This window comes from Lemur catta, chromosome X (assembly GCF_020740605.2).
Source record: "Lemur catta isolate mLemCat1 chromosome X, mLemCat1.pri, whole genome shotgun sequence".
In the NCBI taxonomy this organism is placed as follows: domain Eukaryota; kingdom Metazoa; phylum Chordata; class Mammalia; order Primates; family Lemuridae; genus Lemur; species Lemur catta.
Window position 1 is genome coordinate 16,310,722 of NC_059155.1, and position 72,089 is coordinate 16,382,810.

A 72,089-nucleotide genomic window follows, 5' to 3' on the forward strand; every position below is an offset into this window, starting at 1 on the left:
GGAAGAGTCAAAAATATACCAGACATAAACCAGATATCCTATGAATCTTCAGCTTGAATCCATGGTTTGTGTGGTCCAGCCTTGATCTTGAATGAACATAATTCTAAAACACCTACTAGGAGCAGATTAGAATCCTCTTTGGAAGACACCAAAATCCTAAATCTGAAATACTTATATCATGTTTTTTCAAATAACATAATAAGGACATAGTCCAAGCTAACCAGGCATGAAATAACATGACCAAGATCTAGCAGACACAGAGATAAAAGAAAAAGACCTATAGTTATAAAAATTATCAGACACACATTATAAAATATACATTCTTACTATGTTGAGAGAAATGAACTACAAGCTCTAATATATCTTCCAAGAATATAAAGCTATAAGATATGACATAGCAGATTCAGAATAAGCCAAAAACAATTTTGAGAATTGGAAAATATAATAACCAAAATTGAGAACATAATAAATAATCTATACTAGATTAGACAGATTGAGGAGAAAACTGGATAAATGGACGACAGATCAGAATAAAATATGCAGAATGTATCATAAAGAGATAAACAATTAAAATATCAAATTAAGCATAGGATACCAAGAGACAACAGTACAAAGGTTTATTTGGAATACCAGGAAATAGGAGAAAAAATGGGAATAAGTAATATTTGAAGAAATAATAGCTAAGAAGTTTTTAAAAATCCCAGGGGACATGTGTAAATAGTAATATACCTAGATACATTATATTTAAATGTTACAAATTCAAATGCAAGGAAAAATCTTAACAATCAGCTAGTTGTACATCCATGTTGATAAAAGCATTATTTGTAATAGCCAAAAGGTAAAAGTGACCCAAGTCCATCAACAGAGGACTAGATGAACAAAATGTGATATATATATATACATATATATATATAGAATTAAATATTATTCAGCCTTAAAAATGAAGTGAATTCTGATATATGCCACAACATAGGTGTACCATGAGGACATTATGCTAAGTGAAATATGGCAGTCAAAAAATGACAAATATTGTATGATTCCAAGTACATGAGACACGAGTAGTCAAATTCATTGAGACAGAAAGTAGAATAGTGATTACTAGGGATTGGGGAGGGAAGCTTAATTATTGTTTAAAAGTGTTCTGTGTATAGATGATGATGATGGCAGCCCAACAACGTGAATGCACTTAAAGCCACTAAACTGTACACTAAAAATGGTTAAGATTGCAAGCATTCGGCACAATGTTTGGATAAAGATGAAGTGCTGAAACACAATACAAAACTCAGTATTCGTCAAAGAAGGCTAGTGATGTCTGTTTGGTGGTCCAGCACTGGTATTATCCACTGTAGCTTCATGAAACCTGGTCAGTCGATTATGGCAGGTGTCTACTGCAACCAGTTGTACAAAATGATGAGGATGCTTGTGATTCAGAAGGCAAGATTGGTCAATAGAGACAGGTCAATCTTCTTGCAAGACAACATTCAATTACATGTCACACAAACAACGCTGCTCAAACTACAGCAGCTGGACTTTGAAGCTCTCTGTCATCCACCATACTCACCAGACCTTGTACCAACTGACTAACACTTCTTCCAGGCTTTGGACCACTTCTGACAAGGAAAAATATTCAATTCTCAACAAGCTGTGGAAAATGCCTTTCGCGATTTCATCACCACTTGCTCTCCAGGCTTGTTCACTGCTGGCATAAACAAGCTACCATTAAGATGACAAAACTATGTTGATAGTTTAGGTGCATACTTTGATTAATTATACTTCTTTTTGTTTGAGATATAATAAGCTGCACTTCTGATTTGAAATTGGACATTTCATATTTAATGATCTAATTTTATTCCATTTTAAAAAACCTATTATCACCATAACAATACACTATTTTAATTGTTGTTGCCATATACAATGGTATATATGTGTGTGTGTGTGCGTATATATATATATAAAAATCTCAGTTCAAGTGTCCATTCAGTATTTTAATTTTCAAAATTAACTTGACTCATTTGTCTTTTAATTATTTTACATGCACTTTAGAGTCAATTTGCTAAGTGCCAAAATCAGCCCTTTTGATATTCTCATTTTAATTATTTAAAAAATAATTTGGGGAGAAATTATATTTCAACATATATTGACCTACATATCTAGAAAACTTATTTATCTCCATTTATTCAAGTTTTATTTCATTTTATCAAGTGTATTCTCTTTAGTATTTTTCATATTAAAAACATTTAGATTTTACTTTTTTAAAATACAAAGGTAATATAAGTTGACTATAGAAAATTCATACCATAGTGCTAATCAAAGAAAGAAAATATAACTAATCTCTCTTGCCACCTGAGAGAGAAATAGCATTTATATGTTTAATATTGTGTGAATGTTTGTTAAAAATAATTGAAAGACACTGAGTATACTAATTTGAGGCCAAGGTTTTATTAAACATATAGAGTAAAATACCTTCCATATTATCAAAATATATTTTCACAAAACCACTTTTAATTTCTACATAAAATTCCATTGCATAGATTTACCACAATGTTCTATAGAAAAAAATATATTGTATGTACCTTAATTTGTTTATTCAAGCTTCTGCATTTAGATAAGTAAAATATTTTCTCTTCTCTCATGGATTATCACATTAATTATACTCATAGCTAAACTCCATGCATCCTTAATTATTTCCTTAAGATAAATGTGTAGAAGTGAAATTGTTGGACCAAATGAAATGCCTGTTAATAACTTTGATCCAAGTTGCTACCTTGCTTTCCAAAAGTTTATAAAAATGTTTACTCCAACTAATGGTGTACATGAATGCATGCTCCCATTACAACTTTAAATAATATATCTTTCTTAAAATTTACTAATTTTATTGGCTAATTGTTTCTTGTTATTCATTTACCTTCATTTTGACTATTTGGATGTGAATATCTTTTGTTATATATTTACCGGGCTTCTTTATTTGTTTTTCTGTGTCTTGTACATTTATATAAATTATCCATTTTCTATTGAGTGTTTGTCTTTTTCTTATTTATTTGTAAGAACTTTAAAAATATTGAAATATTACAAATTTTACCACCACTCAGACCAGAAGTCAAATTCCTTATATTTTAAGGATATAGTTTAATCCATAGGGATAGGTCATGTGATATCTGACTATCAAATCAAGTAATTAAACCCTTTTTTAATCTTAGAGGATAAGCTGTTATTCACACTGGGATATCATTCCCAATCTCTTACTAATATGCCTTTCTGTACACAACAGAACCAAACCATGAAACTATAGAATAATATAAGCAATAGGGGAATTATCAAGTGGAATGGTAAAAGTTACTCTTTATTTATAAACATTGCCTCATTTGTAAATATTTGTTCCAGGGTATTCCATCTGGTGATAGTGGTTTTTTTCTTTGTGAATTCTTAGCAAACTTTGAAATACAGTATTACCTAGTAATAATAGAAAACTCCCCAATGGAAATGCATGTTTTGCCATTCTGATGGCAAGGCTATTTCTTGGGTCTTTGTTCTGCTGAGTACATAGTCAACATCAAGCTCACATAAATTCTAAGGATCCCAGTTTAGACTTTTAGTTATATCATTATCACTAAGAGAGTGTGTAAAAAACTCTAGGATTTAAATATATTCAGCATATAAACAGTAAATTGGTTATTTCAAAAGGCATTATCTGAAGATACAAAAAAGAACACTATGGAGTCTATAGTATTGACCTATGTGGGTTTGAAATATCTACTGTCTTCTTCTCCCTTTGAGCAAAAAGCTCAGTATAGCTCATTAAAATCATCCTTTGTGTGTGTGTGTGTGATACACATATATACATAAATATGAAAATATAAAAATAGAAAAACTTCTGGTTTAAGATGGCTGACAGCATATATACATTTTCTTCTCCCCCAAATCTCATTAAAATGACAAAAAAGTATAAAAAATTTATATTATTTCACATATTAAAAATATGTGTCATCTCTCTCTCTCTCTCTCTCTCTCTCTATATATATATATATATATATACACCATCTATACCATATATAGATGATATCTGATGGCAATAGATTAGCATTGAAACCCAACAGCTAACAAACTATTCTATAGAAGCAAAAACACGAGACCTTGCAAATATGGAGGTTCCCACAATAAGCCATAGAAAGACACCTGTATTGGTATCAGAGTCAATGGAAGCTGGAAGAAAGAGAATGATTCCAATAATTAAAGAGAGATGGAACACCTATGCTAGTTCCCTCAGAGCAGATAATTTGGCCATCTATCTTCCATTTAAAGCATACATAGAAAGCCAAAACCAAAAAGTATTAAGCATTCACTGTATACTAATCAATGTTCTAAGTACTTTTATATTTTAACTCATTTTATGTTCATCAAAATTCATATGAAATTGTAACACTATTAACCCCATTTAAAGAATGACATATCTAAGCCATAGTGGGTAAGTTAACTGCCCAAGGTCACATTGGTGGTAAATGCCTGAGCCAGATTCAACGGTTAACAGTAACATCTAGAGCCTCTACTCTTAGCTAATATGCTATGCTGCTTTCCATATGGCCAAATATATCACGTATCATAATAACTAATATGGGTTTTCCATTAAAAGAAAAAGAATAAGAGAATCACACTTCTACTTCTGACTATTGTGGAATAAATATTATTAGACTTGCCATAGCCATATGAATAACTATAAAGCTAGACAAAATATATGAGGCAACTCTTTTTAGGCATTATATATCAGGCAGAAGAGGACTACATTCTTTGAGAGAAGAGAATCCAGTGAAGTGAGCCCCAAGTTCACTTTCTATTTCTTATTGGAGCACTTTCTGTCATATGGCTCAGGTCAGTTAATCCCAATTGGAGCAGTAGTCTTGCTGAATTGAGGAGGTATGGATCAAAGTTAAAGGTTGCTGAAGAAGTTGAAATTTACTTACAGAGCACTGAAAAAGGAGGAAATTGTGAGATTCCAGATGGTCACAACTTAGTATTAAGGAACATACTCTAAAATAAAAGTAATACCTTAGGATTATGGATAAAAATAATAGTCAATAAGTGGGGCTGGTAAAATTGAATTGCCATATGCAGAAGAAGGAAACGGGACCCCTGTCTCTCACCATATACAAAATCAACTCTAGATGGATAAAGACTTAAATGTAAGACCTAAAACAATAAAAACACTAAAAGAAAACCTAGGAAAAACTTTTCTGGACATTAGTTTAAGCAAAGGATTCATGGCTAAGACCAAAAAAGCACAGACAACAAAACAAAAATAGACAAATTGGACTTAATTAAATTAAAAAGCTTCTGCACAGCAAAAGAAATAATAGAGTGAATGACAACCTGCAGAATGGGAGAAAATTATTTGCAAACTATGCATCCAACAGGGGACTAATATCCAGAATTTACAAGGAACTGAACTCAACAACAACAAAAAACAAATAATCCTGTGAAAAGGTGGACAAAGGAAATGAATAGACATTTTTCAAAAGAACACATATAAATAGTCAAAAAACATGAAAAAATATTCAGTATCACTAATCATCAGAGAAATGCAAATTTAAACCACAGTGACATATCATCTTATGCCAATCAGAATGGCTGTTATCAAAAGGACAAAAAGTAACAGATGTTGATGAGGATATGAAGAAAATCGAACTGTTATACACTCTTGGTAGGAATGTAAATTAGTAATACCTTTAGAGCAAACAGTTGGAGATTTCACAAAGAACTAAAAATAGAACTACCATTTGATCCAGCAATTCCACTATTGAGTATCTAACCAAAGAATAGGAATAATTATATCAAAAAGATACCTGCACTCCTATGTTTATCTCAGCATTATTCACAATAGCACAGACATGGAATCAACCTAAGTGTCCATCACTGGAATATTGGAAAAAGAAAATGTATATATAGACAGTGGAATACTACTCAGCCATAGAAAAGAATGAAATCATGTCTTTTGCAGGAACATGGATAGAACAGGAGGCCATTATCTTAAATAAAACAACTCAGACACAGAAACAAAGATACTGCATATTCTCACTTATAAGTGGGAGTTAAATAATGTGTGTGGATGGATGTGGAATATGGACTGAGAGACAATTGAGACTTGGCTGGTGGGTGGAGGATGAGAAATTACATAATGGGTACAATGTATGTTATTCAGGTGATGAATACCCAAAGATCCCTGACTTCACTAGTACCCAATCTGTGCATGTAACAAAATTATACTTGTACCCCATAAACTTATAAAATATTAAAAAAAATAAAACCAAGAGTTACAAGATAAAGAGAGCTGAGGGTAATTTAATTCCCTGACAAAAAATTCGACAGCCTTTAATGGAAGATCACACAATATAGACATCTTAAAAAGTAGCATAAACAATACAGTCATCCCTTAGTATCTATGGGGCATTGATTCCAGGACCCCCATGGATATGAAAATTTTCAGATAGTCACATCCCTTACATAAAATGACACGGTGTAGTCAGTCTCTGTATTGCATGGGTTCTGAATCCAGGGATTCAACCAACCCCAGATTGGTTTTGGTTGGTTGAATCTTCAGAGGCAGAACCTAAAGATACAAAGGGTTAACTGTATTGAGAATTTAAAAAAAACTTAGACATTAAAAGGAGTGGGAAAAGATGAAGTGTAATCAAGGAAAAGTATCAATAGAAACAGACCCTGGAATAAGTTATAGTTAGCAGATAAGGACTTTAGTGCAACTATTATAAATATATGTAAGGAATTAAAAGGAAATGGTTATAATTGGTAACAGATGGATAATCTCAGAATAATAGAAATTATATAAAAGAACCAAATAGAAATTGTAGACATGAAAAGTGCTATTTGCAATGAAAAACTCACTGTATGGGATTAACAAGGACCACAAGGAATGAGAAACATCTGGCACCAGTATCTATAGCAAACTATAAACACAGCTAAACTTCTAGACATATTAACATAAAACCTCATATTGAAAGTTCTTATCTCAGTTTCTTTTATGTGAGATATCATGTCTGGCCTTCACAATAAAAATCACAAGTCATTCTAAAAGGCAGGAAAAAATATGGCCTGAAGAGACAAAAGCAAGCATCAGAAATAGACTCAGATATGTTACAGATTTTTATAATTGACAGACAGGGAATCCAAAATAACTATGATAAATATTTTAAGGGCTCTATTTCTTTTTAAAGTTGACAACATGCAAGAACAAATTGAAAATGCAAGCAGAAAGAAGGGACTCTAGAAAGAATCAAAAGGAAATCAAGAATGCCTTTGACAGGCTCATCAGTTTACTGAGTACAACTATAAGGAAGTAATTAAAGCACTAGAATGTAGGCAAATGAAACATACACATATCAAATGTAATAAGAAAAAAAGAATGAAAACAGAACACATAGAACATCCCTGAACTCTAGAAAATTATATCTTCTTTTGGGAAATGTCTATTCAGATCCTTTATCCATTTTTTTTGTAGAGATGAGGTCTCACTATCTTGCCCAGGCTGGAGTGCAGTGACTTGATCATAGCTTATTGTAATCTCAAACTCCAGGGTCCAAGGAATCCTCCTAACTCAGCCTCCTGAGTACCTGGAACTACAGGAACATGCCACTATGCCTGGCTGATTTTTTTGGTTTTTTGTAGATCCTAGGGTCTCACTATGATGCCAATGCTGGTTTCTAACTCCTAGCCTCAAGCATTTCTTTCACCTTGTCCTCCCAACGTGCTAGGATTACAGACATGAGCCACCACACATGGTCCCTTTACATATTTTTAAATTGTGTTATTTGTTTCCTTACTATTGTTTGAGTTTCTTATATATTTTGGGTATTAACCCATTATCAGATGTATGGTTTGCAAATAGTTTTTCCTATTCCATAGGTTGTCTCTTCACTCTCTTGATTGGTTCCTTGGCTACACAGAAGCTTTTTAGTTTGATGTAATCCCATTTGTCTAATTTTGTTACTGTTACCTATGCTTTCACAGTCATATTTAAAAAATCATTGCCCAGACCAATGTCAGGAAGATTTTGCCCTGTGTTTTCTTCTAGTGGCTTTATAGTTTCAGGTCTTACATTTAAGTTTTAATCCATTTTGAATTGATTTTTGTATATGGTATGAGATGAGGGTCTAATTTAATTCTTCTACATGTGGATATTCAGTTTTCCTAGCACCATTTATTGAAGAGACTGTCCTTTCCCCATTGTGTGTTCTTGGCATCTTTATGGAAAATCAATTGAATGTAATGCATATTTATTTCTGGGCTTTCTATTTTGTTCCATTGGTACATGTGTCTGTTTAATACCAGTATTATATTGGTTTGATTACTATAGCTTTGTAGTAGATTTTGAAGTCAAGTAGTGTGAGGTTTCCAGCTTTTTTCTTTTTTGCTCAAGATTAATTGTATTATCCAGGATCTTTTACAGTTCCAAAAAATTTTAAGATTGTTTTTTTTCCATTTCTATGAAAAATGATATTGAAATTTTGATAGGGATTGCATTGCATTGACCTGTGGAACACTTAGAGTTGTATGAACATTTTAACAATATTATTCCAATGAATGAATATGGGGTATCTTTCCATTTATTTGTCTATTCTTCAATTTCTTTCATCAGCATTTTATAGTTTTCAGTGTATGGACCTTAACCCCCCTTAAATTTATTCCTAGGTGTTTAATTTTTTTATACCTGTTGTGAATGAGATTTTTTTCTTGATCTCTTTTTTTTGGATATTTTGTTGTTAGTGTATAGAAACATTACTGATTTTTGTATGTTGATTTTCTATCTGCATCTTTACAGAATTTATTAATTCTAACACTTTTTTGCTAGAAGCTTTAGAATTTTTTATACATAAGATCATATCATTTGCAAACACACACAGTTTGACTTCTTTTCCAATTTGGAAGCCTTTTATTTCTTTCTACTGCATTTGAACTGCCAGTATTATATTGAATACAAGTGGCAAGAGTGTGCATTCTTGTCTTGTTCCTGATTTTAGAGTAAAAGATTTCAACTTTTCATCGTTGACTATGATGTTAGCTATTGACTTGTAGTGTATGGCCTTTATTGTGTTGAGTTGCATTCCTTCTATGGTTAATCTTTTGAGAGATTTTTATCATTAAATGATATTCAATGTTGTCAATGGCCTTTTCTGTATCTATTAAGAAGATCATATGATTTTGTGCTTCATTATGTCAGTGTGGTGTATTACATTATTTATTTACATATGTTGAACCATCCTTGAATCTCAGGGATAAATCCCACTTGATCATGGCAAATGATCCTTTTAATGTGTTGGTGAATTTGTTTTGTTGAGGGTTTTACGTGCTATTTGTCAGGGATATTTTGGCCTGTAGTTTTCTTTTCTTGTAGTGTTCTTGTCTGGTTTTGTTGTTGTTGTTGAGTTGAGTTCCTTGTAAATCCTGGATGTTAGTCTCCTGTTGGATGCATAGTTTGCAAATATTTTCTTGTAGTGTCCTTGTCAGGCTGGTCTTTTCTGGTCATGCATCTTTCCTGGTTCTGTGTGTGATTTTTCAATTTTCCTGTATATATGGCTGCTTTAAATGTCTTAATTTTTTAGGAGTCTCACTCTAGCTTCTCAATAGGCCTAAAATGTTCTATTGTATTCCTCCACCTGTAATTTCTTGCCTCAGGCATCTACAGGTCTGTAGTGCAGCTTACACTAGCCATGGCCGATGCTTTATGTGGCTTTTGTTGGCCGAGATCCAAGCTATGCCATTATATCCCATTTAAGCTCCAAGTCTGGTCTCAGGAGAAACAGAGACCAGTCCCTCAAGCAGTCCCTGGATAGGGTAGAACATTGCAAACAATGTGTGCCCCACTACCTCTGGTTTGAGAGAGGGAATTGAAAATTGGGATGTTGCTTCCTTCTGACCACACTGCCATGTGCCAAGGAAGACATGGGGCAAGCACAAGTAAAAATGCCACAAAATTTTCTGCTGTCTTGAATGTGGCTTTTTAAAACCAGGCTTTGTTGCTATAAAACTTTAACTATTTTCTAGAGCTCCTATGAAGTTATATTAACCCCTATCTGTTTTTTTGGTTTGTTTTTAAATGTTTCCATGGGCAACTGAGGGCCTGGAGCTTCCTAGTCAGCCATCTTGCTGCTATCACTCACTTCTACCTTAATTTTTGAATATTCTCAGATTTTGTTTTAAATAACTATCTGTGGTTTACAGTTGATACATTTAAAAAAGTATAACATGAAGAGATTGGTAAAGACAAATGGCAAAATACTATACATAGAAAGAGGTATTGGCAATATTTATATAATAGAATAGAACAAAATGTGAAAGTTGTGTTCTTGGATTTGCAAAGATGCTTTCTTTTTTTTGAAGGAAGAGTCCCAGAGTCGGCCGGGGGCGGGGTGAGGAGGGGGAGAATAGTCTACATTTAGAGAAAATGTTATGTTTGACATTTTGACATTTTGGATAAATTCTTCCTAGAAGCCAACTCCACTCTTGAATTTTCCATTGTCTGGCTTTTTTTTTAATTTATAATGAACAGAAATTTATTAGCTCGTGCTCTGAAGGCTGGGAAGTCCAAGGTCAAGGGGCCAGCATGTGACAAAGACCATCTTGCTCAGTCATAACATGGTGAGAAAATGAAGGGCAAGAGAGGATGAGAGAGACTCCATTGTCTGTTCACATGTGTTAACAAATTTCACAATTTTGCTTAACGTAGCTTAAGATGGTTTGCAGCTGGAGTCTTGACTAAGTATATAAATTATAAACTGCCTAAGATAAATCTAACAAGATTTTTGCCAGTATTATAAAAAGAAAACAGCTTTTCTTAAACACATGTAAGTGGGTCTCAGTAATTGAGACACACAGATATGCTCCTGAATAGAAGATGCCAATTCTTTCTAAATCTATCTGTAAATTCAATGCAGCACCTCTCAAAATCCCAATGGAAGTATATTTTTATCACATTTTTCACTAGAAAAAAGTAATTTGATGTCTTAAAATAGACTCCAGTCTGGAGTTAATTGTGTTGAGTTTGCCACATTTCTTATACATTTGGGATTTTAGAAAATGTTATGATAAAAAACATACATAATTCAACATCATTATATTTGCCAAGTGACAGACTTAGCATAAGAATTTTTGAATTTGTTTTATCACTTGTAATATGACTTCATCAACTCATACTTTTCTGTGTGTGATTATATAGAAGATAGTGTCTCCAAAGTTTATTATGTTGCTCTGGATAGTAAGCAACATCTAGGACTGTGTTTTTTGCCTACTGTGTTTTGGTTGAATTTCTACATGAATAATAGTTATTTTAATTTTTACATATTTGCATTTTCTTTTCATAGGGCGCAATATTGTTATTGAGACTTAGGATATTGCAAACATGAAGAAAAATTGGATCTTTACAATTTTGATCCAGCCAAAAAATACTTTTTTCAAGTTGTATTTTCTTTCCATTAGAAAAATGTGGTTGGATAGAAAACAGACCTGATCATTACGTTGTGTCTGAGGTACTTCACAATATGGGGTCTGTCTGCCAGAGGACACAATTCATGGTCACTTTTTTGTATGAGAACTGCTTGGCTGCTTCTGAGCAGCAGGCTGTCCCTGGTAAGAACTTTATCAATCACAGTTCTCAAGCTGTGGGGGTTCCTGTCTGGCTTAGTTTGTAATTCCAGACTTTCAAGAGGATATGTAGAGCCTTTAATCAGAATCAATTTTTCCATCTTAGATAAATTACATAATCTATGTGAGAGAACAACATGGGGAGTAAGGCAAAATAGCATTCCTTCTTGGCATATATCTGTTATTTTTGGATCACTGGTGACAGTTTTATTGATTATGTATTCTCAGTATAACCTGTGGAATTATAATAATAGAAAGAATTCCTTGAGAAGAGTTCAACATATGTTCTAAAATTTGACATCAAATTGGCTAGCCTTCCACTGATATAGGTAGAGGTGGGATAATGGATATGTAGGTCTCTCTTGGGGATTTTCTGTGAATTGTTAGGCCTTATCCTCATTTGCTTATAAAATGTGATCACACTCATCACAATTTTTGTTCTTTGTCTTCATGTCATTTTCCTCATGTATGGAAAATATACTAAAGGTCCTCATCAGAAACTTATTATCATAAGACCTGTTACAGCATAGGATTCAGATGGAGCTGAGGCCCAGGGATTAATATTATAGATAAATTGGTGCTAAAATAAACACACAGATGAAGCCTAGAGATTATGTAATGTAATCCTCTCCTACTTTTTAAATTTTTATTGTATCTAATCAATATTTTCTTCTTTTCTGAATTACTTTCACCGGTTCACTGTGTAAACTGAGACAAGTCACTTAAGTGAATATGAAACTGTCCTGGATCCACTTTATGTTTAGGGATTAGGAGTGAACTGAAATATCAAAGCCTGGTAGGCTACTGTGAAGCCTAGTAGTACTGCAGTATCATGCTATTTTATAGATTTCCATTCACTGCTTTGTGGTTATTCAATGCTGTCTAATATGTGCTGTATCATATAACAACAAATGGTTGTATAATATTCCATGACATGTGTATACATTTTAGAATAGCATAGAATTGTTTTCTTTCTACAATTTTTTCAGTTTAGTTGCACCTTCAGTCCACATTTGGTTGTTTAGGAAACTGGATTTTGCTGGAGCACAATGCTTAGCTTAAAATTCTGCCAATTTCTTGCTCTTACACATTTTATAATGTATTCAAATTAGATGTTAGCTAGTCATCTATCACTCTTGTCAGACCAATCTTAAAATCTGCATTTTTTGATAAGAAGGATTGTTAATTTCATGTTGATTACAGCCCCCACAGCCTCCAATAACAGTTCTATCCATTCCATTTCAACAGTGCTGTTGGAATTACTCATATTGTAAAATAGCAGCATTTAGCTTTTGAAGTTTTTGAATCAAAAGAATTAAATTGGAGTGTTTACCTTTGCTCAGTCTAACTTTTTTTTTATAGCAGTTTTGGATGTTTTGATGACAGAGTTTTGCTGTTGTTTTGGATGCAGTGCTCTTTCTTCTGCAAGCTGATAACCAGAGTCTTTGATGATATGGTGCTTTCATAAAAGCAAATTAGACTATTCAACCTGTGTTGTCTTAAACATTGCCTGCAGTCGATATTTACTCAAATGACTGATTTAAGAGTAACTGTGTCTTCATACTGCTATTGCACAAAGCCTGGCTAGGTGGTGGGACAACATTTGAGATTGCTTGCAGGCAAACATTCTCTTCCGACTCTTAGCATTGTTCCCCATACAACTACTTAGCTCAGGGGCTAAGTTGATTACCACCTTCAAAGATCAGCAAAAGAGACATTTTCCCTTCACAAGTACCAAAATGCAGAATTACTCACAGTTGCCGCAGGACAAAGAGCAGGAATAACAAAAGAATGTACATGTTTTTTTATTGATCTCTTCGTTTGACTTGGGCTTTTTTCTCAGCCTGATTGCCCAAAGATGTATCTATTTTCTTTTTTCTTGTCTACTGCCTAGAACAGGGCTGTGTCATGTTACATAAATATCATTGGGTGGTGAGGAATATAGTTATTGCTTGGAGATATATGTGTAAAAATACAATACATATAGCAGTAAGTCAGTTGTGTCTTAGCCAATTATACTAGTTATCTTGGGCTAAGTCTAAAAGAAGTCAGGCGAGAAATAGGAAAAATTTGCAAAGACCATAAAGATTTCTTCCTTTTTTGGTTTTACAGGAAACTTTAAATTACAACTGTTGTTTCCATTACCTGGTATAGAAAATGAAGCTCAGGCAGTTTAAGAATTCTTTAATGTGTCTATAGTCAATTATTCCTGCATAGTCAACAATTTTATTTAATGTGTTTTTTTCATTTTTATTCTTGTAAAATGGGTATTTTTATGTGTTACATGTATTTGAAGTTTAAATAAATGACACTATATTATAGATCTCATTCTTTTTCTTACCTTTCCTGCCCGGGATTATGTTTTTATGTACATCTAATCCTTTGTTTCTGCATGGTATACAGTCCTCCAGGGTGTGTGTATCTCCACCACAGTTTTACTCTAGCACTGATGACCTTCCTGATTCCTCTAGTTTCCTGCCATCAAAAACAATGAATGCCATCTTAAGAACATATCTGATAATTTCTTATGAATATATACTCAAGAATAGAATTGATGGATCATTGGGGCACATGATTTACGATTACTTAAACCACAGACACAAAATACTCCTTAATGTTTCGTCAAAGAACTGCTGCTAGAAAATCCTGTCTTTTGATTGGAGATGTGATAGAGGAAGTGGCTTTTGAGTAGCATTTAAGTTTTATTAATAATTAATTGTTCATTTACGTTTTCTACTTCTTTTGGAGTTATTTTAATTATTTATTATCCTTTCATCACCATATCATGCTGTAATTTTCTCCTCATTCCTGCCAACACAAGCAGCCATTTCCTTTTCATTTGGATGTGTTCTCACAAAATGAGCTGTTATTTTGTGCATATTGTTAAAGTTACTTAAATGGTTTTTCTCCTTTTTAACATTTTTTCACTAAACACCATGCATTTAACATCTGTTCATGTTGCTATGTATACATATAATTTGTTTCTTGTAAATATAGCATCATATTTTATGAGGGCATCCATCTCACTTTACCTATCCAGTCACCCAATAATGGACATTTGGTTTCATCAAACTGCCCACCACCACAAATAACATAGCAAATTATATACTAGTATAGGTCCTTTTATAAATCTAGATAAAAATTTCTTTGTGTTGTATATCCAGGAGTATAACTGCCAAATCATAGCATACCCTATATATATAGTGCTAGGTTAAGAATAACTGTACCACTAGTGATCATTGAGCATTTCTATGTCCCCACATCTCTGCCAATATTTGCATATATACAGCTTTCTACATGTTTTTAGTCTAATAGGTATTAAGTGATACATCAGTTTTTTAATTGACATTTCTCTGATTGTACAGTTTGAACATTACTTCATATGCTTGTTATTCTTTTTGGGATTCATCCTCCCAGTGTTCATATCATTTATATATTTTTCTACTTTCATTCATGCCTTCTTATTGTTGAATTTTAGGACAATCACATATATTCTAGATATCAATCCTTTCATAGTTTTAAACACTGAGAATAAATTCTTCTATCATATATCTATTAACATTGTCCATAATATCTTTCACTGAAAAGAAATCCTAAATTTTTGATGTCCTCAAATTCATAACTTGAGCTTTATTGTATGTGTTTTGTAATTATTTGTAAGAATACCTTCCCCAGACCTAAAGAACAAAAATATTTACCTGCCTTTTAATATTATTAACTTTACTTCTCTTTGTTCTTACATGTAGACCTTCGATTATCTGGAATCCGTGTTTTTAAGTGTATTATGAAGAGACACAGGATATTTTTATTTACAGTCAGATGGATTTTTCTTTACATAATCTCAAACACCTATTTATTTCCTTTTGGTTTGTAGTATCAATTTTTATCATATTTAAGGTCTTACACACATATGAATCTATCTCTGAGTTTCTTATTCTGTTCCATTGGAGTATTTGTTCAATATGTGTTCTTGTACCAATACCACACTGTATTTATTACTATGATTATTTAATCTGTTTAAATATATCAGAAAGCAAGAACTCTTTATTTTCTCAAAAGATTGACTTAGCTACTTATAAATCTCAATTTTGCCCTGTATGTTTTAGAGTAATTTATTGGTATTACAACACAACTGCAATTTTTATTGGGATTGTACTTTATTCATAGATTAATTTAGGGAGAATATACTTGATTTTAATATGGAATCATCTCAACCAAGAGCATGTTTATGTTTTTCTCTTTATTTAAATCATCTTATGACTTATATATACTAGTCTGAGTTAAATCCTAGATATTTTATAAATTTTACTGTCAATGTGAATTATATCTTATATTTGAATATATTTACTAATTCATTAGTGCTGGTATAGGTAAATGCTATTAATCTTTGTAGGTTTTTTTTTCATCTATCTGGCAAACTCACTAGATTGTTTATTATTTCTATTAGTTTGTATAATCAGTTCTGTTGGTGATTTTATCTAGATGGCCATACCATCTAAAAATAATGACAGTTAAATCTCTTCCCTCATATATTGATTTTTTTATTTGCTGCATAACAAATTTACACAAACTTAGTAGCTTAGGAAAACATTCATTTACTACTTGACATTTTTTTTGTGTTAGAAGTCCTGGCATGGCTGAACTGGGTTCTCTGCTTAAGGTCTTACAAGACTGATATTAAGATGTTCATTGGGTTGCAGTCTCATTTGAGGCCCAAGAACCACCTCCCAACTCATGTGTATGTGGGTAATGTTCATTTTCTTGTAGCTGTAGAACTCATGGAAACTTGCTTTTTCAAAGCTGGCAGAAGAATATCTAACCTCCGGATCATTTGTTGAAGGGTTACCTGATTTGATTAGACCAAGGCAAGATAATCTTCCTTTTCATGAACTTAAAATCAACTGATTTGGGACCTTAATCACATCTTTAAACCCCTTCACCTTTATCATAGAGGATAACCTAATCATAGGAGTGATATCCATCATAATCACAGGTCTCTCCCACACTGAAGGGGAATGGATTATACAGGGGTCATTTTAGCTTTCTGCCTATCACACCTCCAAATCCTTAAATATTTTATGACTTTTTTCTTATCACTTTGGCTGGGACCTTAATCAAATATATTATTAATAAATACTGGTGGTGATGATGGGGGTACTTTTACCAGTTTTAAAAGAAATAAAACTAAAATATTTTCATTAAGTAAAAATTTGTTACGTGTTTTTGTTATATAATTCTTATCAAGTTAGGGACAAACACTTCTATCCAATTTTGATAAAAGTCGGTATTATAAATTATATTTAAATTTATCAAGTGCTTTTTCTACATTAATCAAAACAAACTTAAGAGTTTTTCCTTTAGTCTAATGATGGTGCAAATTACATTGATAGTATTTTCTGATGTTTTCCTAGATTAAAGCCTTTTTGACCCTTATGTAATTTTTAATCATATTAATAGTTGGACTTCATTGCCTAATGTTTTATTAGGTTTCTTACATCTATGTTTGTAAGTGAAATAGACCTATATATTTTTCTCTTTTATTACTCTGTTTTGTTTTTAATCCAAGAATATAATAGCATTATAAAATTACTTGGACTTTTGTTGTATTTCTGGAGTAACTTATAGAAGGCATAGTTTAATAGGTTCTTGACATTTGGTAGAATTCACAGTTAGAATCATCTGGGTAACTTCTTTTGGCAGAGGAAAGAGATCTTTGATTAGGAGTTCAAATTTGAAGAACCCTCTAGATATTCTTCTGTCAGTTTTATCATTTACCATTAAATTTATCATGTAAGTTTTCAAATTCATTTGTGTTTAGATCATAATAGCATTTTATTTTTATTTTTTTAGTTCTCATGTCTATATTACCTAGTTTTTGGTTCTGATTCAGTATTTTATGGATTTTCTTTCTTTTGTTCTTAATCATTCTTGATAGTATTCTAACTTATGAATATTTTCAAAGAATCAAATTTTGAGTTTATTAAGAATCTCTATTATTGATTTCTTCCTTTATCCTCATTATTTCTTTACCTCATGTTTCATTTGTTTTGCTCTGTGGCTCCTTTTACATATGAATGCTTAACTTCTTGATTTTCACTTTTCTTGTTGCCTGAAAAATATATTTGAAGTTATAAATTTTCCCCTAGGTACTGATTTTGCCATATACTTCAAATTTGGGAATGTAATATTTTCATTATCAATCAGTTCTAAACATTTATAAATTTCCTTAGTTTTCCTAGTTTATTTGGTAATATTAATTTTCACCAATATGAGATCATACACTTTTTGTATTTAATTTCATTTTGCTGAATTATGGTCAAAGGCCATATCAATCCTTTAGAATTTAAGGAGACTTCCTTTGTGGCCTTCTGTGGTCTAATTTGGAAATTCTACATGTATACTAGGAAAGAATAACTATTCTCTTTCCGTTGGGTTAAAGAGCTAATTATATACATTTTAATAACTAGAATTTACCAATTACTCATGTGTTTGATCTCTTTTAATATTTATCTGTATGATATATCATTTTCTGAGAAGGGTACACAAAAATCCCCAGCTCCACCTGTTGTTATGTCTATTTCTTGGTACTGCTATTTCCAACTCTTCTAACTTCTCAACTAAAGAACAAGTGTAATTTGACACCAGGTTTACTGCTGTTGGTACTAATGGGGTAAGTCTCAAAATTTTGAAATTTTTGCTGATAATACCCTTTAACCTTTTATTTTTAACTTGTAAACTTACAGAAAAGTTACAAAAATAATGCAGAGTTCCCGTATAACATTTTACCCAACTTCATCTAATGTTAATTCTAGTATTATTATCAAAACCAAGAAATTAACATTAGTACAAGGATATTTACTAAATACAAACCTTACTTCAAATTTCATAAGTTTTTCCATTAATATAATTTTTCTGTTATATGATCTTTCCCAGGATCCCACATTGCACTTATTTACTATTTCTGCTTTGTCTTTTCCAATACGTGACAGTTTATTAATTTTTCCTTTTCTTTCATAACCTTGATACTTTTGAGCATTACCCAGTTTTTCTATAGAATGTCCCTCAAATTGTTTTTTTTTCCTGATGTTTTCCCATGACTAGATTAAGATTATGCATTTTTTAAGGAATATCACAGAATGATGTCATAACCTTCTCAGTGTGTCATGTTAAGTAATTCATGCTGTTAATAGTTTTGTTGCTACTGACATTGAATTTGATCACTTGGTTATGTTTGTTCTTGCTGGGTTTCTCCATTGTAAAGTTACCATTTTCCACTTTGCACTTAATAAAAGTCTGGGGAAGATATGTTGAGAATATGAAAATATCCTGTTTCTCCTCAAACTTTCTCACACTGATTTTTGTATCCATTTATAGATATTGTCTACAGAAGTTACTACTATTACAGAAGATCTGTTTGCCTAATGATGACTTTTTATTGTCACCATTACTTTTGCACTTGTTAGTTGAAATTCTGCAAGAAAGAGTGCCCCTTCTCATCCATTTATTTATTTATTCTGTTATTTATTCATATTAGTATCAACTCAAGAGTACTTATTTTATTCTATGGGTTAAAATTCAACACTACTATGATTTATTTTCTTGCTCAATTTGTTTCACCTTTGACCTTTAGGATTTCCTTCAGGTTGGCTCTTGTGTCCTTTTGACAAGGCCCCATTTTTTTGTTTGTCCCTTCCTGACTTTCTGGCACCACAGGATATTCCAGGGTCATCGTGGTTTTCCTTGCCAAGCCCTAGATTAACTACATTTCCAAGGAGAAAACTTTGCTCATTTCTTGCATAAATGCAACGTAATTTCTGAATCACTAACCCATACCCCTGTGTGAAACACATTTACTAACTACATTACAACATTTGTGACATTTCTTTTTCCTAATCTAGAATATAACATCCAGTCAAGATACTGTTTTCCAGATTGGTTCTTGGATTAATTTCTTTCTTTGTCACCACTCTAGTATGGTTAACTTATTTTTAATAGAGGTAGGTTCCATTTTTGTTTGATTTCATGTTCTGGTTGGTTTTAACTATTTGTTTATTAGTATTTGAATGATATGTCAGACATTAACATAATTCTAAGAGTCTGCAATATAAAACAGTTATACTTAGAGAAGTGTAACACTTTCCTCATCCTTTCTTCCCTGTTCCCTTTCTCACCTTATTTCCAGCTTTTCTTCTTCCCCACTCAACACCAGGATGTAACTCTATTTCTTTAGTATCTCTTTTATCCTTGCTGTATTTTTTTTACACAAGTGCTGAGGGACATGTGTATTTCTTATATACATTTCTTTCTTACATGAAGGGTGGTGTACTACAGATATTCTTTTGTACTTTGCTTTTTTCATTTAACACTATGTCTCAGAAATCATTCTGCTGTTTATTATTATAACTAATATATTTCATTTGATGCTATCATGTTTATTTTTGTGATATTTGTTATGTATGTTTTTTGTTATATTTGCTATGTTCTTTCTGTGTGCAATATCCATTTTGTGTGTGCGTGTGTGTGTGTGTACATTTGGTATTTAGGAAAGTTTTTTTCTAGTGTTTGCCTTTATCCTTTTATCTTTGTACGTTTTCACTAATAAAATTTTTGTTTTGGCAAAATTGTATATTCACAGAAAAGATGCAAAGATAATATTGAAAGTTCTTCTAAAACCCTTACTCAAGTCTACCTAATACTAACATTTTACATTACCACGGCACATTTGACAAAACTAAGAAACCAACATTGGTACATAAGTAACTAAACTCCAAACCATACAGCCAGGATCCTACATTACATTTAGTCATCATCTTTCCCCAGTCTACTCTACACTGTAATCTCTCAGTCTTTTCCTGTTTTGTATGATCTTTGTCAGTTCTGGAGAGTACTATGAGACACCTTGTAGAATGTCTCTCAATTTAGATTTCTTTGCTGTTTTCCTCACTATTAGGTGGGGACTATGGGTTTTGGAAGGAATACAATAGAGATGAAGTAATCTTCTCATCATATTATACCAGGGAAAAATGATACTAACATGACTGCTGGTGAGGTGATGTTAACCTTCATTATTAGGTTAAAGGATTGTTTGCCAGGTTTATCCACTCTAAAATTACTATTTTTCCTTTTTACATACTCTGTTCTTGGATGTAAGACTAAGTCTATCCCACATACTCAAGGGTGTGAGAAATTAAGATCCACCTCTTAGAGGGGGACATATTTACTTACATTATTTGGAATTTTTAAAGAAAGATATGTCCCATCTTTTCCATTTATTTAACTAAGAGTTTATTTATATCAGTATGGGATCATGTATATTTACTTTATACTTTCAATTATAATCTAGTACTATACTATTCATTTTATTGCTCAAAATAAACTTAATTTGATATAATAAAATATAAATACACAAATCTTGCATTATATACATTTATATAATAAACATATTGCATGTGAGATGTTAAATTTATATATAATATTTATAAATAAAGCATATTAAAATATGTGAATATACTTTTATATTTATATATTTAGCAAAAATATATAAATATACAAATATATTATGAATTGCATTATAAAGTATATATTTGTATTTTATTATGTAAAATGTATATAATGCAAGATATAATATAGAATTTATATTTTATATAACAAATATAAACATAAAATATTTGGCATATAATACTATGTGATTTATTTTGTTGTTTCAGTTTGGGCCACTGAGAGTTCTATGTCCCTATGACATGTCCCCATCCTTGTGTTTTTCGAGCTCAATCTTGTTTTATAGCACTACAAGATGCGCCAAGCTCATCTTGTCTTTCACCTGCTCCAGCCTTGAAATCTGCCATTTTTCCAAGGAGCTCTGGTGTTTTTAATTGGAGAACAGTATCTAGAAACCAAGATCTAGCCACAGAGGGTGCTTTACTACTGAGTTATCATTGTTCTAGGTCTAAATTGACAGAACTAGGTAATATTTGTATGTATACTAATTCATGCATATATCTTTTTAAAGATAAGTTTAGTCTCCTGTTTTCTTATTTAACCTTTTACTACTTGGTTTGGCATTTTGTGTTTGCTTGGTTGGTTTTTGTTTGTTTTTTTCCTAATATGTTTTGAAATTCACCTATACTATACAACTGTCAACATTTTCTATGTTTCTTTTTTCTCCCTTTTTTTTAAAGATGCATTGTTTTTATTTTGTGGCAATATATAACATTTGTAAATTAGTTTTCCATCCTCATCTCCACCTAGGTTTTAGTCTTATATGTATATTTCTGTTTTCAAATGCTCAGCATTAGTCTTTTTGCTGATTTTATCCCTGTCCTCTTGTATGAAATTCATCCTCTAGATGATTCCTCAAGAAAGGCTGATGGATACAGGATTCCTTAAGTTCTTTTATGTTGAAAATTGTATTTCAGTAACACTGATATTTAAAGGACACCTTGGCTGGATATAATATCATGGGCTCACAGTTTTTTGTTAAATTGTTTAATATTTTAAAAACCTTATATTTTATATTAGTTTTATATTTACAACAAAATTGCAAAGATAGTGCAGGGTTCGTAGAAACCCCATACCCAGTTTCCTTTTACTATATCTTTCAGTGGTATGCTATATTTGTCACAGTGAATGAACCAATGTTGGAGCATTATTATTAAAAGAAGTTCATACTTTATTTAGATTGTCTTAGTTTTTATTTAATGCTTTTTCTGTGTTCTAGGTCACATCTGGAGTACCACGTTATCCTTAGCTGTCATTTTTCCTTAGGCTCCTCTTAGTTGTGATAGTTTCTCAGACTTTCCTTGTTTTTGATGACCCATGACAGTTTTAAGGACTCTACTGGTCAGGGATTTTGTACATTGTCCCTCAATTTCGATGTGTCTGATATTTTTATTATGACCAGACTTAGGTTATGGAGTTTTAGTAGGAAGACCACAGAGGTAAAATGCCATTCTCACATCAATGGTATATAGTATCAATGTGACTTATAACTCTTGATATTAACCTCAGTCACATGTTTTTGTCACGTTTTTCTACTGTAAAATTACTTTTTGGAAAGAAGTCACTATTTGTTCTTCACATGGAGGAGAGGAAAATTATAATCCATCTCCTTGAGGGCGAAGTAGCTACATAAATTATTTGGAATTCTTTTGCACAGAATATTTGTCTCTTCTTTTACATATATTTATTTATTCAAACATTTATTTATATCAGCATGGACTCAGGAATATTTACTTTATAATACTTTGTGTTATAGTCCAATACTGCTTTATTTATTTTATTGCTCAAATTATTCCAGCTTCATCAACTGTGATCTTTTTCAGTTGACTCTTGTGTCCCTTTGGCATATTGCTATCAATATGTGTGCATGTGTGTATGTGTTTGAGCATTTTATTACTCCCTGGCACTACAAGATGCTGCAGGCTTATGTTCTGTATGTCCCAGTCCTACAATAAATCATTTTTTCCAAGAAGTCCTGTTTTCTTTTATTGGAGAATGCTATTGACACCAATTTCTGGGTGCTCATGGCCATTAGGTATCATTGCTTCTAGACCTTCTTGGTGGACAGATCAAGGAAATGTATGCTTTTATACTAACTCATACATATATGCATACTTATAGATAGTTCTATATGTAATTGTCTGCATCTATATTAAGCTAAGTATGAGTTCACAATGATGTCTCCAACTCTAATCCATTACCACATGGATAATTCTGGCCTTCTCCCCTTGTTGATCTGTAACTAATAGGGAGAAATTTAGCTTCCATTATCTGCCATTCATTTACTTAATTGTTTAATTCCAGTGTACATAAACAGTAGTTTCAGAATGGTTAACCTATTTCCCCATATGAGACAACTTTATTAACTAAATTAGAGTGCTTATGTACCATTTCTTTTGTCTTTAATTTTACTCGCCCCACTCATTTGCAAAGTTACCTAGAATAGCACTCCCTCTCCTTCAATGGAATTGTATCATACATTTGTAAGTTAGATTCTTTTCTCACAGTCTTCATTCTATCCTGAAATCTCTTAACCTCTTAAATGATTTTTAAAATTTTATACATTGAAGTTTAACATTTGTGCTGTAAAGTTCTTTGAGTTTGAAAAATGCGTACTATCATTCATCCACCATTAAAGTGCTATATATTATACAATAAAATAACTTATCCTCTTTAAAAGAAATCCCATCATTCACCTATTCAACTCTCTCCACACCTAACCTATGGCAACCACTGGTTTGATTATCGTCTCTAGAATTTTGCTTTTTCCAGAATGTCACATAAATAGAATCATACACCATGTAGCCTTTTCACAGGGGCTTCTTTTACTTAGCAATGCGCACTTAAGATTCATCCATGTCTTAGTGTAGCTTGATAGATCATTTATTTTTAGTGCTGAATAGTATTCTATCATCTAGATACACCATAGTTTATTCATTCACCTACTGAAGGACATCTTGGTTGCCTCTAGTTTTTGGAGATTTTTGAATAAAGTTACTGTAAGCATTTGTGTGCAGGTTTTTGTGTGGACTTAAGCTTTCAAATTAGTTGAATAAACACCTTGGAGAATGATTTGCTGGATTATATGACAGAACTATGTTTAGCTTTGTCAGAAATTTCAAATTGTCTTTTAAAGTGGTTGCATTATTCCACTTTGCATTCCTAACAGCAAAGAATGAGATTTCCTGTTGTTCCTTATTTGTTTTCTGCTTTCTTCGTTTTATAGTTTTTAATTTTTTTCATATGCTTAAGTGCTTGTTTTAGTATATTATGTTCTTTATGGAGTGTAGACTTAACAGTTTTATTCTGCTTCAAGGTTGTTTTCAGAGTTGGTCTTCAGTTGGTATGAGTGAAATTTAATTTCCTGATTTTGTATTTTGTAAATATTTCCCTAGGAACATTACTTTCCTCTTGTGTTCATTTTTATGTCATTGGAGTGACACACAAGATTCCAAGTCTAATGGTGCCTTTATGTCACTTTTGCAAAGTCCAAGGTTTTTTGGTGATGTTTTGTTGGCTTTGTTTTCTTTATTTTAGTGGTAAGGAAGGGGTTGAAAATCTTTGATGTTATGTTTTTTATTTTGCAGGTCCCTAAATTTCCTTTTTGTTCTTCCTTTCCTCTTTACCAACCAATTGCTATAGAATACTTCTTCCTTCAGAAGCTAAAGGTTTTATCTTCTTTCAGAAGCTAAAGGATTATAAAATTGTCCCTTTAAATTTCATAGGTCCCTACAAATTCCTTCTGGACCTTTAAATCAACCTTATTTTGAAATTCTTTAGCTGCAGCCCATACTCTGATCTACCTGAACACTTTGCCACTACATTTAAATTTAGGGTTGGTTTAATCTTTTGGGTACACATTACAGATCACCCTTGGGCCCCTTTGCAAGCCTCAGTCCCCTTCAGTTTTCCTCAGTGTGCAGCTGCTCGTCATAAAGCCCTAAAGCAGAGCAGAGGTGTGAGGGCATGAATAGGAGAGATTCTGTGCTAAATTTTGTTGCTTTTGTCCTTTTTTCTCAAAGCCATTTTGCAGTCCCAACATTAGCTGTCTCAAAGTTATGCTGAGATATGATCTTAGTGTAAAATGTTTATAGTTCTAAAATTATTTCACATAGTTTGGAAAGGAAATTTTCAGAGTTGATAACTACACATTCTCTTCAGCTATCCAGAAGTTCCAGCTCTTTCTTTCTCTCTCTCTTCCCCTCCCCCTTTTTTTGATGTCCATCACAGAATACTAAATTTCCATAGATAATTAGAAGATAAAGAATGTAGGTTGATAGTTTTGAGTACAAGCTTTGGACTCAAACCTGAGTTATAGTTTTGGCTTTTCAACTTTTCCTGGGCAAATTATTTAACCTGCTTCAACCTCAGTTTCTTTGTTCAAATATGGCTATAATAAAACCTATTTTATAATGTTACTGCATGGATTAAATTAGAAAACAATATGAGAAGTGCCAAGTGCACATGTAGAAGTTTAATGAACGTCAAATCTTAATGACAAAGCATCAGTGTGACTGTTATAGTTGGTTTGCATAAAATCCACTTAAAGCTCTATTTAGTAAGTCCAGCCATTACTAAAATATAATATTACAGTCCAACTTGCATGCTTCATTGTAGAGAGAAAACACTATAGACTTGTAGGCCATAGAGAACTTTGCATTTAAACTTAATTTGACAAACCAAAATAACAAAATGTTAGTAATACTCATATATTGCCATGAGAAGTACAATCTGGCAAAACCAAGTTTTTTTCTAGTAGATGCTTAACTGGAAAACTGTGAATAGGTTATTGAGATAAAATATTTATTTTTTTATTCCATGCTATTGGAATCAACATTTAGAGAAAAATTGATCAAGAGAAAATATTAGAACTTCTTTTTTTATTAATGTTCTGGGAATGAAATGCTATAATTTTTACAAAGTCCTCATTAACTCATTTCTTATATATGAATAAATTTATTCCTACATGTTTTTCCCCCCACAGTATTTGAAATCATCATTTTGCTCTACTGGTTTTATTTAAATTATTATTTTATTCATGTAATAAGGAAATAAGTTAGGAATATTCTAGTTCTCTAATTTTGCTTTTGGTTCACTAGTAATTTGCCTATTAAAATATTTGTTGTCACAAATCCAATCTTTTAATTAATATAGCAGACTTTTAAATTCATCTAATAGTGATTTCATGAATATTTTGGGAAAAATTAACAACATAGGTCAGTTGAATAATTTATAGATTATTAAAATTCTATGAAGAAAAATTTAAAAACCAGCTTTTGAACAGTCGAGCTTTTCCTCAAATTTCCATATATTTTGATCATTCTAAGTAACTTTTGAATTGAAAACCTCCTGATCTTTTAGAAATTTAAATTTTATAAACGATGGGTTTTCCAGACTACCTGAAGTATAATTTTTTTTTCTGGAAATACAAAGCTACTTTATAACATAGAATTTGATGAGAATACCAATATTTAGTTTCTGAAAAGAGAAAGCAAACATTTACATTTGGCTGGTCCTGCAAAAACATATTAAATTATTAATCAAAACATCAATGTTGTGTAGCATAGTCCACCACAGAGTTTGACTGACATGTCTGGCATGTTTCATTTAAATAAAACTGTTGCTGCTAAATGCTCATGGCCCTAAATTAAGGCTTCATTATCTATGCTATGTAGGTAGAACAAAATATTGAAATGTGACATGTTCTTTGAATGCAGCAGGAAAAAGATAATTTTATAGGATATTGCTATGTAACTTGCTCAATCATGGCATAGAAGAGCAACTTGACAAAATTGCAAAGAGAATGACACTCTTTTGATATTAATAGCTTCCATTTTTTGCCTAATTTACTTTCAAATCATGCTGCCAATGACATCATGTTACCTGCTTTGTGCCAAAATTGCTAGAGTAAACTGACCTCCTGTAATAGAATCCCATAAAACAACTTGAATAAGGCACCTTTTTAGTGAATGCATGTTTAATAGTGAGACAACAACCATATTAGCAAGCCCATTGGGTCAGAGTGGGGCTGGTAGACGTGGTCCACAGAAAGAAGCTGCAATTAATTGTTAGGTAATAGCTTGTTGTACCTGTTTATGTTCCTGTACCTTTCAAAGTTGTGTTTTATTTCAATTAACTGGAGCTATTTGAAATAAAAGGTCTGGTCTGATTTGCTGCTAGGATTTCCATGTTGCCCTTTAAAAATGACAAATGAGAGGGGAAAAAAATGAAAGAAAAATCTATGCCAGGGAAAGTAGGTGGGAGAAAGCTGCTGTCTGGCAGGGTGAAAAGTCAAACACCTAGTTTTTGAACTTTAGTAGAGACTAACAGAACATTTAAACACATGTTCATTTCTTTTTAAAGATACACTCCTAAGAATTCTGCTTTATTTTTTTCCTTAAAGAATATATTTCTCCTAAGCTACAAGAACTACAAGATTTAGCTAAATGTATGCCACTGTCTCTAATAGCACTGCTGCAAAAAAGCAAAAATATACCCATTAATTGTAGCTGAAAATCCTCGTTAGCATGGATATATCATGCATGAATTATCTTATCCAAAGCAAAATAAAGCCCTTTCTGCAAGTAATTTGTAATGTGCAAAATTACGTTAGTGCTCATTAACAAGATAGATACCAATGTCAATTAGACATCTGGCTTAAGGTCCCACTGATGCAGTTAAAATTTTGACCTTTTATCAGTATCTTGCACTATCACGTGATAAAAACATAATTTGCATTTTTTGTAGCCTAAATTTGTACTGTATGGGAAAGCTGAATGTACATTATGGAACTCCAACTTTTTAGTTAAATAGATGCTATGTATAAAAATAGAAACAGGCTAGCACTATTACAATTTTAATTTTTTCTGTTTTTCATTTGCAATCCTCCTGAACATTGAAAAAAAATTTGGAAAAATTACTTACGATACAAGCCAATTCTCTCTAGAATATCTCTAATGCCTTCACAACGTAACCCAGGCAACGGAGTCCTCTAAACCTCGTCCTAAATTTTCCCTAATAACTTATGTGAAAACAACTAAAATATGTTTGTGAAGTAATAAAGTACATCTTCTTACTTGATTTTCCCTGCACAAAGTTATGAAGTAGCAAGCAGTTACTGGAAACCTGTGATTAATTCCTAATAGATGTTTTGGGGCTAAGAGATCTTATTTTGGAGTCTAAGGACTCTGGAGTTTTGTCAATTAAATTCAACCAGTATGTGGATTAGGATAAGGAAAATTATATCTCTATTTTTACTATCCTCTAATTAAAAATCAGCATTTCCTTTGATTTTGAAAGTAAGCAAGACTACAGTAATATCAGCCATACCTATGACTTTGTTAGCAATACAAAACATAGATAATTTTATGTCACATACAATTTGTTATAATTATATTGAAATAAAGTTTAGGCTCATCTTCAAAATTGTGATGATTTTGGACCTGATATTAGATCTTGCTATCCATTGTGTTAAAATTAAGCAAATATATTATGTTGTAAAAATTTAAAGATATTTTGATAATTGTATTTCTATAGAACTAGTTTCTAATTTGTAAATGGACATATTAAAATACCTACTTCAAATGGTTATTCTAAGAATAATTAAGTTAATACATGTAAAGCTCTTAAAATAGTGTCTGACACAGCATAAGCTATTGTGACTCAATTTTATAGATTTCATAATCATACCAGACATGCAGAGCATACATCCATGAAACTTAACCATATAAGACAGATGTAATGTATAACAAAACCAAATAGTAGAAGTGATAAGAATCTCAGGGCAACTTAGTATTCTTCTAAGAAAGATGGCTTCATGGAAGGAAGAGATTGGCTTTAGCTGGGTTTGACAGAGGAGTTTCCATAGCGTCCTCAAACTCCTGGAGGTGGATTTATCACAGTGTATGCATGCATTGGTGAGTGTAAGTAGTGACTGATACGGATTTTAGAACCAATTTGGGGGGCCTGGAGTCCTAGAGATGATAGAAAAGAATGAATTACATCAATGTCCAGCCTCAAAATTTGCGTATGTTATTATCACTGTTGCTATCATGGAAAATTGATAGTGTTCCCTAGGCAAAGAAGCAAAGCAGTGTTGTAGCCTATGTGAAGCACGGGTTCCTGAATTAGCTAGGTAGGCACGGTTTTAAATCCTGCCTCTGCAGATTCGGTCAAATTCATTAAATTCCCTAACTTTTCTCATATGAAATTCCGTTTTTTTATTCATTCAGGAAATATTTATTACTTGCATGTTTTGTGCCAGGTCCTATGCTAGGTTCTAAGGATAAGGCAACTAATAAGATACATGGATCCTTATGGAATTTAAAGTCTCTAAAACAGAGAAAATTATACCTACTACATAGGGTTGTATTGATGATCAGGCATATTATAAGTTCATGTGATATTATAAAATGGAAGGGAAATAATATATTAAATTCTGTGGCTCCACGCCTGGCCTATAGTAGGTCCCCAATAAATAGTTGCTAGTATTACTGGCACAAAGTCTTAAAGGTATTTTTAAGAAGTCTCAGGTGATTATAATCTGTATCCGTATTTGACAACCATTGATCTAGAGCAGTGGTTCTCAAACTTGACTATATATATTCCAATCACTTGGGGAACTTTATAAATTACTGATCATGGGTCCCACCCCCAGAAATTCTGATTTCCTTTAACTGGACTGGTGTGGCTTGGGCACTGGTTTTTTATAAGCTCCTCAGGTGATTACAATGTGCAGCCAAAGCTGAGAATGTCTGAGAAAATACCAAGCATCCAAATACACTAAATATACATACATTTGACTGTATTTTTGTTTTCTGTCCTAAATATTTGATGATGGCATTCAATAGGGATTTTGACAAATGCAACTTTATAATGATAAGACTCCTTGCATGACATAAAATTGGAGAAAATTAAGGATGATTAGCCTATTTATTTATCATATATTCTTTTCTATTGTTACAATGATAGAGTAAGGGGAGCCAAGTTTGAACAGCAATACTGAGGAACATTTGCCAGTTTACATTGTACCAGGAACTGAGGTAAATGTGTTATGTCATTGTGATCTTCATCATCGTCATCATTTTAGCATTATTTATTTGGTTTTATAGACATTGAGAAATTGTGCTTGTGTGTGTGTGTGTGTGTGTGTGACTCCTCAGAGCAATCCTATGAGCTATTATTATCCCATTTAGAGACAAGTTAAAAAAAGGCTTGTGATAAATAACTTGACCATGGTAATAAACCTTGTAAGTTGCAGAACTTACAAAATGGGATTAGAACCCCATTTTGCCAGACTCCAAAAGACACATTCTTAAATACTTTATATACTATCCCACTCAAAGGAGTAACCCTTTGCCTATAGTTTAGAATTCTTGTTCATACTCTTATCTGTCATCTGGATTTTGATTTGCTGCCTTTCTAGATCCTTGATGTTTATGTAGCCTCTGTTATGGCTCTCAATCTGGTATTGACCTGCAACTTTGACATTTAGTACTTGGGTTAATACTTATATAAGGTAAATACAATTATTCAATATTGCAGATAAGGAAACTGAGACTCCCAAGTTAGGTAAGTTGCCCTTGGTGACAACTAGTTAGTATTGAAGCCAGTACTGGAACTCAGGAATACCAAAGTGCATGCTTTCATTCATGGCAGAGAGTTATAGAACTTTTCTACCCGACTTCCCCTTCCACACCATTTCCCATTCCCCTTCCAGACTTCCAAAGACTCTCTGCAATAGAACCATACCTTAAGGGGAAACAAAAGTCTATCAAGGCCTCAGCTTCTTAGGGGAAACTGAAGCCCATCAATTTAAGAATGCATGCAAATTAAAATTATGTTACGTGGAAGCATTGAACCTGATATTCTCAAAAGGAATATCTGACCCCAAGAAAGGAAAAAGTCATTAGTGCTATATACCACTCATTTTTGTGCCTCAAGCCATCAAGAAAAATGCTTAGTATAATTTGTTAAATGGGTTTAATTTTAGGAAGATTCATTTCAGAGATGACTGAATGGAAAATAATAATTAGACCAGAATTTGCCATAGCTCCTACTATGGAACGCTAATTTCATAGGGTGTTTAAAGTTGGTACACACACAGGAAAAAATTCCATTATAAATTTGAAAAGAGAAGATTAAGTGAATCTGTACACATTTTCTTACAGGACTTCTCAGAGCCTTTAATGTACTAGTAAACATGGTGATTTCCCAAAGGCAGAATATATTATCCAACAGTTCTAAAACATATTGTTTAGAAGCTATTACATACAACAAAAGAGAAAATGTTGCTTTAAATATTTTAATGAAGAGTTTTGGAATTTGTGTTCATAGGGAATTAATGGAAAAGAAAGGAAGTAGAATTATGGCAAGTCTTGCTTATCTTCCTCTTCTCTAATTTGAAATAGCTGTTTTAATGGCTTTTAGTGACACTAAGATATTCTTGTTCAGGCAGGGCTCATCTAGATAAGAACTAGATTCCAGGTCTGAATGTGCTAGACACACTCCAGGAATGAGAAGCATCACAGGACTTCATCCCCGCAAAATAGAACAAAAGTTCCCATTTCTTAATACAGATTCAAAAATGAGTGGTATGTAGCACTATTTTTTTTTTTCTTTCTTTAGGTCAGATGTTCCTTTTAAAAATATCAGGTTCAATGTGTCCACATCACATAATTTTAATTTGCAAGCATTCTTAAAGTGATGGTCTGTAGTTCTCCTAAGAAGCTAAGGCCTTGGTGGGCTTCTGTTTCCCCTTAAGGTGTTCTATTGCAGAGAGTGGTTGCTCTGGAAACCATATCAACACACAGATTGAATGAACGACTACACATACACTAATGGTATTTGCAGGTTTTCATGTATGTTATTAGAGCGTGGCATACCAAAGGATGAAGGAGCAGTGGGAGCAGTCTGCCACAGTGAGGAGAGAGATTTTATCACTGACATTGGTTAGAATTGCCAGTGTATGGAGATATTAAAAAAATACCAACTTTTAAGTATTTTCTATTATTGTTTTTAAATTCTCCAAAAATAGTGCACTCCTTCAGCGCCTGCTCCTGGAGTGGACTATTTCCACAACTCTGTACTTGGTATCCTATTGCTGTTAAAAGTTGTCTTTAAATAAATCTCCACTTAAGATATTAAATTGGTGAGAAACTTCCACAAGATAATGATTCATTCATACATCTTTCAAAAATGTCTAAAACACATTTCTGCCAATACTGAACATTTTTACATATGCTAAGATTTATTACTCAAAATTGAAAAAAAATGAAAAAGATCACTAGAGCCCCTTAAGATGGCATGAACCTGACCGTACAAATGAGTAGTTATAAACATTGGCATGCTTATTTTGAAATTCACTCAATAAAACCTATTAAAAGCAAGTGCCCTGGAAAGCTCAGTTGCACAAAGTTACGCCAATATGGTCATCTCTTTCATAAAAGTAACACTTCAATTGATTACAACCTATATCTTTCATTTCTTATATTTTGAATGTACAAAATATTTAAAGTGCACCAAAGGATGTTCCTAACCAGATGCCAAATTAAAAGGGCCATTATTAACTGGCCTCCTCTAGGCTTTGTATATCTTTGTTACTCCTCTAATTCTGCTGCTAGGCGACACTGTCATTCTTTCTCTATCTGGAGGTTTACACTGGCTTTGTGTTATCTCCTCTAGTCTCTGATCCAAAATTAATTTTGCACCTGTTATTACATGCTCTCTTGCTTCTTGAAATGAAATGACATAGCATAAGCCTATTATGCCTTTTATCTGGATAAAGTTGGAGAGAAAACCTCAAGGCCTGGTAGAAAAGTCGAGGGTTCAAAATGTTCTTCATCAACATCAGACATCCAGCCATAATGTGAGGACAGTGGCAGTACATTATTGGTGGTAATAGAAATGTGGAAAATATAATTGCTAATTGAATATGGGATAAAGGTCAGCGAATACTATAAAATAAGAGGAAAATTTATTATGTTCTGCATTTCAGTTTTTGCACTACTATTAAAAGAATGAAAAAATTCCATCTGGTCTATTTAGTTCAAAGAATATTAATATGTAATCTAATAGTCAAAAATTATAATAATTGTTTGTGAACTAAAATACTCCAGATACTTGTCAAGCTAAGGGATTCGTCATCTAAAAGATCTTGAAACTAACTTCCAACAATACACAAAAACTAAGGTATATTAGAAGTTGATAATTGTATTTCTAGATTCTCGATATAATTGACATAGGTAATGTATAGGTAATTCTATTTGGAAAATAAGAGGATAAACTACTCCTAAATGGCCACACACTGATGGGATAAGACCACTGGGACTTAGGGATGCTATGTCTGAGGCTGTCAGAGGAAAGGAGGTGAAGGAATTGCCTGAGCAGAAGCCTGAAATAAGGGCAGATGTTAACTGCCTAGTTGGGGGACATATATCAGTGATCTGGGAGCACAGCAAAGCATGCTCCAACCTCAGAGCCTAAGGGGTCTCATGCATAAAAAGCTGCGGAGCGGCCTGACATGAAAACTACTCGTGGCTATAGAGGTAGATTGCCATATGTCACCCCGGGAGAAGGATCTCAAGGCTTCCATTGTTAGAACACTGGGCCAAGTTCCTTCTCTCCCTTTCTCTCCACAATGCCTCAGTTAATGTAAAACCAGTCTCCCAGTGGAAAGTCTGTAGTTTCTTTGTTCCTCAACCAAAAGGGTCACAGCTACTGAAGTTAGAAAATTGATATCCATGTATATAGCTTGAGCTTGGGATAAAATTAGTTAGTTTACCTTGATCAAAAATGTTGTACCTACTGAAGAATTACATGGTTTTCCCTTCTACAAAGGAGAAGGAAATTAGCTAGGACACCTTGTGATTTGGGGGGAATCCCTGAGACCTTTGGTCATTGTATCCCATGATTTTTTCACATGAGATCATTGTATTTTGCAGCACGGCAAAGAGAATAAAAAGCAAGTGCTGGGTTTCAGTCACGGCCACCTTGGCACTAAGAGTGCTGGTGGTCCCCTGATTTCCCCGCTCCTTTAAATACTATTTCTGTGTCTGTGTTTCTTTTTCTTTCATCTCTTGCAACACATTCTGCCAGGGGACCCTATCCTTATCAGGGACGTCATGAACCCCTGATAATACACAATACATAACATCATTAAAAACAAACCAATAAAAATAGCAAAATGTCAGCTATAAAAAAAACAAAAAGAATATGTTGTAGAAAGAGGACTGAACTGAGGAAAAAAATGTCAAGTTCTTGTAGAAGTTCTGCCAATAACCAGCTGGGTGGCCTTGGGCAAATTACTTAACTTCCATGGCTTTCAAATTTCTTATCTATACATGAAAGAGTTTGAATAGATCATCTTTAAGATCATTTTCAGCTCTTGAAGTAAATTATTTTAAATATAGCCACTGTTTGACCTATAGCACCTTAGCTCTTATCTGTTTCTTTAAGAAAAATGTAGCTTAAATTCTTATATGCTATCTATGGAATTTTGAGCTTTTTATTAATGAAATTCTGATATAAATATTCTAATATATAGATACCACTGCATAGGTTAATCCTCTAGGATATCAGATGGTATTGAGGGGAACAAGGATGTTAACAAAATTCCTAGGAGTTAATCATCTATATCTTAATTTGTACTATAGTACACTACATTTAATTTTCTGATTAAAGCAAAGAAAACCACTTCTTTCCATCTGTGATCAGTACCACTCAATTTTATATATTCAATTCTGAAATTTTATAAGAGACATAAAGTTAGCCTAACCATAAATCTTTCATGTTCTTAGAGCTGACATGGCTTAATTTTTCATACCTACAACCTGGATAATTACTGATGTTTGAATTGAAGTGTGCTTCAATTCACAAATTATGTTAAACTCAATTTTCTTTATTACCTATTAAGTTTTTTAAAAGTTAGATCTTTTTACATGTAGGAGAAGTAAGTTTTACCAGACTTTTGGCAATATGACTCTGTATATTAAAAATATTTCTCTTCCTAGATTTGACCCAATATAGCAAATATTTGCAGAGTGTCTACAAAAGCCAGGAGAAGCACAAGTGCTAAATGTAGGCATTTGCTAAGACTGTATGTTTTCTTTCTAACCATTGTGTTGTTAAAACTTTATGAAGTTTCAATTATTCTCTCTATTGTGAACATCAATCTTAATAATTACAATTTTCCCAACCATCCAATCACATTTGGAATAGCAATCAATTCTTATTTGTACCTCTCTGGATGGTGTTGATGAGAAAAATTTATTCAAAGAATTATGTCTTATACAGTGTCTAAAGTACAGTATTCAAATACACTGGTAATTATTTTTTTGTAGTAGAGAGATATGCTTGGAAAACATCTTGAAGTTTTTAGTAACTACTCTTCAATTAGAAGTCACAGATTAGAATTCTGTAAGCATACTTGTCAAGTGATTTATCTCCCCCTTTGAGAGTAGTAGTATGTAGAAATAGAAAACAAAATCAATCCAACCCAAAACAAACAAACAAAACATGAATATTTCATTAAATTCCAGGGATGAAAAAATATTTGGGCATTATTAATTCCAATTCTATGTATCACTGATAATATGCTATTCTTGATAAATTAATGTGACTTCTTCTTTTGCAGATCCAGGCTTTGGGATTTGTCTTAATTGAGCATGGTAAGATACATAAAAAGAAACACACACAAACATGTACACACACATACACACACTCAGCACAGGCTTTAGAATAATTGGATTCTATTCTTGGATGTGTCATACTCTAAGTAACTCAACTTTTCTCAGCATTACTTTTCTAATCTATAAAATGGATCTAATGATACCCAGTTTGCTGAGTTATGGTGAAAAGGAAACAATAAAATGTATACAACAGTGAAAACATATTGTTTTAACAGTTGGTGACAGACTTCCTCTTAAGAAAGGAAATGGCTTTATTTAGAAAAAGTAAACTATTTATCTAGCTATGGAATATAAGTTCCTAAAACCGTGATTTAGAAACAGACAGCAAGAAATAATTAACCTCTCTGCCTGAGAAGTGAACAGAATTTTTGGATAGTGGGGAAAAAGGGAAGAACAGGGAGGGCAAGTTGGGGTGGGGAGACAGAGAGGAGCAATCAAAATTATAGAAGTCTCAACTATGAAGAAATAGGTGACTGGAAATGTTTAATATCAGGGTGGCCAAAAGACTCTTAAGAGCAGGAATGACTAAGTTGTTGGTATTTTTGCAATGTAAAAATCTTCTACATGCTGAAAGCTTTAGTAAAGTATGCTACCTACAAATGCCTTTTGTAAATAGTTCTTGTAAATGGTTTGGTGCAGAGGAGAATATATGTATGACATTAGAATATAAGATTCAAACATCAGTGAAAAAAAGGAGCTTAGAGCTAGATGTAACAATATAAATCTTCAGGAGACTAGAAATCTTGGGGAGGGCATTGGGATACAGATAGTGAGTAATGAATGCTTAAATTAATTTATCTAAATGTGAAAATCCAAAGTGGGCTCTGCCAATATCTAGGTTATTCGTATAAGTGATCTGTATGGTGGCATATATTCAACCCTCAATAAATACTAATTAGTATAAAATTTAGGTGAATGTTGTATTATACTCTATGAATGATGGAACTGCAATGAGGAAAAGGATGAGTAGAGTTTCAAATGCTACCCTCACTTTTCCCTATAGCTGAAGTTAGTTGGTCCCTCCTTCATATTTCCAAAGGAATATTCATGTACGTGACAGACTCCTGCAGAACTATGTGAATTTCTTGAAGGTAGGGAACATTCAGTATTAATTGTTATATTCCTATTATACCAAGACATGGCCTGCAATAGACAGTCAAATAAAACACAATGACCAAATGCTTAGAACGGTGCCCCAGCAATTTGAGAAGACAGGGAAATCCTAGAAATGTAGTGATATGAATATGTCTTTGAATTGTATCATCTGCTGCCTCCTCTGGCAACATTGAGACTAGGTCCTTTTCTTGTATTCTGTACCATAAAGGCCATAGATATCCTTTAGTGTCTATCTTGGAAGTTGAGGGAGGTGTGGTCCTTTGAGTTTTATTCATACGTGATAACATTTTATTCTTGAGTGCCTATAAAGAACACAATGAAGAATAATTATTTTTACTTGTTTTATATTTATTTTACATTCACTATTTTGTTCATATTGACAAAGTATCTTCATCTTAGGTAAAGAAACATGTAATATTTGAATTTTTTCCCTATTATATTTCATCTTTGTTGCTTAAAGCCTTGTTTCAGTGTTCGCTCCAATATTCATATTGCATTTTTTACTAGTGAAGGGACATTTTAACTTGGCTGTTGGGAAAAGTTAAACACATATGTGTGAAAAATACAGAAAATGATTTATGACCACTTCAAATTTTGCTTTTCATATATTTGGACTTTAATTATTAAGGTACAATTTAAATATGCAGATGTTTGAATGACACCAGCAAGGTGGTGGAATAGGAAGTCCCAGCCCTCTTTACCCTCCAGAGATACTGAATTAACAGCAATATATGAACCAAAATACCTTCACGAGAACTCAGGAAACCAATTAAGAAGTTTCAATACCCCAGGTAAGTGCAAAGCCAAGAACAGACACATTAAAATAGGCAAGAAGAGCTATTTCAATCTATCTGTGCTTGCACCTTTCCTAAGCCACCATAGCTCAGCTCAGTTCACAGTTTCCCCTCAGAGGGAATGAAAAGACTGGAATATGTTTCCAACATTCTGGCTTCTCAGAGGGCTTTCTAAGGGAATGGTTTGTGTCTCACCTGATTTAAAGCACTAATGGAACTGGCATAGTTTGGATGCCTAGGAGCCACTGAAAGCAAGACAGTGTGGGTAGCTTCCTAGAGCACCAGAGGGCTTGTGGTGATGCAAACAGAGGCTGGCATAGCTTGGCATGATCAGCAGAAGGTGCTCAACCCCTGGTTTCTCCCTTATGGGAGAGAAGGACAGGTTGCTGCTATAGCACCAGAAAACCTGCAGTACTGCAGATAGATATCAGAAGAGCAAGAGATTACAAGCACTTGAAATAGAAACTAGCAAACCTTTCTAGTTGAGAAATTGCATGCACAAGCCCAGAAAAGTCACATTCCCCAAAAAAGATTTCAGAGGCCTCCAGAATCTCTACCCAGGCTGATCATTGAAACTCTTCCCCTATACAAAGCCAATTCATAAAGACTGGGAAAGGTGACTGTTTTTTAAATTGCATAAAACTCAGCAGAAAATCACAAGGCATATGAAGAAAGAAGGGCTCATGGATTAATCAAAGGAACAGCATAAATATTTAGAAAGCAACCCCCCAAAATGGAAAACTATGAATTAGCTGACAAAGAATTAAAAATAATCATCTTAAGGAAGCTTAGTGATATACAAGAGAATACAGATAGAGACCTAGGCAAAATGAGAATATCAACAAAAAGAAGCCAGAAAAAGAGAAACAGAAATTCTGGGGCTAAAGAATACAATAACTGAATTGAAAAATTGACTAGAAGGGTTCAACTGCATACTTGATCAAGTAGAAAAAATAATCAGTGAACTTAAAAGACAGGTCATTTGAAATAGTAGAATTAGAGGAACAAAAAGAAAAAAGAATGAAGAAAAGTAAGGAACACCTAAGGGACCTAGTATAAAGAGATAGTATAAAGTGGATCAATTTATACATTATGGAAATTCAAGAAGGAGAACAGAGAGAGAATGGGAAAGAGAACATATTTGAAGAAATAATGGCTGAAAACTCCCCAAATCTGAAGAAGAAGATGATCATCCAAATTGAAGGACAAAAGATTCCAACCAGAGTCAATTCAAAGACCTCCAAACTAAGACACATTATATTAAACCATCAAACATCAAAGAAAAATAGTCTTGAAAGCAGCAAGAGCAAAGTAACTCAATATTTACAATGGAGCTCCAACTAGATTATCAGGATATTTCTCAGCAAAACCTTACAGGCCAAAAGGGAATGGGATGATATATTCAAAGTGCTGAAAGAATAAAACTGGCAACCAAGGATACTATTTTGGACAAAAGTTACCTTCAAAAATGAAGGATATGCTCTTGTGAAAGGTGTTGCATCTTTGATTTGATTTTTGGCTTGACTGTTATCAGTGTATATGAATGCCACTGATTTATGTGCATTGATTTTATATTCTGAGACTTTACTGAATTCATTTATCAATTCCAGGAGTCTCTTGGTTGAATCTTTGGGATTTTTGAGATATAATATCTTATCATCAGCAAACAGTGAGAGTTTGACCTCTTCTGCCCCCATTTGGACACCCTTAATTCTCCACTCTTGTCTGATTGCTATGGCAAGGACTTCCAGCACTATGTTGAATAGAAGAGACATATCTATTTTGTTTATACATAAACCATTGAGAGCTACAGTAAGGACTCTTCAATCTCATTCATCTTATTTGTCATCCATATTCACAATTCTCTGACATTTTGACAATTTCTTGTAGGTTGGGGTCCATTGCTGGAGATCTGTTGTGATCCTTTGGGGATGTTGAAACAGCTTGCTTTTTCATTTTGCCAGAGTTCTTTTTCTGGTTCCTTCTCATCTGAAATCTCTTCTTCCAGCTCAAGAGAGATAAGGTTGTAGTGCACCTGTTCTCCTCTGCTGGGAGCTCTACTTTTTAGTGTAGAAATGGAGAGGTCCCTGGATGGCACACTTGTGTCTTACTCTGGAGAATTGACTCAGCCAGAGGTGGGCATACATACTCTAAGTGTTTAACACTGTTGCTCTCTTGTGTCTCCTGCCTCACCATTCCCCTGTGGTTGTAATTGGTGGTTGTTGCATTGCAGGATGAGTGAATGCCCCACCTAGTTCTATCAGCAACAATGATTGTCAGCCTGAACTGGCTTGAGAGCTGCTCCACTCAGATCTGCAGCCAGTGACATTTGTCAGCCTGTGCCAGCTTGAGCATAGCCCCACCCACACTTGTGGGTGGCAGTGATTGTTTGCTCATGCTTGCTTGGGAGCTGCCAAACTCATATCTGTGGGTGGTGACATTTGTTGCCCAGTGTGGCCTCAATGTAGTCCCACTCAGGTCCTCTGGCAATGGCAATTGATGTCCTGCAGCAGCTTGAGGACTGCCCACTCAGATCCACAGATGGCAGCATTTGTCAGCTGTGCACTGGCTTGATTGTAGCTCCACCCCATGTCCACAAGTGGCAGTGACTGTCAGCTCATGCTGGCTTGAGAGCTGTTCAGGTTAGACCTGTGGGCAGTGGCATTTTGTTGGCCCTTGTGGCTTGAGCATAGCCTCACCCATGCCTGTGGATGGCAGCAACTGTCAGCCCACTCTAGCTTGAGAGCTGCCCCATTTGGATCCTCTGGCTGCAGGGTATTTTGGCCAGGCTCCAGATTAAGTTCAACTCTGCCCATTTCTTCAGGTGGTGCTGATTGTCAGCCCACTCTGGCTTTAGAGCTGCCATGTTCAGATTCTCTGGCCACAGTGTTTGACCACCAGGTGCTGGCTTGAGCCCAGCCCCACCCATGTCAACAGGCTGCAGTGATTATTGGACTGCCCAAGTCCCACAGCTGTAGTGGGAACATGTAGCACCTGACTGTGACACTCACAAAAGTGCCCAGCCTCCCTGATCCCTGCTCCCCACTCCCCATTCCCACCCCTTCCCATGGACTGGCAGGGGTGATGGAGAGGTAGCAGCAATGGATCTTACCTCTGGGTAGAGGCAGCGCTGTGGGTCTAGAATTTTAAAATGGCACCAACCACATTGCCCAGGGTTTGTGAGTTGGTAGGTCACTGCTGTGCCCTTTCTTCTGGATCAATGCCTCTAGATAACTCCCTATGTCAGTCCTGCAGCCTTCTACAGTGGAGGGCCCCTCCCACAGGTCGAATAGCAATGATTGTGGGAAGAATGTGGAGGCCCAAGATTCTCCTTTCTGTACCTTTCCCATGTGTGCACTCATCTTTCCTGTGTACCAAACTGCAAAGCAGGTCATCTCTCTTCCTTCTCCTTCACTTTGCATGCTTCCTGTCACCTCTCTTTTGATTCACAATGCTTTCTTAGATGACTGATCTGAAGGTGGATATCCACTCATCACCTTCAATTGTCTCCATGAGAGCAGCATCTGCAGGCTGCTTCTAGTCCACCATATTGGCCCCCCTTTAAATTTACTTTGAAATCAGAAAGTTGACTTACAAATTTGTCTTTGCAAAAATAAGCCAAATGGTAAATAATATTTATGGAAGAGTTAGAGGAAGAATATATTTGGGCACTTCTTGGAAGGCATAGGACAGGGTACCAAAGCAGTGGGGCACTGGGAGGACAGTGTGATTCCTGGTAATCTAGCCATGAAGAGTCATCTCACATTTTCTTTCTTTCTTTCTTTTTTTTTTGTAGATCCTTTGTTATTTTCCCATATACTCTTGCTTGTTTATTTGTTTAAGTTTATTTTCTGTCTTTCCCCACATGAATATAATTCTCATGACAGCAATTGTCTTATGTGTCTTGTTCAGTCTATGATATAAGTATTGAATGAATATTTGTTAAATTATTTTTTAAATTATTTGCTGCAAATTATCCATTGACTGGAAGTGTATTTATTCATCCCCTTACTTGACAGTATTATAAGAAACATTGTGGGCAACACCTTCCAGCTTTCTTTATATTTTGAAATATTTCCCAGAAGTGGATAGATATGTCAATGGGCATGAATATTTTTTCATAAGCAAATCATTTACTTTTAAAGTGTCAATTTCCTTATTTGTAAAATGAACATATTTATACCAATATCATCAACTGAGCTTGTTGAGACATCCAAATGAGCTAATAGATGGGAAATGCCTTGTATATTCTAGAGTAATATATATATTCATAAAAGCACCATTATTGTACTGTTATTTTACTATTGTTTATGAGGAGAGGACTTTTTTTAAATGTGATAATTACTAGGTAAAATTGAACTATTATATAACAATCAAGGACATCATGATTTAAGAAGTCTTAATACTGCTGCCTAATAGAGTTGTAGGTGGATCATAGGTCCATATTACAAAGTAGCTTATAGTCTTGTTGAAGAAGCACTGGTGTATGAGTATAACTATAAGTGAATAAAAGGCTACCTGGTAGTACAGCTGTATTCCACTGGTGCTGGTATATACACTAAGTCCTAGTTTTCATAGAAGAGAATAGAAGGAGGTTGTATCACTGGCCCATAGGAATGTGTGGGTAGGACTGGCATGACATAGGGATAGAGAAATGTGGTTATTTAAATTTGTGGTCACAGCATGAACCAAAACATAAAACAATTATTTTGTACTCTGAAGACCTGAGAATTTGAAGTGGGAACTTAAAAGAATAAATGCATATACAATAATGAACAGGAGAAATTGACAAATCTGGGCAATTTATTAAGGGGTGAAAAGAATGAATGAGTTTCTTATTCTTGTCTGAGAGAATTAGTATGTTCAGGGGAAAATGGGTAGGTAAATAGGTAACTTAAGGACATTAGTAGAAATGTTCAGTAGACAATTTACATCAGGGAACTTGAGCTCAGATGTTAGGATAGGTCAAGCCTACAGATCTAGACAAGATAATTGAATGTATGAGACAGAATTCACTGGGGTAATTAGTTTAGAACAGTAATTCCAGGGTCAGGAACTGAATCTTTAGTAAATGCTCACATTTGGAAAAATCTGGGGGAAAGCTAAAAACAACAGATTTTTTTTAAAACCCAATAATTGGAGAAGTAGAAGATGAAGCTGAATAATAAAATATCTTGGAAACCGAAACAATGAAAACACTCCAAGCTAGCCTTCAGGGACCAGTCAACGGTTTCAAGTGCTGCTGAAAAATCAAGATAGAGTACCAAAAAAATTGACTGGATTTTGTGCTTATGACATTAATTACCTTCAACAAAGCAGCTTTAGGGAATTGTGGGGTTAGGAAAAGTGACTTTATGAAATTAAGGAGTGAAAGAGCTATGGTTCAATGAAGACAAGTAATATAGTTAATTTTTATAAGAAATAGTTTATTCACTCATCTATTCATTCAACAAATATCTGATTGCCCACTAGATGCCATGCACAGTAGCACATGCTGGGAACATATGGTGCCTACAATTACAGATACACTTTAATCAAATATTCATACATATAAACTAATGTGAATTATAAAACTCTGGTAAGTGGTATTTGGTTCCCTGAGAGTGTCAGGTATGGAGATTTGAACTAGGTTTGTGATAATAATGTGAGGAAGTGATAACACAATTCAAGGGAATATAGAGTATTAGGATGAAAAGGAAACAGCAATGTCAAGTGATTTTATTTAATTCTTAAATAAACATTGGACAAATATACATATTCAAAGGCAGAGGAATAGAAGCGACTGTAATATGTGTGGAGGTGTGGAGGGGGGATTGGGAGGGTGAAATTTAACTGTGCTTAGAAAGGGCCTTAAAGAATATCTGTATTCTGATAGGATTTTCACAATTTCAGAGTCACAAACTCATTTAGATCAATTTACCAGAAGAGATTTGGCTCTTGGGTATTGCTGGCTAAACTCCTAACAGAGTGATTTTTAAAAGCAAAAACATCAATATATTTGTTAGCACTAAGTGATAAAACTGCCAAGTGGAACTGAAGATTCCTATTGACTAATTTGCCTGTTGCCTGCCCAGTAGGGAAACCAAGTCAGTATCAGAGAGTTATTTGATGAGAGGTCAATGCAGTGATTTTAAGAGAGTGTACAAGTTAGAATTACTTGTTGTGAAAATAAACCTCTAGAAGAGGTAGAAAGAATGAGAGAGAAAACACTTTTGTGAAGGAATTTAAAAGCACTATCAATAGATTGGTTATACTGCAATTTGATAAATTGCAATTTGCCTTTATTTCTGGTGCTGAGTAAAAGTGAATATGAAATTGAGAAGATAGGCTCATTGAAAAAGATTTTCCAAGGGCAATAATTGAATATCACTTTAGTAAATACCAGGGTATTTATGACAAATTTAAATTCCTATACTGCTATTCAATTCAAAGTATTCACACACAAGTACATATTTATACAGATAAGCATACATACACAAACACATTCCTTCCTACAGAATGGCCATAGGAAAAAAAGTCCTTAATCTTTGATTTGAATACCTTTAGATTGCTTTTCTCCACAACTTCTAGAAACTATTCAGCAGCCTCAGGGCTTAGCTGGGACAGAATCAAGTAAGCTTAAAATTATAAGAAATTCTAACATCCATTTATTCTGCTTTGACTTGAGATACCTCACCATTTTCCCCTATTCTAACCCTCTATATTTAATCACAGTTGTACCAGAAGTCAAGTTCACTTTACTCATGTTTTTTTCCCTTCTGTTCAGTTTCTCAAGCATGTGTCCAACAGGTATCATGTCATGCAGAATGCTGAGCTTCCTAAGCATACAATACAAGGGGCAGGTTATATTTGAAGATGTTTTCCCAGCTAGACTTACTCCATCTCATATTTCCTAGTCAATCAAGTTTTTCTGAGTTTCTTTAGGCTTTGGGACCATATTTATCCCTCTTTTATTCTAGCAAAGATATGGAAACATATCTGTTTTATTACTCTAGCAAACAAAATATTAATTTTTAAAAAAACTTAGAAAATCTGTACAAAAAATTGATTTGATGATATTATAGACTATGCCTCCGTGGCATACCTTAGGTCCACAGAATCTTTAGTAATTTTCTCATCCCTTAACTTGTCTAGGCTGAGTTTAAAACAAATAATAGAAATTGCACAAGGGAAATATGGGCAAACCCCACTAGGAAGGCTGGTGGGGGCCAAAGATCCCCTCAGAGGGTGCTTACTATTCATATGTTCATGAGTAAACAGGTGAAAAGTTTATACTAATTTAGCTCTGCAGATGACCTACTGGTTCTGCTTTAGTTTCTGATCATTCACTATCAAGTTCCGGAAGGCATCTTTGGATCTGATTCAGAAAATTATCTCCACTCAGTTTCAAATTGCCTTGATCTAATTTTTGTGTAGCAGCTCTTTCTCTTTTGTAAAATATCAGTGTCATGCAAATCCTATCTCATACACAGATCATTGTTTGGACAAATAAAATATACAAAGTAATTTTCCTCAAAATGTGCTCTGTACACCCTGAGGGAGACAGTAATTGGTGCTCTATCCAGATGACCTTGGAACTCTCTCTTCTTCTCAGCTTGAACGAGGGTTTGTTTATAAGGGCTTGCAGGTAAAATTCTTCTTTCAGAAACTGACTACGTTACTGCAGTCACACACTCTTACATATACATACAGAGCTTGAAGTGCCTAGGTTAACAACTCAGTCTGACAATGGAGGCAGGGCACGAAAATCTGGTTCCCTTGACTCCAGTTGGGATAGACTTTGAGGTTGAAATTTATGCTCCAGAGCTCTCCATGGGATCAGACTGAAGCCTGGACTTTGCGTGAAATGTTATTCCTCTTGGTATTCTTCCCTTTTTCTCTGTTTTTCCCTTCTTTTGTTATTTTCTCCTGGGATTATTTTCTTAATAAAAAAATCCTTATCTTAGATTCTACTTTTGGGAACTACAAACTAAGGTATATCCTTTTATCAGAGTTATTTGTAATGCCTGTTATAACTGGTAATTTCTGGCCCAATTCCAAAAAGTGAAATATAAATTTTTAACAAAAATTCTGGATAATATTTATGTACAATAAAAGTTAAGAACCAATCATAATTATTAATATTAACAAACTATGGTGATTCTAAACCTAGGTTTCTGTCTTAGTCCATTTTATGCTGCTGTAACAGAATACCTGACACTGAATGATTTTATAAGAAACTAATTTCTTTATCACAGTTCTGGAGGCTGGAAAGCCCAAGATCAAGGCATTGGCATCTGGTGAGGGTCTTTTTACTGTATCTTCACATGGTGGCAAGCAGAAAGGCAAAAGGGACAAACACCCTCTGTGAAGCCCTCTATAAGCCCTCATAAATGTACCCAATCCCATTTATGAGGGAGGAGCCCTCATGGCCTAATCACCTCTTAAAGACCCCACCACTTAATGCTGTCACATTGGAAACACCTGAATTTAGGAAAGGCCACATTCAAAGTGCAGCAGTTTATAATCCAATCTTCTAGCTTAGGCCCTCTAAATGATGGACACCATCTTCCCTTGATACCTGCCTTCTTCACATCATCTCCCTCCACAATCCCGAATGATAAACAGAAGGTAAATACATTTTGCTATATATTTTCCTTTACAAAATAAATCCCAAACTTCAAATAATTTGTACGTAGCAGAGGCTTTCAAATGAAATATTCACTCTTGAATTTCTGAATTTATATAAAGTTACGAAAAATGATTATAAAAGGTAAATAAATCTAATTATGATTTTGAATGTGTTTCCAGAATGAGGTCTAAATTTCTGAGCTTAAAATTCAAGTTCCTCTGCAATTTAACATCAGTCCAACTACACTGATTTTGTATATAAAGCTAATGTGTGTATGTTAGTTGGTATTTTGGGAGAGAACTATTGGTGACAGTAACCTGAATTGTGTTTCTTATAAAATCTCTTCAACTACTATTTGCATAGAGAAGTATCACCACCCACAAATTTCTCCAGAATACTTTGGGATGTAGAAGGACCTTGTTTCAAATTTGAGAGGATAGGATAATTCACAGGGACACACTGTATGTGAATATTTTTACCTGCTGGACTCAATTTTAGGTGAAGGCAGAGATGTGTCTTGATTTTTGTCTAATTATGAACCTGTGCATCATTTTGTAGGGTAAAAAGGCACTTTAGTTGTAGAGATCAGTTTACTAGCTCTCTAAAAACATTTTTTCAATCATTTAACCTATATTATTTGAGGGAGCAGGACTCTCTCATTCCAAAAAGCTTGAAATTGCATGCATAACAGATGTGAGGGGCGGGGGGAGGGGATGGGTGTATACCTACATGATGAGTGCGATGCACAGTCTGGGGAATGGACACGCTTGAAGCTCTGACTCGGGGGGATGGGCGGGACATGGGCAATATATCTAACCTGAACTTTTGTACCGCCATAATAAGCTGAAATAAAAAAAAAAACCTTAAAAAAACACTTTTTATTGCACTTAACCTATTACAGAGCCTTTGTTTTTTGATCACAATGATTTTTCTTGTTCAGCCTGTTGATGTACTGGATTATACTGACTGATTTTCAAATTCTGAACTAGACTTGCATACCCAGAATAAATTACACCTGGTCATGGTGGATAATTCTTTTTATACATAATTAGATTTGATTTGCTAATTCTTGTCAAATATTTTTGTATGCATGTACATGAGATGTATTGGTAAGTAGTTTTCCTTTCTTGCAATGTTTTTATCTGGTTTTGGTATTAGGATAATTCTAGCCTCAATGAATGAATTAGGAAATATTTTCTCTGCTTCTGTTTCCTGGAAAATATTGTGCAGAATGGGTATAATTTTTACCTTAAACATTTTGTAGAATTCACCAGTGAAACCATCTGGAGCTGGTGGCTTTCTTTTTGGAAAGTTATGAATTATTGCTTCCATTTTATTAATACATATAGGTCTATCCAGATTATTTGCATCTGCTTGTGTGAGCTTCTGTAGTTTGTGTCTCTTAGGAAATTTGGTCTATTTTATCTAAGTTATCAAATTTGTGGACAGAATGGTTTATACTATTGTTTTGTTAGCCTTTTAATGTCTATGGAATCAGAAAAGATGACCCTTCTTTCAGTTCTAATATTAGTAATGTGTGTCTATTCTCTTTTTTATCCCCTGGGTAGCCTGGATAGAGGTTTATCAAATTTTTTGTTCATTTATTGTTGTTGGTTTTTGTTTAATTGCAATGTGATGGTATGCAACGTTAAAACTACATAATTATCATAGCAAGGAGGAATGTGAAATGTATTTAATTCAACAAAACTTCATTGAGCACCTAACCAGTTTTAGAATAGCAACTATGTAAGACAATATATAATAAACCAACCATAAGTTATCCGTTCCCAAAATGGGAATAAGAAGAACAAAAAGACGCCATCAGATAAGACTTTAAAAGCATACCTTCATTTTAATGGAGTCCAGAATTAGGTCTGTAATTAATGAAGTTTACTTAGATTTTCTCAAGTGAAAACTTCTTTCTGATGTCAGATGTAGAGATTAAGGTGACAACGCAGGCAAATGTAGAAAGCCAGAGGGGGGAAAAATGCATCTAAAAAATAAAAATTAAATTTATTTTTAGCTATTACATCTTTCAAAGGGGTACAGTAAGAAAGAGAACAGGTTAGAACCAGTTTGTATTGATCAAACTTTTCCTATCACAGTAAAGTTTACATAAGAGATAGTACATTTTTTTTTGCATCTTTATCTCATTTTTTAAAATTTCAGAATATTATGGGAGTACAAATGTTTTGGTTACATAAATTGCTTTTGTACCATTTGAGTTAAAGTTACAAGTGTGCCCATCCCCCAGATGGTGTGCATTGTACCCATTAGGTATGTATTTACCCATCCCCTCCTCCCCCCTCCCATCTGCTTGACTTCCAGTGAATGTTATTTCCATATGTTCACAAAAATATTAATCTATTAGTTCCAATTTAATGGTGAGTACATATGGTGTTTGGTTTTCCATTCTTGCAATACTTCACTTACAAGAATGGTCTCCAGTTCCATCCAGGTTAATACAAGAGGTATCAGTTCACAATTTTTTATGGCTGAGTAGTACTCCATGGTATACATACTCTACATTTAGTTAATCCACTCATGTATTGATGGGCACTTGGGTTGTTTCCACATCTTTGCAATTGTGAATTGTGCTGCTATAAACATTCAAGGGCAGGTGTCTTTTTTACAGAATGTCTTTTTTTCCCCTTGGGTAAATACCCAGTAGTGAGATTGCTAGATCAAATTGTAGTTCTACTTTTAGTTCTTTGAGGTATCTCCATACTAATTTCCTTAGAGGTTGTACTAGTTTGCAGTCCCACCAGCTATCAATTTTATTGGCCTTTTCAAAGAACCAGTTTTGGTTTTGTTGATTTTCTCTATTAGTTTCCTGTTTTCCCTTTCATTGATTTCTGTTCTAATTTTTATTATTTTTTTTCTGCTTATTTTAGCCTTAAATTGTTCTTCTTAGTTCCCTAAAGTGGAGCTCAGATTATTGATTTGATTTTAGAACTTTCTTCTTTTCTAATACATACATTTAGTGCTATAAATTTCCCTCTAACCCCTGATTTTGCTGCATTCTACAAATTTTGATAAATTGTATTTTCATTTACTTCAAAATATTATTAATTTTCTCCTGATACTGTTTCTTTGGCTCATGTATTATTTATAACTGTGTTGTTTACTCTCCAGATATTTGGGGATTATGCAGCTCTTTCTATTATTGATTCGTAGCTTAATTCCCTTATGAGAACATACTTTGTATAATTTCTAATTCTTTTAATTTGTTGAGGTGTGTTTTATGGTCCAAAATGTCATCAGTTTTGGTGACTGTTTCAGCCAGCTTGAGAAGAATGTGTATTCTGCTGGTATTGGATAGAGTAATCTATAAATATCAATTAGATCAAGTTTATGGATAGTCCTTTTAAGTCAACTATATCCTTGATTATTAGTCTGCTTGATCTGTCAATATTGAGAGAAGTGTATTGGAATTTCCCAACTATAATAATAAATTTATGTATTTCTCCCTGATGTTCTGTCAGTTTTTCCTCATGTATTTTGATGCTCTGTTATTAGGCACATACACACTAAAGATTGTTATTTTTTTAGAGAATTGACTCCTTTATAATTATATAATATCTCTCTTTATCCTTGATGATTTTTCCTATTATAAAGTCTGATTTGTCTGAAATTAACATAAGATACTTCAGCTTTCTTTTCCTTAGTGCTATTATGCTATATTTTTCTTCATCTTTTTACTTTTAACCCATCTGAATCTTAATAGTTAAGGTAGGCTTCTAGCAGACACATAGAGTTACATCTTGCTTTTTTTTTTCCAGGTTGAAAATCTGTCTTTTAATAGATGTTTTAGATCATTTGCATTTAATGTGATTATTGATATAGCTGAATTAATATCTGCCATGTCTATAATTGTTTTCTCTTTGTTGCACTTGTACTTTGTGGTTTTTTACCCCTCTTTTTCAGCCTTCTCTTATTTTGAATAATTTCTGTGATTTCATTTTATTATCAATTACACTTAAAATTGTTTTGGTGATTACTCTAGATTTTATGACATATTTTTTAACTAATCTAAATCCACCTGAAATGATACTATTCCACACTACATGTAGCATATCTACTTTACATCAGAGTATCAGGAATTCTTCCCTCCTATTCCATGTTTCATTGCTATCATCCATTTCACTTATTTATATGTTATAATCACTCAATACCTTGTTACTGTCAGTATTTAAAATAAAAAGTTATACTTTATATCAATTAAGAATAAGAAAAATAAAAGATTTTAGTTTACCTTGTTACTTACTTCACCAATGCTTTTCCTTCCTTTACGTTGTTCCATGTTTCTGAACTATGTCATTTTAATTCTGCCTTTAGAAAATATGTTAATATTTCTTGCAGAAAGGATCTTCTAAGGATGAATTTCACTTTTAAAATAGATTTTATCTTTTTAGAGCAGTTTTAGGTTCACAGCAAAATTAAGCAGAAAGCCCATATAATACTCACATGCTCCCTGCCCCCACAGATACACAGCCTCTGCCATTATCAACATCTTGTACCAGAATGGTACCTTTGTTACAATTAATGGACCTATGTTGACACATCATTGTCACCCAAAGTCTATGGTTTACTCTTTGTGTTTTGGCAAATGCATAGTGACATGTGTCCATTATTATGGTATCATACAAAATAGTTTCACTGACCCCCTAAATCCTCTGTGCTCTATTAATCCCTCCCTCCTCCAACCTCTGAAATCCACTGATATTTTTAATGTCTCCCTAGTTTTGCCTTTTCTAGAATATAATATAGTTGAATACATACAGTATGTGGCCTTTTCAGTTTGACTTCTTTCACTTCTCTTAATAATATGCATTTTAGGTTCTTCCATGTCTTTTCATGGCTTTATAGCTTTTATTTTTTTGCACTGAATGATATTACTTTGTCTGGGTATGCCACAGTTTACTTATTCATTTACCTACTGAAGGATATCTTGATTGCTTTCAAGTTTTGGCAATTAGGAACAAAGCTACTATAAACATCTATGTGCAGATTTTGTGTGGACATAAGTTTTCAGCACATTTGGGTAAATACCAAGGAGTAAGATTACTGAATCATATAGTAAGAGTACGTTTAGTTTTGTAAGAAACTGCCAAACTGTCTTGCAAAGTGACTGTACCATTTTTCATTCCTACCAACAATGAGTAAGAGTTCCTATTGCTCTGCATCCTCATCAACATTTGATGTTGCCAGTGTTTTGGATTTTTTGTCATCTTGGTAAATGTTTAATGGTGCTTCTTCATGTTTGAAGGGTAATTTCACTGGATGTAGAATTCTAGGTTGTTGGGTTTTTTTTCTTTCAACACTTTAAATATTTCACTCCACTCTCTTCTGCTTTCATGGTCTTGGATGAGAAGTCTGCTGTAATTCTTATATTTTTTTTCTGTATAGATAAGATGGCATTTCCCCCAACCACCAACCCTCCAGGTTTTCTTCAAGTTTTTTCTTTGTCTTTGAATTTTTACAGTTTGAATATGATATGCCTATGTGTAGTGCTTTTGGTATTTATTCTGAATGGTATTCTCTGAAGTTTCTGTTTGTGTCATTAATTTTGAAATGTTTTATGCCATTCCTCTGGCATTCCAAATATGCACATATTTTTATATTGTTCTTTTGATATTTTACAGTTCTTTCATATTCTATTCTGTTTTTAATTAGTTTTTCTTTTGCATTTCTGTTTGGAAAGTCTCTTTTGACTTATCTTCAAGCTCATTGATTCTTCCCTTGCCTTTTTCAATCTACTTATGAGCCCATCAAAGGCATTCTTCACTTCTCTTTTAATGTTTTTGATTTCTAGCATTTACTTTAGATTCTCTCTTTAGAGTTCCCATCGCTCTGCTTACATTACCACCTATCTGATCTCACGTGTTATATATTTTTTTCTTTAGAGTCTTTACCATATTCATTATAGTTATTTTAAATTCCTGGTCTGATAATTCCAACATCCCTGCCATATCTAAGCATCTGGTTCTGATGCTTGCTTTATCTCTTCAGACTGTTTTTTACTGCCTTTTGGCATGCTATGTAATATTTTTGAAGGCTAGAACTGTAGTAAGTAAGCTACTAATGTGAGAATTTATGTTAATTTGGCTAGAAGTCAGTTTTTAATATTTGTTGTAGTTAGAATTATCAGACACTTCAAATTTGTGTAGTGTCCTATTTTTGTCTCCACTACTGACTTTGGTATTCCCTAAGTACTCCTCCTAAAATAAAGTCTGAATCTTGAAGGTCTTTGCTCTATAATCCATTGGTATTGTACTGGTGATAGTGTTGGATGTGAAGGAGGAGTAGTTCTATGTAATTTTCCACTTAAACATTAGTCTTTTAGAGGGCCTATGTTTTGGCCTGTGATCTTCACAAGTGTTTTTTCTTATATAATGTGGGGGTGAAAGGAAACATCCCCTTTGCCCCAAAAGTTCATTGAAAGATCAATTCACAATTAAGGCTTATTATTAAAAGAAACAGGTCTATTTACCATGCACAAAGAGAGAATCACAGTGATTATCCAATATCCCAGTAGGGTCCACATATTTTTATACATTTGTTTTAGAGGGGAGGGAGGGGAAGATGAGGGATATAGGTAATTCTGTTTAGAGGCAATAAGTGGTTGCTAGAGAGGATGAATGGGTGGGGGAAACAAATTGACTTGTAAATTAACCTGAGAGACAGTTATTATTTCTAAAATGATTTAGGTCAGGTCTGGTTGCATTCTTGATCTTCTTTCCTACAATATATTGAGATAACAGGGAAGGGAAGGGAAGTCAATGGGTCTATCTGGTTACACAGATAGAGGGAAAGCCCATTCCAAGGGCCTGTTGATCTCTAAGGGCTTTTAATTCAAAATACTCTTTATAACAAGGATTCATATTTTGGGATGAAATTTTCTGAGCTCCTTCAATAGCTTCTTTTTATTCTCTTCTCCTCCTTAGGTGAGACAAGAAGACTAGAGGAGTCTGGAGTGAATAGAATGCCATTTTCCCAGGGGTATGGGATAAGGTTCTGTTAAATTATTTTCCCCAAATATTTCACAATATTACCTTTCCCTTACACTTGTCAGAGCCATGAGATTTTTCTTGGTTCTTTGATAGTGAGAACCTAGAAGAGTTCCTGGCAGTAAACCCCATGAAAGTACGGAGGCATTTCTAAGGCTACATCCCCAGGAGTTTTTAACTTTCACGTTAGTCCACACTGAGCCTCCAGCAACTTGTCAAAATTACCATTTAGATGTTCCTAGCAATTTATGTATGGCTCTAATGATTATGTTCTATTCAAGGAGATCACAGTTGTGACTCATTGAATTTACTTGTCATTCCCAATTTCAGCATGGCAGTTTTCCCTGTGACCTCAATTCTCTTATGGGTCCAAGAAAAGTCATTTATTTTCAGTTTGTTCAGCTTTTTTATTGTTGTAAGAATAGTAGTGATCACTTCCAGGTTCTTTACTTGTTGGGGCTGACACCACCAATGAGCTTTTGGTCTTTTTATTTGAGTTTATTATTTGATTTATTTCACTTCAGCCTTCATTATTTGTGGCATGTCAGGACCATATTATATTCTTTCCTTACTCTCTCTTCTTATCAGACAATGTCCTAATCCATGAACAGTAGCCCAATATGAGGTAAGATTAATCTTAGCTACACATAACAGAGAAACGTAAAATAACAGAGATTTAAAGATGCAGAAGCCATTTTTTCTCTCATGTTAAGGAGGTTTTGAGATAGGCATCCCAGGCTGGTATAGGGACACCTTGGAGACATACAGATTCAATTTATTTCTTTCTTCTATAATAGCTTTACCATGTAATTTCCAGTTCAGAATGGCTGCTGAATCTCCAGCCATTGACTTTCCTGTCTAGAAGAAAAAAAGGCAGAATGTTAAGGGAAAACAAGGGCATGCATCTGCCCCTTTTTTAGAAACCTTCAAATAGTTTTATCCTATCATCAGGTTGTAGTATGTTCTTGGTTCTTGGTGTGCTCTTGGCTGAAGAATGACCAGACACACCAAAAGCAAAGCAAGCATGAAACAAAATTTATTGAGAATGGACAAGATAGGTTTACAGAGCAAGAGTAAATACGTGCACCACAGATGATGAACGGACCCAGTCATAACAAAATGTCCTTGGCTGTGGCCTGGGGTCTTGTTTTATAGTGTCCAGGCTGGGCCCTTCTCGTGGTTCAAGCATTGCCACTGAACTACTTTGATGGACAGTTGGGAGTTATATGATCTGAGTCTTACTACACATGTGGATTTCCCACGAGCCTCTCTGAAAGCCCATTTGGGGGGATGAACCACAACTTAGATTTAAGCTAATTACATGTTAATTAGCCTTAGGTTGTTCTAGGTCACCTTCCAGACACTATCTGTACCTGTGCTGCTTGGCCTGTGTGCTAGGGAATCCTCTGCATTCTTTTGCAGTTGGCAAATTAAGTTCTGATTGGTAGATGGGTAGTGTGTTCCCTCCTCCCCCAGGTGTGGCAATTGCTCAGAGCACCCACTTTGTACCGAGGAGGAACCAGAAGTCCCTCACTGTCTACCTAACGCTATAACTCCTACATACATTTTAGTCTTATGACCACACCTAGCTGTAAGAGAACCTGGGAAATGAAGTCTTTTTTGCTCTGTGCATTGGAATACCAATTAAGACAATAGTTCATCCACTAAGCAAGGACGTATAATGTATATTGAGTTGACAAATAGAATCTGTGAACAGATTCAAAAGCAATAGTATTTGAAGGTTAATAGCAACTTGACTTAGAGTTATTTCTCAAAGCCAAAATTTAAAGACACAATTACAATTGGCCTTATTTTTATTGGCTAAGGGACATAAAAATTCACAGGTAAATCAAATCACTGTTTAAGACAAATTATTAATCAGGTCTTGCTTTGAATTTCTGGGAATGTAATAAATATATTCCTATAGTGGTTCACTTCCACACACTGGCTTGATTATTAGGCAACAACTGGTGAACACAATTGTTGAATTTTTGGAGGAAAAAAAGAAGTGCTGTGTTGGACTGCTGTTTTATTAATAGGGAAGGTTGGGTTGGGGAAAATCAAAGAAATAGGAAAAAAATTTACTTCTGCATTGTGCTTTTCGTGTTTGATTCAACTACAGGAGTTACAAAAATAATTTGTTTTCTTTTTTATCAACAAAAGGGGGTAAGACATCACCACTAGACAATTGTTATCTAAGTTTTAAATTTAATCAAAGAAGTGAAGGCATCACAGGTCTCTGGTGCCATTAATAAACATTTACGAGTTTCAAGTTGGTCAATTTTGTCACAAATTATTGAAGATTAACTATATTAAGAAATTGATAATGCAGGAACTCACTGGGTGGGTTCAATATCTGAGTGTTTTTTCTAATTTTCTATGTGAATCTTCTTTAAATAAAACTGTGTAGTTATGGCTTAAACATATATAGTAGATTTTATCTGAGACAAGTGATCAGGTTTATGACATCATCAGTCTATTTAACAGAGAATTCCCTAGTTTCTATGCTTTAACTGCAGTGCTTTGAAATTCAGAAAGAAAGGGAGAGAAAACTTCCTAGAATGTTGCAAATCCTTCCTTAAGCATAGTATTTAAATAATGTCAATTTCTATGATAAAAAGGAGCCAAAGATTGAAATGGATGAGCTATTGATATTACCATATTTAAAGTATTTATGAATTATATTATGTACCATATTGTGAGGAATATGACCAAATAAGATATAAACAAATTGAGAATTTTCTAAAATCATAAGAGATTAAGATTAATCAATTCTTTCCACATCACTTATACATCACTGTGATGTTTGAGATTTACTGTGATGTCCCAGAGGTCCTGTAACTAGATCATGAGGTACTTTCTTAGTAATTAAAGAATATAAATTGTGTTCAGTGTTGCTTTCCAGTGTAATGTCATTTTGTTGAAAAGGGGTAATTCATATAAAGTATGTATGTTAATTGTCAGCTAAATAGAATAGCAAATGAACTGAATCATCCAATTAAACATTTAGACAAATGAAGATATATGTGGATCAAATAAAGGTACTTAGCTCACTTTCAGGAATAACTTAAAGGGGGTTTTCTCACTGTGGTGTTAATGAGCATTTAATACTTTTAGAGGTGCCCCTTGGGCTGATACCCAAGATACTTTAACAAGGTGCTATTTCTCTATTGCTTATCTCAGATGACTAAAATCTCTAAGCAGTAATTTGCCCTGAATTTGCAGAATGTCTTATAATCATCTATATTAAAGCAATATTTAAAAAATAAGGTTACTATTTTAATTTCCCTCATTGTATTATCCTGTTGTCTTAAGCATCTGTTAGCTTCTGTAAGGTGGGGAAAAATGATTTATGGTTTTAAAATGTACCTAGGACTAAAAGCAAAATCAAATAATATCCCTTTATAGCCGGCTGCTATGCTAACTTTCCAAACTCTAGCTAACTAAATAAACAAAAAGCAAATGAACATAGCATAAGATTGATTGCACATAGAAAATAATTTGGAAAAAATTGGCAACAATATACAGTTTAGGGAGTTAGCTCCTTCTATTTGCCCCAGAACTTATAGGTTGCCAAAGAGTTGTTATGTTTATAAATGAATTATAGAAAATTATTTTACTAGCCTTCTTACCAATCAAAAAGCTTGTCTCCTCTCAAATTCACAGTTCTTTTTAAACATAAATATGCTATTCCTGAATCAGTTCAAGTACTATGGGATCCTTTATGTATCTGGCTACTATTACGGACTGAATTTTGTTCCTCCCAAGTTCATATGTTGAAGACTTAATCCCCAATGTGATGATATTTGGAGATAAGACCTTTGAGAGGTAATTAGGTTAAAATGAGGTCATAAAGATGAGGTAGTCATGATGAGATTAGTGCTCTTATAAGAAGAGACCAGAGAACAGTACCCCTCTCCCTCTCCTGCTCCTTTCCTCTCTCTCCTTTCTTGCACTCTACCTTTCCCTCTCCTTTTGCTATATGAGGACATAGCAAGATGATGGGCATCTGCAAACCAGGAAAAGGGCCCTCACCAGCTAGCACCTCAATCTTGGACTTCCTAGCCTCCAGAACTTTGAGAAATAAACATCTATTGTTTAAGTCACTCATTTTATGGCATTTTTTTATGGCAGGCTCAGCAGACTAAGACATTGACAAACTTAAATTTTTCTCATAATGCAAAGCATAGGTTAATTTATATATTTATTAGGTGAGTACACAATGTATTCTAGGAAATGTGGTAGTTACTGGGAATAAAATATAATTTAAACATGGTTCATGCCCCTTTGGAGCTTACAGAATAAGAAGAGTTACTGGCAATAACAAATCCAATGTGAGAAGTTGTATGACGGAGGGAAGTAGAGAATTCTGTGAGAACATATGAGTGGGACACCTAACTTGAACTGCACTGTGTACATGAATCAATTCTTTTACCTAGCAAGTTAGTAAGTACTGAGAAGTTAATTTTTGCATAGAGAAAAATAGTCATTGATATTTGGAATTAAAGTTATGGTGGTATTAAACAATAATATGTTCATATTATTTAGGGATATCTAAATTCTACCTTTGCCCCAGCTCATCCCTGGAGGTTCATTAGAAAATTATATGCACATGTAAAAATGACAAATAAGATATGAAATGCTATTCTATTATCCAGGTCAATAAAATCTGAAATACAAAGATTTCTCATAAGACTGAATTAGAGCATGTAACTTAGAAAGGAAGAAAAGACCGTACTTGTGCCTCAACTCAAATCCTGAATTTGCAACCAGCATTTCACTAAACTAAAAGTAACAAGAAGGCCTAAATTCTAAAGAACCCACAAGAGAGAGCATACTAATTATCTTCACTTTCTGATCTTGCCTCCATGTAAAAAAGTGGAAGAAGGATGAAGAGGTTTAGAATCTTTTATCACAAAGTTACTATTCACTAGTATTTGTGACCTAATCAATTTCCTAGTATCTGACAAATCAGATTATTATTACACCCTTTTTGGGTTTTGGAGGGGGTGTAAAGGAGGCACAAACAAAAGTGGGCAGAGAAGCAGTCAAAATGGGTGAGAGGATTTCGTCTTCCTTGATTCTCCCACGTTTTTGTTTGTTGGGTTTAAGCCACCTAGCTTAACAGCCAAGCCCGTGAGGTGGCTGTTCTTGGGAGAAAATGGATAAAATATAGAAATTCTGTCTTTGATAGGCTTGCCTCATTTTTAGCAGCTCCTATTGGTCCTTCTTAGGCCAATATAATGGACGTTCTGACTGTCCTCAAAAGATTAAGAGATTGGTCAGGATAGGAATTTAATTAACTATAAGGCCTCCCTATTCCTGAGTTGAATGGTTACTTCTTACTCTTTAGTTCAATTAATGATGTGTAAAGCTACACTGTCCTATGTAATTCTTTATAAAGGGTTATACAATGAATATCACATTGCAGAAAGGCACATATTATTAATAGAGGTTGATATGAGCAGTTGGTATAAAGTAGAATGAAGCTTGCACAAAACTGTTCATAGGCATGGCTGGACTCAGAGTTCAAGGTGAGATTATGCAAGGTGATACACAAGACATGGCTGATAATATTATGTCCTCCCTTAAGTCCAATTAGTCTTGAAGTTGGTGGCCAGTCACAATCTCTATAAAAGTCTTAATACAGAAAGGTTAGAAGAAGAAGCTGAAGTCTCTACTTGCTATTACCTATTCTAAGGACATAATTGATACTTACCCTCCTTCACTATGCCACCTTACACTGTGATTAACAGTGAATAAAAGAGCGCATTTCCCAAATTCTCAATAGTAGATATTTTTACTAAAAACAAAATTGCCACTATCAGATGAAAAATGGAATCTTGTTGCTTTAATTTTGCTATTTGATTTCCAGAGAATTTAAGCACATTTTTACAATGTCTTTTACATTTCTTCATTTGTGAAGACCATATTCTTTTCCTTTTCTTATGGTTTTAAAATATACCTAGGACTAAAAGCAAAATCAAATATCTCTTTATAGCCTTTTCTTCTTATTCCATTGAGCATTTCTCTAATTTGATTTTTAAGAGCTCAGAAATAATTAATACATTAGACTATAAGTCCAGAAAATGTGAATGACCCCTGAGAGACAGATGTGAGGCAATGGTATTATTCTACAGTCCTTTAAATTGCACTGGATAGATTGTTTCTTATTTCTTTGTACTAGTTGTAAAATAAACTGTTATAGTAAAGAACTCTGAACAATTAACTTTGAGTTTTAAACCTAGGATTATGGTGAGTACTATCCTTCTTATAAAAACTAAAAGGAGGATGCTTTACAGTGTACATTACATTGATATTTCTGGACTAAGTGTCAATTATTTAAAAATATTTTCTGGTTCTGTTTAGATAACAGAACCAAAGTATTTGAATGAGATATGTTCATGCATAGCATATTACTCTAATTTTCCCAATTAGTTATCACCAAGGTAGAGTATCAGTTGAGTTCGCAGGTTTTTTGTCAGTCACTTGCAGCACTGTTTACATTATGTGGGCTTCCTTAAAACCTATGTCATGGAACCAATTTAATTTTCTGCTCAAGAGCACTGTTTAATTTACATTCAGTATGTTCTGTTGTTTGAGATTTAGGCTCTTTCAGAAAATAGTTTTAGCAGAACACGTCCTGAGGCAGGTAATAAATTCTAAGTTGCAGAATATCACTGAAGAAATTTAGACAAGTGCCTGTTCGTTAATTAAGCCCACTATGTAAATTAGCTTTTGAGTGGATGTGACAAAAAAGGCAAGTTTTGGTTCAAAACAAAGAGTATTTAATAATTTTAGCTATTTAAAATTAGAGAACACCACCTCAAAAGATAGTGAGTTCTCTCAGTAACTATCAGGGTTAAATTTCCAGAGACTCAATTGTTTTAGAGAAAGATCCTGCGAGGAGTGAGGGATTGACTCACCCGTATCTTTATAAGGATGGCCTAAGCCCTACCACATTAACAAACAACCCTAAAATAGGCTTAGGACAACAAAATTTTCTCACATTCTAAAAGCCCAAGAGAGGTAGAGGTGGTAGGCAGTTGGCTCTGCTCATTCTTGTCACTTTGGGACTCAGGTTGATGGGGCTTCATCTTGACATGAGCCTCTGTTTTTACTAGAGTACTGCAAAGGAAAGATGGTAAATCACAAAGTGGCTCTTAAAGATTTCCTTATAAGTGGCATTCCATTTTATTGGCCAAATATTATTCAGCCTTAAAAAAGGAGATCTATAGATTTGACCTTTTAAAAAATATATACACATCAGATAAAAGACTGATAACAAGAATCTATTTAGAACTCAGGAAAATCAGCAAGAAAAAATCAAACAATCCTATCAAAAAATGGGCAAAGGACATGAATAGAAATTTTTCAAAAGAAGATATAAGAATGGCCAAAAAACATATCAAAAAATGCTCAACATCCCTAATCATCAGGGAAATGCAAATCAAAACCACAATGAGATACCACTTAACTCCGGTGAGAATGGCCTTTATCAAAAAATCCCAAAACAACACATGTTGGCGTGGATGCAGAGAGACAGGAACACTCATACACTGCTGGTGGGAATGCAAACTAGTGCAACCCCTATGGAAAGCAATATGGAGATACCTTCAACAGATTCAAGTAGACCTACCATTTGATCCAGCAATCCCATTATTGGGCATATACCCAGAAGAACAAAAGTCATTTTTTAACAAAGACACCTGTACCCGAATGTTTATAGCAGCACAATTTACAATCGCAAGGATGTGGAAACAACCCAAGTGCCCATCGATCCACGAATGGATTAGTAAACTGTGGTATATGTATACCATGGAGTACTACTCAGCTATAAGAAATAACGATGATACGACATCTCTTTGGTTCTCCTGGAGAGAGCTGGAACCCATTATACTAAGTGAAGTATCCAAAGAATGGAAAAACAAGCATCACATGTACTCACCAGAAAACTGGTTTCCCTGATCATCACCTAAATGCACATCAGGGAAGGATACCAATTGGATATCAGACTGGGATGGGGGGTGGGGGGAGGGGATGGGTGTATGCCTACATGATGAGTGCGTTGCACACCCTCTGGGGAATGGTCATGCTTGAAGGTGCAGACCCGGGGAGGTGGGGGGGGGAGGGGATGGAGGTATGACTACATGATGAGTGCCAGGTGCACTGTCTGGAGAATGAGAACGGACGCGCTTGGGACTCTGACTCGGGGGGATGGGTGGGACATGGAAAATGTATATAACCTAAACTTATGTACCCCCATGATGAGCTGAAATTAAAAAAAAAAAAGAATTCATTTCAAAAAAATAAAAATAAAAAAATAAATAAAAAATATATTTTTTAAAATTTTAAATTTTTTAAGAGGAGTTTTTTAAAAGGTCAAATATGGAGAGATAGAGAATAAAATAGTGATTAGTTGTCACCAGGGTTGAGGAGGAAGGAAATAGGGAGATGTAGGGAAAGAATACAAAGTAGCAAATATGTAGGATGAACAAGTCAGTCAAAAGATCTTATATACAACATGAGGACTCCAGTTAATAATAGTGTACTATTTTTAAGATTTTTGCTAAATGAATAGATTATAGCTGTTCTTGCCATGGGAGAGTGGTGATGGAAGGCTGTATGAGATAATGGATATGTTAATTTGATCTACTATAGTAACCATTTTACTATACATATGTATCTTTTTTTTTCCTTTTTTATTTCAGCTTATTATGGGGGTACAAAAGTTCAGGTTATGTGTATTGCCAATCCCCCCCATCCCCCTGAGTCAGAGCTTCAAGCGTATCCATTCCCCAGACAGTGCGCATCACACTCATTATGTAGGTATACACCCATCCCCTCCCCTTACCCCCACATCTGTCTGATACCCAATTGGTGTTATTCCCAAATGTACACTTAGGTGACGATCAGGGAAACCAATTTGCTGGTGAGTACATGTGGTGCTTGTTTTTCCATTCTTGGGATACTTAATAGAATGGGTTCCAACTCTCTCCAGGAGAAACAAAGAGATGCCATATCACCGTTATTTCTTATAGCTGAGTAATACTCCATAGTATACATATACCACAATTTACTAATCCATTCATGAGTTGATGGGCATTTGGGTTGTTTCCACATCTTTGCAATTGTGAATTGTGCTGCTATAAACATTCAGGTACAGGTGTCTTTGTCATAGAATGACTTTTGTTCCTTTGGGTAGATGCCCAATAATGGGATTGCTGGATCGAATGGTAGGTCTACCTGAATCTGTTTGAAGTATCTACATAATGCTTTCCATAGGGGTTGCACTAGTTTGCAGTCCCACCAGCAGTGTATGAGTGTTCCTGTCTCTCCGCATCCATGCCAACATGTATTGTTTTCGGACTTTTTGATAAAGGCCATTCTCACTGGAGTTAAGTGATATCTCATTGTGGTTTTGATTTGCATTTCCCTGATGATTAGAGATGTTGAGCATTTTTTCATATGTTTGTTGGCCATTCTTATATCTTCTTTTGAAAAATTTCTATTCATGTCCTTTGCCCACTTTTTGATAGGGTTGTTTGATTTTTTGTTACTGATTTTCCTGAGTTCTGAATAGATTCTTGTTATCAGTCCTTTATCAGATGTGTAGTATGCGAAAATATTTTCCCATTCTGTAGGTTGTCTGATTATTCTCATGACAGTTTCTTTGGCTGTGCAGAAGCTTTTTAATTTAATCAGGTCCCATTTATTTATTTTTCTTGTTGCTGTGATTGCCTTAGGGGTCTTCTTCATAAATTCTTTGCCTAGGCCAATGTCTGTAAGAGTCTTTCCTACATTTTCTTCTAGAATTCTAATAGTTTCGCACCTAAGGTTTAAGTCTGTTATCCACCGTGATTTGACTTTTGTGAGAGGTGAAAGCTGTGGGTCCTGTTTCAGTCTTCAACATGTGGCTATCCAGTTTTCCCAGTACCATTTATTGAATAAGGATTTTTTTCCCCAGAGTATGTTTTTGTCTGCTTTTTCAAAGATTAGATGGCTATATGAGGATGGTTTTATATCTGGATTTTCTGTTCTGTTCCACTGGTTTGTGTCCCTGCACTTGTGCCAATACCAAGCAGTTTTAATAGCCACAGCCTTGTAGTATAGTTTGAAGTCTGGCAAATTAATACCTCCCATTTTGCTTTCATTGCCTAAAATTGCTTTTGCTAAATGGGGTCTTCTCTGGTTCCATACAAAGCGTAAAATTATTTTTTCTATATCTGTGAAAAATGATGTTGGTAATTTAATAGGGATTGCATTGAATCTGTAGATCACTTTGGATAGTATAGACATTTTAACAGTGTTGATTCTTCTGATCCACGAGCATGGTATGATTTTCCACCTGTTCACATGCTCTGTGATTTCCTTCCTCAGTGTTTCTATTTTACTATACATATGTATCTTATAACATCATGTTGTATACCTTAAATATACAAACTAAAATTTATTTAAAAAAACAAATGAAAACACATGGTGATCTTCAGTAGTAGCTGGGAGTGCCATCCTATCATGTCCCCATACAGGAAACCAGATTTTTGAACAGCCCTACAAACAACCAGAATGTCCAACTATCTTTCATTTCTGGAACTACTTTTGTATCCAAATATCAGGAAGCCAATTAGAAGCTATAGAAATAGATCCCCCTTAAGTATAGCAGACACTCAACTTTTCTGCATTCTATGTCTCTGTGAAGGGGTTTCATGGGAGCAAACAGTGAGTAAAGCACCCCCAAAATGAATGAATGTTGTCTATTGTCATATATCATATCTGCATGAATGCTGTCTCTTTTAAGCATGGACAGAGAGAAAAGAACCATATATATAACCTGAAAACTAAATACTACGAAAAAAAGTCTAATGCAAACTACGAGCAAATCGAATTATACTATTTCAGAAAATAGTTTATTTTTATTTATATGGTATAAGAAACCATAAATATGAGAGGGGACAGAGAAAAATGGTAAAATAAATCTCTTCAGTGATTGTCCCCACCAGAAACATCAATTTGAACAACTTCCCATGCAAAAAACTTACCTTCACAAGAGCTAAGGAAACCTGAACATGAAAGTGAGGCTGTGAAGTCCCTTTGGACCAAAAAGATGCGTAAAACTGCAGTTGCATAGTAAGGGGATCAGTTTCTCTGTAACCACAGGGCCCCTCCTCCAAGCTATTATGGTATCACACATGGAAAGTCCCACAGAACTCACAGTTTATATGCTGGAAAAAGTGAACCGGAGGTGGACATTTGACTTCCCCATCATCCTGGGTCTCTCCGTGGAAGACTCACTCCTGCATCATCAGCTCACAAGGAGCACCATGAGTGCTGGTGAGGCTAAACCACATGAAACAAGCTAGGGACAAAGAGAGGGGGTGGTGCTAGTGGAAGACAGCTAGTGAAACTTGGCAGTGGCTCTCCATCCCTGCCAGAGGAGATGCTGCACCAGAAAGGATGTGTATGGGTATCATGTTGCTGGAAGTACAGTCCAACAGATCCTCCAGACTTGAGAGCCTGGCCAGCTCTCCTCCACAGCCCAAGTCCCCTCCATGGATCTCTCACAGACCCATCCAGTTTCAATACTGCATAAGCAGTGGAGCCATTGCAAGACACAGCCAACCTGAGTGTAGGGCACCTTCTAATGCTGAAAAGGAGTACATCAGTCAGTCCACTCAGAATATCTAAACAAGCCCATTGAAACAGAATAGCCACAAACAAACCCAAACTGAAAAGACTAGAATAAATACCTAATTCATCAATGTATGGGCAGAGACATGCATCTATAAGAAATAAGAATAACCTAGGAAAGATGGTCTCATCACATGGAGCAAAAAAGGTGCTAATGACTGATACTAAAGAAAAACAGATGAACAATCTGGCAGACGAATAATTCAAAATAGTTCTTTTAAGGAAATTTAGAAAATTGAAGAAGACACAGAGAAACAATTCAGAAATTTGTCACAGAAATTTAACAGAGAAATTGAAATAATAAAAAAAACTTACAGTTGAAAACTACAATAAACAAAATGAAAAATGCAATAGTGATCATCAACAGAATTGATCAAGCAAAAGAAAGAAGCAGTGGGCTTTAAGACAGGCTATTTGAAAATACAGTCAGAGAAAAAAGAAAAGAGAATGGGAAGGCATAAAGACCACTATGGGATCTATAAGACATCACCAAAAGAGCAAACCTATGTATCATTGGCATTTAAGAGGAAATATAGATGACAAAGGAGTAGAAAGCTTATTCAAAGAAATAATAATATAAAGCTTTCCGTACCTGGAAAAAAAATACAAATATTCAGGTCAGGAAGGTCAAAGGTCACCAATCACATTCAAACAAAATAAAATAACCTCAAGACATACAATCAAATTCTCAAAGATCAAAGACAAACAGAAGATCCTGAAAGCAGCAAGATAAACGAAGCAAGTAACACCAAAGGGAATTCCAATATGACTAGCAGTAGACTTCTCAGCAGAAATCTTATAAGATAGGAGAGAGTGGGGTGATATATTCAAAGATATATTCAAAGTGCTGAAAGAAAAAAAAAACCTGTTAATCAAGAATATTGTACCCAGCAAAGCTATCCTTCAGAAATGAAGGAAAGATAAGAATATTCCGAAACAAAAGCTGAGGAAATTCCTTGCAACCATATCTGCCTTAAAAGAAATGCTAAAGTGAGTTCTTCAGACTAAAAGAAAGGATACTAATGTGTAATATGAAAACATTCAAAGGTATAAAATCCACAGGTAAAAGAAAGTATCCAGACAAATTCAGAATACTCTAATACAGTAATCATGGGATTTAAACTGCTTTATCCTTAGTAGGAAGATTAAAAGACAAAATAACTAAAATAATAACCATGATAATTTATTAAAGGATAAGCAATATAAAAATACATGAATTATGATATAAAAACTAAAAAATGCAGAGAGTAATGAAGTTAAAGAATAAAGTGGGCAATCAAAAATATCAGTTCAAAATAACCTGTTATAATTATTGGATATTTTTATAGGCTTCATGGTGGAAAAAAAAGCAGAAACCTTTCACAGATGAACTAAAGATAAAAAGCAAGGAATCAAAACATACTGATAGAGAAAATCACTTTACCACAAAGGAAGACAGTAAGAGAGGAAGAAAGGAACTAAGATTCTACAAGACTAGAAAACAAGTAAGAATATAACAGTACCAACTCCTTGCCTATTAATAATTACCTTGAATATAAATGGATCAAATTCTCCAATTAAAAGATATAGACTGGCTGAAAGGATAAAAAGAGAAAACCTAACTATATGTTGCCTGTAGGACACTCACTTCGCCTGTAAGGAAATGCATAGATTCGAAGTGAACAGGTAGAAAAAGATATTTCATGCAAATGGAAACAAAAAGCAGGAGTAGCTATACTTATGTCACATAAAATACTATTCAATTTTTTATTTCAAAATACTAAGAAGGTACAATAAGCTTTTACAAAAAAATAATGTTTTTGTCGCATGGCTTGAGTCAGGGCAAAATAAAGTAGACTTTAAGTCAAAAAGTATAAAAGGAGACTAAAAAGACCATTATGTAATGATTAAGGGTTCAAATATAAGAGGATATAAACCATAAATATATATGCACTTAATTGAAACACCTAAATATATAAAGCAAACATTAATAGGTCTAAAGCGAGAGAAATTCAGCAATACAATAATAGTAAGGGACTTCATCACACCACTTTCAGCAATAGACAGATCACTCATATAGAAAATCAATGAAGAAACATTGGAGTTACGCTTCACTCCAGATTAAATGGACCTAACAGACATTTAAAGAACATTTCATCCAACAGCTATAGAATACATATAGCTCTCAGCTGCGTGTGGAACATTCTCCAGGATTAATCGTTATGTTAGGCCATAAAACAAGTCTTAACAAATTAAAAAAATCAAAATCATATCAAGTATCTTTTCTGACTATAATGGAATAAAACTAGAAATCAACAATGAGAAGAACTTCAGAAACTGTACAAATACATGAAAATTAAACAGCATGCTCCTAAACAGCCAATGAGTCAATGAAGAAATTAAAAGAGAAATTTAAAAATCTCTTGAGACAAATGAAAAAGAAAATACAATATAACAAAACTTATAGGCTCCAGCAAAAGAAGTCCTCAGAGGGAAGTTTATAGCAATAAACACCTACATCAACAAAAAATAAAGATCTTAAATAAGCAACCGAATGATACATTTTAAGGAACTAGAAAAACAAGAGCAAGCTAAACCCAAAATTAGTAGAAGGAAAATAATAATAAATATCAGAATACAAATGAAATAGGGACTAAAAAAAGTACAAAAGAGCAATGAAACAAAGAGCTGGTTTTTAGATGGACATGCCTGAAGCTCTGATTGGGGAGGGCAAGGGCAATATACATAACCTAAACTTTTGTACCCCCATAATATGCTGAAATTAAAAAAAAGAGCTGGTTTTTTTAAAAGATAAAATCAACAAACCTTTTTTCCTAACTAAAAGAGAGAAGAATCAAATAAGATCAGAAATTTGAAAAAGGATACGTTACAACTGATGCCACGGAAAAACAAAGACTTGTAAGAAACTACTATGAACAATTATATGCCAACAAATTAGAAAATATAAACGAAAGGGATGAATTTCTGGACACACCCAACCTACCAAGACTGAATCAAAGATAAATACAACATATGAACGAATTAATAATGAGTAACAAGGTTGAGACAGTAATAAATATTCTCCCATCAAAGTCCAGGACCTGAAGGCTTCACTGCTACTAATTTTTCACAAACTATTCCAAAAAATTGAAATGAAGGAAACTCTGCCAAACTCATTCTATGAGGCCAGTATTACCCCAATTCCAAAATCAGACAATGAAACAAACAAACAGCTGGCCAATAGCCCTGATAAACATAGATGCAAAAAACCTCAACAAAATATTAGCAATCAGAATTCAATAACACATTAAAAAGATCATTAACCATGTTCAAGTGGCATTCATCCCAGGGATGCAAGGATGGTTAAACATATGCAAATCAATGAATGTGATACATAACATTAACAGAATAAAAGACAAAACCCATATAATTATTTCAATAGATGCAGGAAAAGTAAAATTCAACATCCCTTTATGATAAAAATAACTCTCAAAAAATTACATATAGAAGAAACATATCTCAACATAATAGCAGTATATGATAAACCCATAGCCAACATCATACCGAATGAGGAAAAGGTAAAAGCTTTTCCTCTAAGATGTGAAACAAGAAAAGGATGTTCACTTTTACTACTATTGTTCAGCATAGTACTGGAAGTCCTAGCCAGAACAATTAGGCAAGAGAAAGAAATAAAAGCTGTCCAAATAGGAAAGGAGGAAGTCAAATTGTCCTTCTTTGCAGATGACATGATCTTATTATAGAAAACCTTAAAGACTCCACCACCACCAAAAGACTGTTAAAACTAATAAAGCAATATAGTCAAGTTGCAGGATATGAAAATCAACATACAAAAATCAGCAGGGTTTCTATATACACTAATACTGAGATATCTGAAAAATAAATCAAAAAAGCAATCCCTTAACAATAGCTACAAAAAAATAACGTACCTAGGAATAAATTTAACCACAGAGATGAAAAATTTCTACAATGTAAGCTATAAAACATTGATGAAAGTAATTATAAGAGGAGGCAAATAAATGGAATCCTGTATTCATGGACTGAAAGAATTAATGTTAAATGTCTATACTACCCAAAGTGATCAATAGACACAATGAAATCTCTATCAAAATTCCAATGTTATTCTTCACAGAAATAAACAAAACAATCCTAAAATTTTTATAGAACCACAAGAGACCCCGAATAGCCAGGACAATCTTGAGCAAAAGGAACAAAGTTAGAAGAATCACACTTACCTGAATTCAAAATATACTACAAAGCTATCATAAGCAAAACAGCATGGTGTTGGTATAAAAACAGACACATAGGCCAATGGAACAAAATAGAAAGCCCAGAAATAAATCCACACATTTATAACCAAATGAATTTCAACAAAAGTGCCAAGATCACACAATTGGGAAAGGACAGTGTTTCCAATAAACAGTGCTGAGAAAACTGGATATTCACATGCAAATGAATGAAACTAGACCTCTATCTTTCACCATATACAAAAATCAACTATAAATGGATTAAAGACGTAAGTGTAAGGCTTAAAACTATGAAACTACTAAAAACATAGGAGAAACACTATATGACATCTTTCTGAATAAGCATTTTTGGGGAAAAACCCTCAAAACTACGAGCTACAAAAGCAAAAATAAAGAAATGAGATATACGTCAAACTAAAAGTCTTCTGCACAGCAAATAATCAATGGAGTAAAGAGACAACCTACATGATGGGAGAAAATATTTGCAAATTACACATCTGGCAAGGGGTTAATACCCATAATTTACAAGAAACTCAAAACAACTCAATCACAAAATTTGATTAAAAATGGGCTAAAGACCTAAATAGACATTTCCCAAAAGACATACAAATGACCAATAGGTGTATTAAAAAAAAATGCTTAACATTGCTAACCATTAGGGAAAAGCAAATCAAAACCACAATGAGATATCACCTCACTCCAGTTAGAATGGCTACTATAAAAAATTAACAAATACTGATAAGGATGTGGAGAAAAGGGAACTATTTTACACTGTTTGGAGGAATGTAAATTAGTGCAGCCATTTTGGAAAAGAATTTGGAGATTCCTCAAAAAATTAAATATAGATCTACTGTATGATCCAGCAATTCTCCTCCTATTGGGTATATATTTAAAGGAAATGAAATCAGTATGTCAAAGAGATATCTGTACTCTCGTGTTTATTTGAAGCACTGTTCACAATAGCCAATATATGGAATGAACCTAAATACCCATCAATGGATGAATGGATAAAGAAAATGTAGTGTGTGTTTGTGTGTGTGTGTGTATCATCTAAAAGAATTGATCCCATAGAAATAGAGAGGAGAATAGTGATTACCAGAAACTGGGAAGAATAGAGGGAAGGGTTAGATGAAAAGTGAGTGGTCAGTGATTACAATGTTGTAGTTAGATATGAAAAATAAGTTCTGGTACTAATAAGTTCTGGTACCCTATTGCACAGTAGGATAAATAAAGCTAACAATAATACATTGCATATTTCAAATAGCTAGAAGAGGGGATTTTAAATATTCTCATAATAAATGCCAAATGTTTAAGGTGATGGATATGCTAGTTACCATTACTTGATCATTACGCAATGTATACTTGTATCAAAATATCACATTGTACCCCATAAATATGTACAATTATTATGTGTCAGTTAAAAAAGTAAAAGAAAAAATAATGAATTCTATGTAATAGGAGCACAAATGCAAAAAGCTAGAATATACTCACATGAAAAACAATAAATGTGTCAGACTAACAGAAAATAATTGAGTCTTGGCCACCTCAAAGAGAACCACTCAAACTATTTTGATTATCTACTTGTTTCCGTATTTACTGTCACCTTTCAAGTCCAAACTATCATAATTTCTAGTTTAGACTACTTTAATAGCCTCCTAATTGGTCTTCCTGTTTTCTCTTTTACTATCCCAATGAATCTTATTTCCAAACTGCAAACATACTGATTTTTTTTATTTATTTATTTTTTGAGACAGAGTCTCACTCTGTTGCCCAGGCTAGAGTGCTGTGGCGTCAGCCTAGCTCACAGCAACCTCAAACTCCTGGGCTCAAGCAATCCTACTGCCTCAGGCTCCTGAGTAGCTGGGACTACAGGCATGCACCACCATGCCCGGCTAATTTTTTCTATATATATATTTTTTAGCTGACCATATAATTTCTTTCTATTTTCAGTAGAGATGGGGTCTTGCTCTTGCTAAGGCTGGTCTTGAACTCCTGAGCTCAAACAATCCACCCACCTCGGCCTCCCAGAGTGCTAGGATTACAGGCGTGAGCCACCGCGCCTGGCCCCTCAATCCTCATTTTAAAATGTGTTTTCTTCCTTCAGGGTTCTCTTGGTTTCAGAGGATATTAATATGTGTTTTCTTGGGGCAGTATCTTGAGGTCAAAGTTGCTGGTAACTGATTTATGTCTGAAAAATCTAAAGGGGAAAGATTGGATCAGGCATGTAAGTAGTAGAATGAAAAGACAGAGCTATTTGGACATATCCTGCACCTTCAGAGATTGCCTGTATATAGATAGATTTATGCTTCCTATATTTCCCATGTTCTCGATGAGGGTTACATAGAAGAAAGCTCAACTTCAGTCATCCCCAGAAAAACACCTGTAGAAGTAAAGTAACCCAAAATATAAAGATAATATATGTTTTCCCTACTTCTAACTGCTTTTATAATTTAAAAAAAAATCTTCAATTTAACAAGTTTCACCATTAGGAAGTTACATGTAGTTTTCTTTACATTTATCCTACTTGGGGTTTGTAACACATCTTGAATCTATAGCTTAATGCTACCTATCACTTTTGGAAAATTCTTAGCCGATTCTCTGCAAGTATTGCTCTGCTCCTTTTTCTTATTGCTCTCTTCCTGTGATGCCAGTTACATGCATAACACAATTTTTCCCCATGTCCCATATGTTTCCTGTACTTTTTTTCCTCTCATTTTTTTCTCTCAGTGCTTTAGTATAGATAGTTCTCCTCAGTCCTCACCCATATTTCAATTTTCTTTTTCTCTCTTCATTTCTTA